General features: G+C 40.7%; 2 protein-coding genes across 2 annotated transcripts in view; both read left to right on the top strand.

Moving 5' to 3' along the window:
- Window positions 1-5,071, top strand: part of LOC307124779 (scavenger receptor cysteine-rich domain-containing group B protein) — a 44,133-nt gene extending 39,062 nt beyond the window's left edge. Inside the window, exon 12 of the mRNA XM_079814226.1 lies at window positions 4,000-5,071. Coding sequence (XP_079670352.1) covers window positions 4,000-4,313 — 314 coding nt within the window. The 3' untranslated portion in view covers window positions 4,314-5,071. The remainder of the gene's footprint in view (window positions 1-3,999) is intronic.
- A 27,497-nt stretch (window positions 5,072-32,568) lies between these two features.
- ywhag1 (3-monooxygenase/tryptophan 5-monooxygenase activation protein, gamma polypeptide 1) lies at window positions 32,569-60,418 on the top strand. Its single transcript, XM_079816039.1, has 2 exons — window positions 32,569-32,758; window positions 57,187-60,418. Exons 1-2 carry the CDS (start codon window positions 32,672-32,674, stop codon window positions 57,841-57,843), a joined length of 744 nt encoding a protein of 247 aa, XP_079672165.1. The 5' UTR covers window positions 32,569-32,671; the 3' UTR covers window positions 57,844-60,418.
- The last annotated feature ends 11,671 nt before the right edge of the window (window positions 60,419-72,089 follow it).

The following is a 72,089-nucleotide window of genomic DNA, read 5'->3' as shown; positions in this document are numbered from 1 at the left end:
CTGCGGTAGGCAAACTGGTGTGAGTCCAATGTGGATGGTAGAGAGTCTTTTAGGTGTTCCAGGACCAGCCGCTCAAAGCACTTCATGACGATGGGTGTGAGTGCTACAGGGCGGTAGTCGTTAGGGCACCTCGGGTTAGAGTGTTTCGGCACTGGCACAATGGAAGTGCGTTTGAAGCATGAAGGTACAGCTGCTTGGGCAAGAGACAGGTTGAAAATGTCTGTAAAAACCTCAGCGAGCTGCTCCGCACATGCCCTGAGAACACGACCAGGGATGTTGTCTGGTCCAGCAGCCTTGTGCGCGCTGATCCAGCTCAGTGACTTGCAGACATCTGTGGAGGAGAGTGTGATTGGTGGGTCAGCTGAGGGTTTGAGCTTGGTGGCAGTTTCTCTGTTGTCTCTTTCAAAGCGAGCATAAAAGTGATTTAGCTCGTTCAGGAAGTTGACATCAGTGGCTGCGGGGGTGGAGTGGGTGGGTTTGTAGTCACTGATGGCCTGGATGCCCTGCCACATGCGTCGAGGGTCAGAGTTGGAAAAGTGACCCTCTATCTTTAGCTTGTAGCAGTGCTTGGCCTTTTTGATGCCCCTCTTCAGGTTAGCTCTGGATGCGCTGTAGGCTTGTGCATCTCCTGATCTGAAGGCAGTATTGCGTGACTTCAGCAGGAGTCGCACTTCCCTGTTCATCCATGGCTTCTGATTTGGGTATGTGGTGATCTGTTTCTGGGTTGTAACACTGTCAATGGTGGTATTGATATGATCCAATACAGAGGAGGTGTAGGAGTCAATGTCCGTGTGAGCGCCACTGGTGGCTTGAGAAGCAAACACACTCCAGTCTGTGTGTAGAAACCTTTCCTGGAGTGTGGAATCAACCCCCGCAGGCCACACCTTGATGGTCTTTACTGATGGCTTCACACGGTTGATGAGGGGTGAATATTTGGGGATGAGGAACAAAGAGATGTGGTCTGACTGTCCCAGGTGGGGGAGGGGTGTCGCAACGTAAGCACCAGCCATGTTTGTGTAAACATGGTCTAAGGTTTTGTTTCCTCTGGTGTGGCAGGAAACATGCTGGTGAAACTTGGGTAGCACTGACTTTAAGTTTGAATGATTAAAGTCACCTGCAACAATAAAAGCAGCTTCCGGGTGATCAGTCTGTTGTTTACTGATGGCTGCATGAAGTTCTTTCATAGCAAGCTTGGCATCAGCATCCGGGGGAATATAGGCTGCAGTTATAATGGTGGAAGTGAACTCTCGCGGCAGATAAAACGGTCTACATTTAACCATGAGAAACTCGAGGTTAGCTGAACAATGACTCCCAACAATAGCAGAGTTTGTGCACCAGGCTTTGTTAATGTAAATGCACAATCCACCACCTCTGGTCTTACCGGAGCCATCTAATGTTCTATCCGCCCGGAGCGTGTGGCATCCCGCTAGCTCAATAGCGGTGTCCGGTATTCCGCCGTTTAGCCAGGTTTCCGTGAAGATTAGGACGTTACAGTTCAAAAGTTTCTTACTGTGTGTGATGCTGAGTCGAATCTCCTCCATTTTGTTCACTAGCGACCGTACATTGGCAAGGAAAATACTGGGTAAAGAGAGCCGATGTGGGGTAAGCTTTAGCTTTAGCCTTAGCTTAGCTCTCAGACCACCGCGTATTCCCCGCCTTTGTTTACGATCTCGGCGCCGCCTGCGAGCACTTCCGCCCGGCCGGGCAGAGTGCATAGCCTCGGGTGTTCTAGCGATCTCAGGAAGGAGTCGAAGATTGTCCATAAAACTGTCGGAAATTCGCAAACCAATATCCAAAATCTCACCACGGGTGTACGATGTTAAGGCACAACTATTCTGAACGAACAGACCCGAGATGAGCAGGAAAAATACCGCAAAATTGCAGAATCTGGAGAGACCCAGAGCCTCGCGAACTACTCGCGCCGCCATCTTGGATAAAAAAAATAGAAAGCAGAATAGACATTCTGCTGCGCGATTCTTGCGAATGAGGCGGTGCGAATTGAGCGTTTGACGTGTGATTCGCGCAAGTTGAAAACTTTGGCAGATACTCGCGCCACGTTAACCAATCAGGAGCTTGCTCTAGTAGTGACAACAATGAGGACAACATCATATGTGGATACCCGGAGCTGTACGATACATCTTCATACTTTATAGAAACAGGAATAAAAAGGATCTTACTTGGAAGAAAGTGAAGAAAAGTTTGAAGAAAAAAAACGCTCTTTACTCAATTTGAGCTCTACATATTGAGAACTACAAGCTAGCTAAAGCCGGCAAATTGAGCTTATTCAGCGTATTTTAAAACAATCATGTCAGCCATTTCTCAACGTCACGAGCCGCTGGCAGAAGCTCCTCCCATGGCGCAAATTCACGTCTGTTGTGAAGTGAATGTCACGCGTAGATGAAGCGAGAAAATGCATCCAACTACACGCGAATAGCGCGATTTATTCATGATTCATGATTTAACATGCTAGCATGATTTAACGTTGCTAACATGTTTTAACACACTTCTAACGTAAATTAACATGTTACTAGCATGAATTAATGTTTTAACACACTGCTTACATGTTTTTGCATTTTGCTCACATGAATTAGCATGTTTGCTTGCATGATTTAACATGTTGTTAGCATTATACTAACATGATTTAGCAATGTGGTAACATGACTTAACATTTTGTTAGCATGATTAGCATGTTTTAACATTCTGTTAACATTAATTAGCACTTTGCTGGCATGGATTAACATATTGTTAACATGGTTACCATGTCGCTAGTATGATTTCGCATTGTTGTTAACATGTTTGAGCATTTTGCTGGTGGCACGAATGACGCGGCGCGAATGACACGATTTGCGCGAATTATACCCGGAGCTGTACAATACATCTTCATACTTTATAGACACAGGAATAAAAAGGATCTTGCTTGGAAGAAAGTGAGTGAGGAGGTCGGACAGTCTGGTTGTAAAAAGCGCTCTTTACTCAATTTACACTCTACATATTGAGACTACAAGCTAGCTAAATTGAGCTAATTCGCCGTATTTTAAAACAATGTCAGCCATTTTGCAACGAGACGAGCCGCTGGCAGAAGCCCCTCCCATGACACAAATTCATGTCTGTTGTGAAGTGAATGTCACGCGTAGATGAAGCGTGAAAACTCAAAATGTTCACGCGTCCAACTAAACGCGAATAGCGCGATTTATTCATGATTCATGATTTAACATGCTAGCATGATTTAACGTTGCTAACATGTTTTAACACACTTCTAACGTAAATGAACATGTTACTAGCATGAATTAATGTTTTAACACACTGCTTACATGTTTTTGCATTTTGCTCACATGAATTAGCATGTTTGCTTGCATGATTTAACATGTTGTTAGCATTATACTAACATGATTTAGCAATTTGGTAACATGACTTAACATTTTGTTAGCATGATTAGCATGTTTTAACATTCTGTTAACATTAATTAGCACTTTGCTGGCATGGATTAACATATTGTTAACATGGTTACCATGTCGCTAGTATGATTTCGCATTGTTGTTAACATGTTTGACAATTTGCTGGTGGCACGAATGACGCGGCGCGAATGACACGATTTGCGCGAATTATACCCGGAGCTGTACAATACATCTTCATACTTTATAGACACAGGAATAAAAAGGATCTTGCTTGGAAGAAAGTGAGTGAGGAGGTCGGACAGTCTGGTTGTAAAAAGCGCTCTTTACTCAATTTACACTCTACATATTGAGACTACAAGCTAGCTAAATTGAGCTAATTCGCCGTATTTTAAAACAATGTCAGCCATTTTGCAACGTCACGAGCCGCTGGCAGAAGCCCCTCCCACGACACAAATTCATGTCTGTTGTGAAGTGAATGTCACGCGCGAATGAAGCGAGTAAACTCAAAATGTTCAAGCGTCCAACTACAATAGCGCGATTTATTCACGCAAGTCGAGAATAATCACACACAGCTAATCCAGTCCTCTCTCTTTCTCTCCTCAAGCTACCAGCCGGCTGGTGGGAGGCCAGCATCGCTGCGAGGGCCGTGTGGAGATGTACCTGAGAGGAGAATGGGGGACCGTGTGTGATGACGCTTGGGATATTACAGATGCTAAGGTGGTGTGCCGGCAGATGGGCTGCGGCCTGCCTAAAGCCGCCCAGGGACAGGCCCACTTCGGCCCCGGCAGTGGCACAATCCACCTGGACAACCTGAAATGCGCAGGCACAGAAGATACGCTCGTTCGGTGCTCTCACATAGCATGGAACGTCCACAACTGTGACCACTCAGAGGACGCCAGCGTCACATGTGCACTCTAATGACTCCGCCCACCTCAAGCCACACCCACTCTAATGACTCCGCCCACCTCAAGCCACACCCAGTAGACGCAGTGGGAGGGGACAGGAATAGCATTGACTCCAGGACTTGTATAAATGTTGTACATAACACCTCACGCCAACCCTGAAGAATTGATTTAAAAGTTGAAATAATTAATTTTGGGTGTGAAACAAGAAAAAATAAGTTATGCTAATACTGTTATATAAATAAATGTAATGAATATTATGAATGAAAATTTGAATTATGCACTTTATAAACTACATAGGTGACTAAATAAGCTGAGGCTATTGATATACAGTGGAAACCAAAGTTTTAGACGCTCCTCTCTTTTAGGCATTTTCATATAGACTGCAAGCACCAAATTTATTATGCTGAAATGTGTAAAATGTTGCATATCTTACAGTAAATTAGTTATCCACAAATATTTCTCTGAATTGGTCTGCTCAGAAAAACAAAAAATGTTCTCAGGTGCATTTTAATTGGCAGAAATAATGGTTTCAATGCTAAAAATGTTTTCATTTTCTTTCTGTCTTTTGTCGTCTCTGTTCCATCACTTGTGAGTAGATTAAAAAAATTAAAAACTAATGGGATAAAAGGAATATTGCATTTGTATTGAGGAAACTAAACCATTGGCCTATTTGCATAATAGTGTATTAAGGTAGGAAAGAAACTTAGGCCAAAAATGATGTTGAGATTTTTACATATAATATATAAATAAACATTTGGTATACTTAAAGTGAAAAGAAAACAATGTTTGTGATGTCCCTTTTTTACTGTACAGACTTATTAACTAAATATTCGGGTGATATATCAAAAAAAAATTCAATATACACTTCTGGGGGGGAAAAAAGGTTAAACACTAAACCTTTAATGGTTAGTTTTTGTGTTACTCAGATCCTGGGTCAGACGTAACAACCCAAAGTTTGAGTAGTTTTTGTGTTACACAGATCCTGGGTCAGACGTGACAACGCAGCGTTTGAGTAGTTTTTGTGTTACACAGATCCTGGGTCAGACGGAACAACCCAGTGTTTGGGTAGTTTTAGTCTTACTCAGATCCTGGGTCAGACATAACAACCCAAAGTTTGAGTAGTTTTTGTGTTACACAGATCCTGGGTCAGACGGAACAACCCAGTGTTTGGGTAGTTTTAGTCTTACTCAGATCCTGGGTCAGACATAACAACCCAAAGTTTGAGTAGTTTTTGTGTTACACAGATCCTGGGTCAGACGGAACAACCCAGTGTTTGGGTAGTTTTAGTGTTACACAGATCCTGGGTCAGACGTAAAAACCCAGTGTTTGGGTAGTTTTAGTGTTACACAGATCCTGGGTCAGACATAACAACCCAGTGTTTGAGTAGTTTTTGTGTTACACAGATCCTGGGTCAGACGTAACAACCCAGTGTTTGAGTAGTTTTTTTGTTACGCAGATCCTGGGTCAGACATAACAACCCAGTGTTTGAGTAGTTTTTGTGTTACACAGATCCTGGGTCAGACGTAACAACCCAGTGTTTGGGTAGTTTTTGTGTTACACAGATCCTGGGTCAGACGGAACAACCCAGTGTTTGGGTAGTTTTAGTGTTACACAGATCCTGGGTCAGACATAACAACCCAAAGTTTGAGTAGTTTTTGTGTTACACAGATCCTGGGTCAGACGTAACAACCCAGTGTTTGAGTAGTTTTTTTGTTACGCAGATCCTGGGTCAGACATAACAACCCAGTGTTTGAGTAGTTTTTGTGTTACACAGATCCTGGGTCAGACGTAACAACCCAGTGTTTGGGTAGTTTTTGTGTTACACAGATCCTGGGTCAGACGGAACAACCCAGTGTTTGGGTAGTTTTAGTGTTACACAGATCCTGGGTCAGACATAACAACCCAAAGTTTGAGTAGTTTTTGTGTTACACAGATCCTGGGTCAGACGTAACAACCCAGTGTTTGAGTAGTTTTTTTGTTACGCAGATCCTGGGTCAGACGTAACAACCCAGTGTTTGAGCAGTTTTTGTGTTACACAGATCCTGGGTCAGACGTAACAACCCAGTGTTTGGGTAGTTTTTTTGTTACACAGATCCTGGGTCAGACATAACAACCCAAAGTTTGAGTAGTTTTTGTGTTACACAGATCCTGGGTCAGACGTAACAACCCAGTGTTTGAGTAGTTTTTTTGTTACGCAGATCCTGGGTCAGACGTAACAACCCAGTGTTTGAGCAGTTTTTGTGTTACACAGATCCTGGGTCAGACGTAACAACCCAGTGTTTGGGTAGTTTTTTTGTTACACAGATCCTGGGTCAGACATAACAGCCCAGTGTTTGAGTAGTTTTTTTGTTACGCAGATCCTGGGTCAGACGTAACAACCCAGTGTTTGGGTAGTTTTTTTGTTACACAGATCCTGGGTCAGACATAACAGCCCAGTGTTTGAGTAGTTTTTGTGTTACGCAGATCCTGGGTCAGACGTAACAACCCAGTGTTTGAGCAGTTTTTGTGTTACACAGATCCTGGGTCAGACGTAACAACCCAGTGTTTGAGCAGTTTTTGTGTTACACAGATCCTGGGTCAGACGTAACAACCCAGTGTTTGAGTAGTTTTTTTGTTACGCAGATCCTGGGTCAGACGTAACAACCCAGTGTTTGGGTAGTTTTTGTGTTACTCAGATCCTGGGTCAGACGGAACAACCCAGTGTTTGGGTAGTTTTTGTGTTACTCAGATCCTGGGTCAGACGGAACAACCCAGTGTTTGGGTAGTTTTTGTGTTACCCAGATCCTGGGTCAGACATAACAACCCAGTGTTTGTGCAGTTTTTGTGTTACTCAGATCCTGGGTCAGACATAAAAGCCCAGTGTTTGTGCAGTTTTTGTGTTACTCAGATCCTGGGTCAGACGGAACAACCCAGTGTTTGAGTAGTTTTGTGTTCCACAGATCCTGGGTCAGACGTGACAACCCAGTGTTTGAGTAGTTTTTGTGTTACACGAATCCTGGGTCAGACGGAACAACCCAGTGTTTGAGTAGTTTTTGTGTTACACAGATCCTGGGTCAGACGGAACAACCCAGTGTTTGAGTAGTTTTTGTGTTACACAAATCCTGGGTCAGACGGAACAACCCAGTGTTTGAGTAGTTTTTGTGTTACTCAGATCCTGGGTCAGACGTAACAACCCAGTGTTTGGGTAGTTTTTGTGTTACTCAGATCCTGGGTCAGACGTGACAACCCAGTGTTTGAGTAGTTTTTGTGTTACTCAGATCCTGGGTCAGACGTGACAACCCAGTGTTTGAGTAGTTTTTGTGTTACTCAGATTCTGGGTCAGACGTGACAACCCAGTGTTTGGGTAGTTTTTGTTTTACTCAGATCCTGGGTCAGACGTGACAACCCAGTGTTTGAGTAGTTTTTTTGTTGCACAGATCCTGGGTCAGACGTGACAACGCAGCGTTTGAGTAGTTTTTGTGTTACGTCAGACATAACCCAGTGTTTGAGTAGTTTTTGTATTACTCAGATCCCGGGTCAGTCGTAACAACCCAGTGTTTGGGTAGTTTTTGTGTTACCCAGCTTCAGGGTCAGACGTAACAACCCAGTGTTTGGGTAGTTTTTGAGTTACACAAATCCTGGGTCAGATGTAACAACCCAGTGTTTGGGTAGTTTTTGTGTTACACAGATCCTGGGTCAGACGTAACAACCCAGTGTTGGGTAGTTTTTGTGTTACTCAGATCCTGGGTCAGACGTAACAACCCAGTGTTTGGGTAGTTTTTGTGTTACTCAGATCCTGGGTCAGACGTAACAACCCAGTGTTTGGGTAGTTTTTGTGTTACTCAGATCCTGGGTCAGACGTAACAACCCAGTGTTTGGGTAGGTTTAGTCTTACTCAGATCCTGGGTCAGACGTAACAACCCAGTGTTTGGGTAGTTTTTGTGTTACTCAGATCCTGGGTCAAACGTGACAACCCAGTGTTTGGGTAGTTTTAGTGTTACTCAGATCCTGGGTCAGACGTAACAACCCAGTGTTTGAGTAGTTTTTGTGTTACACAGATCCTGGGTCAGACGGAACAACCCAGTGTTTGGGTAGTTTTTGTGTTACACAGATCCTGGGTCAGACACAACAACCCAGTGTTTGAGTAGTTTTTTGTTATACAGATCCTGGGTCAGACGTAACAACCCAGTGTTTCAGTAGTTTTTGTGTTACACAGATCCTGGGTCAGACGTAACAACCCAGTGTTTGAGTAGTTTTTGTGTTACACAGATCCTGGGTCAGACATAACAACCCAGTGTTTGAGTATTTTTTGTGTTACACAGATCCCGGGTCAGACGTAACAACCCAGTGTTTGAGTAAATTTTGTGTTACACAGATCCTGGGTCAGACGTAACAACCCAGTGTTTGAGTAGTTTTTGTGTTACACAGATCCCGGGTCAGACGTAACAACCCAGTGTTTGAGTAGTTTTTGTGTTACACAGATCCTGGGTCAGACGTAACAACCCAGTGTTTGGGTAGTTTTTGTGTTACACAGATCTTGGGTCAGACGTAACAACCCAGTGTTTGTGCAGTTTTGTGTTACACAGATCCTGGGTCAGACGGAACAACCCAGTGTTTGGGTAGTTTTTGTGTTACCCAGATCCTGGGTCAGACGGAACAACCCAGTGTTTGAGTAGTTTTTGTGTTACACAGATCCTGGGTCAGATGTAACAACCCAGTGTTTGAGTAGTTTTTGTGTTACACAGATCCTGGGTCAGACGTAACAACCCAGTTTTGAGTAGTTTTTGTGTTACAGAGATCCTGGGTCAGACGTGACAACCCAGTGTTTGGGTAGTTTTAGTGTTACTCAGATCCTGGGTCAGACGTGACAACCCAGTGTTTGGGTAGTTTTAGTGTTACTCAGATCCTGGGTCAGACGTAACAACCCAGTGTTTGGGTAGTTTTTGTGTTACTCAGATCCTGGGTCAGACGTAACAACCCAGTGTTTGGGTAGTTTTAGTGTTACTCAGATCCTGGGTCAGACGTAACAACCCAGTGTTTGAGTAGTTTTTGTGTTACAGAGATCCTGGGTCAGACGTAACAACCCAGTGTTTGAGCAGTTTTTGTGTTACACAGATCCTGGGTCAGACGGAACAACCCAGTGTTTGGGTAGTTTTTGTGTTACACAGATCCTGGGTCAGACATAACAACCGAGTGTTTGAGTAGTTTTTGTGTTACACAGATCCTGGGTCAGACATAACAACCCAGTGTTTGGGTAGTTTTTGTGTTACACAGATCCTGGGTCAGACGTAACAACCCAGTGTTTGGGTAGTTTTTGTGTTACACAGATCCTGGGTCATACGTAACAACCCAGTGTTTGAGTAGTTTTTGTGTTACACAGATCCTTTCACACGTAACAACCCAGTGTTTGGGTAGTTTTTGTGTTACACAGATCCTGGGTCAGACGTAACAACCTAGTGTTTGTGCAGTTTTTGTGTTACACAGATCCTGGGTCAGACGGAACAACCCAGTGTTTGAGTAGTTTTTGTGTTACACAGATCCTGGGTCAGATGTAACAACCCAGTGTTTGGGTAGTTTTAGTGTTACTCAGATCCTGGGTCAGACGTAACAACCCAGTGTTTGAGTAGTTTTAGTGTTACTCAGATCCCGGGTCAGACGTAACAACCCAGTGTTTGAGTAGTTTTTTGTTACACAGATCCTGGATCAGACGGAACAACCCAGTGTTTGAGTAGTTTTTGTGTTACACAGATCCTGGGTCAGACGTAACAACCCAGTTTTTGTGTTACACAGATCCTGGGTCAGACGGAAAAACCCAGTTTTTGAGTAGTTTTTGTGTTACACAGATCCTGGGTCATACGGAACAACCCAGTGTTTGAGTAGTTTTTGTGTTACACAGATCCTGGGTCAGACGGAACAACCCAGTGTTTGGGTAGCTTTAGTGTTACACAGATCCTGGGTCAGACGTAACAACCCAGTGTTTGAGTAGTTTTTTGTTACACAGATCCTGGGTCAGACATAACAACCCAGTGTTTGAGTAGTTTTTGTGTTACACAGATCCTGGGTCAGACGTGACAACCCAGTGTTTGAGTAGTTTTTGTGTTACTCAGATCTTGGGTCAGACGGAACAACCCAGTGTTTGAGTAGTTTTTGTGTTACACAGATCCTGGGTCAGACGGAACAACCCAGTGTTTGGGTAGTTTTTGTGTTCCACAGATCCTGGGTCAGACGTAACAACCCAGTGTTTGAGTAGTTTTTGTGTTACACAGATCCCGGGTCAGACGGAACAACCCAGTGTTTGAGTAGTTTTTGTGTTACACAGATCCTGGATCACACGGAACAACCCAGTGTTTGAGTAGTTTTTGTGTTACACAGATCCTGGGTCAGACGTAACAACCCAGTTTTTGTGTTACACAGATCCTGGGTCAGACGGAAAAACCCAGTTTTTGAGTAGTTTTTGTGTTACACAGATCCTGGGTCATACGGAACAACCCAGTGTTTGAGTAGTTTTTGTGTTACACAGATCCTGGGTCAGAGGGAGCAACCCAGTGTTTGAGTAGTTTTTGTGTTACACAGATCCTGGGTCAGACGGAACAACCCAGTGTTTGGGTAGCTTTAGTGTTACACAGATCCTGGGTCAGACGTAACAACCCAGTGTTTGAGTAGTTTTTTGTTACACAGATCCTGGGTCAGACGTAACAACCCAGTGTTTGAGTAGTTTTTGTGTTACACAGATCCTGGGTCAGACGGAACAACCCAGTGTTTGGGTAGTTTTTGTGTTACACAGATCCTGGGTCAGACATAACAACCCAGTGTTTGAGTAGTTTTTGTGTTACACAGATCCTGGGTCAGACGGAACAACCCAGTGTTTGAGTAGTTTTTGTGTTACACAGATCCTGGATCAGACGGAACAACCCAGTGTTTGAGTAGTTTGTGTGTTACACAGATCCCGGGTCAGACGTAACAACCCAGTGTTTGAGTAGTTTTTGTGTTACACAGATCCTGGGTCAGACGTAACAACCCAGTGTTTGGGTAGTTTTTGTGTTACACAGATCTTGGGTCAGACGTAACAACCCAGTGTTTGTGCAGTTTTGTGTTACACAGATCCTGGGTCAGACGGAACAACCCAGTGTTTGAGTAGTTTTTTTGTTGCACAGATCCTGGGTCAGACGTGACAACGCAGCGTTTGAGTAGTTTTTGTGTTACGTCAGACATAACCCAGTGTTTGAGTAGTTTTTGTATTACTCAGATCCCGGGTCAGTCGTAACAACCCAGTGTTTGGGTAGTTTTTGTGTTACCCAGCTTCAGGGTCAGACGTAACAACCCAGTGTTTGGGTAGTTTTTGAGTTACACAAATCCTGGGTCAGATGTAACAACCCAGTGTTTGGGTAGTTTTTGTGTTACACAGATCCTGGGTCAGACGTAACAACCCAGTGTTGGGTAGTTTTTGTGTTACTCAGATCCTGGGTCAGACGTAACAACCCAGTGTTTGGGTAGTTTTTGTGTTACTCAGATCCTGGGTCAGACGTAACAACCCAGTGTTTGGGTAGTTTTTGTGTTACTCAGATCCTGGGTCAGACGTAACAACCCAGTGTTTGGGTAGGTTTAGTCTTACTCAGATCCTGGGTCAGACGTAACAACCCAGTGTTTGGGTAGTTTTTGTGTTACTCAGATCCTGGGTCAAACGTGACAACCCAGTGTTTGGGTAGTTTTAGTGTTACTCAGATCCTGGGTCAGACGTAACAACCCAGTGTTTGAGTAGTTTTTGTGTTACACAGATCCTGGGTCAGACGGAACAACCCAGTGTTTGGGTAGTTTTTGTGTTACACAGATCCTGGGTCAGACACAACAACCCAGTGTTTGAGTAGTTTTTTGTTATACAGATCCTGGGTCAGACGTAACAACCCAGTGTTTCAGTAGTTTTTGTGTTACACAGATCCTGGGTCAGACGTAACAACCCAGTGTTTGAGTAGTTTTTGTGTTACACAGATCCTGGGTCAGACATAACAACCCAGTGTTTGAGTATTTTTTGTGTTACACAGATCCCGGGTCAGACGTAACAACCCAGTGTTTGAGTAAATTTTGTGTTACACAGATCCTGGGTCAGACGTAACAACCCAGTGTTTGAGTAGTTTTTGTGTTACACAGATCCCGGGTCAGACGTAACAACCCAGTGTTTGAGTAGTTTTTGTGTTACACAGATCCTGGGTCAGACGTAACAACCCAGTGTTTGGGTAGTTTTTGTGTTACACAGATCTTGGGTCAGACGTAACAACCCAGTGTTTGTGCAGTTTTGTGTTACACAGATCCTGGGTCAGACGGAACAACCCAGTGTTTGGGTAGTTTTTGTGTTACCCAGATCCTGGGTCAGACGGAACAACCCAGTGTTTGAGTAGTTTTTGTGTTACACAGATCCTGGGTCAGATGTAACAACCCAGTGTTTGAGTAGTTTTTGTGTTACACAGATCCTGGGTCAGACGTAACAACCCAGTTTTGAGTAGTTTTTGTGTTACAGAGATCCTGGGTCAGACGTGACAACCCAGTGTTTGGGTAGTTTTAGTGTTACTCAGATCCTGGGTCAGACGTGACAACCCAGTGTTTGGGTAGTTTTAGTGTTACTCAGATCCTGGGTCAGACGTAACAACCCAGTGTTTGGGTAGTTTTTGTGTTACTCAGATCCTGGGTCAGACGTAACAACCCAGTGTTTGGGTAGTTTTAGTGTTACTCAGATCCTGGGTCAGACGTAACAACCCAGTGTTTGAGTAGTTTTTGTGTTACAGAGATCCTGGGTCAGACGTAACAACCCAGTGTTTGAGCAGTTTTTGTGTTACACAGATCCTGGGTCAGACGGAACAACCCAGTGTTTGGGTAGTTTTTGTGTTACACAGATCCTGGGTCAGACATAACAACCGAGTGTTTGAGTAGTTTTTGTGTTACACAGATCCTGGGTCAGACATAACAACCCAGTGTTTGGGTAGTTTTTGTGTTACACAGATCCTGGGTCAGACGTAACAACCCAGTGTTTGGGTAGTTTTTGTGTTACACAGATCCTGGGTCATACGTAACAACCCAGTGTTTGAGTAGTTTTTGTGTTACACAGATCCTTTCACACGTAACAACCCAGTGTTTGGGTAGTTTTTGTGTTACACAGATCCTGGGTCAGACGTAACAACCTAGTGTTTGTGCAGTTTTTGTGTTACACAGATCCTGGGTCAGACGGAACAACCCAGTGTTTGAGTAGTTTTTGTGTTACACAGATCCTGGGTCAGATGTAACAACCCAGTGTTTGGGTAGTTTTAGTGTTACTCAGATCCTGGGTCAGACGTAACAACCCAGTGTTTGAGTAGTTTTAGTGTTACTCAGATCCCGGGTCAGACGTAACAACCCAGTGTTTGAGTAGTTTTTTGTTACACAGATCCTGGATCAGACGGAACAACCCAGTGTTTGAGTAGTTTTTGTGTTACACAGATCCTGGGTCAGACGTAACAACCCAGTTTTTGTGTTACACAGATCCTGGGTCAGACGGAAAAACCCAGTTTTTGAGTAGTTTTTGTGTTACACAGATCCTGGGTCATACGGAACAACCCAGTGTTTGAGTAGTTTTTGTGTTACACAGATCCTGGGTCAGACGGAACAACCCAGTGTTTGGGTAGCTTTAGTGTTACACAGATCCTGGGTCAGACGTAACAACCCAGTGTTTGAGTAGTTTTTTGTTACACAGATCCTGGGTCAGACATAACAACCCAGTGTTTGAGTAGTTTTTGTGTTACACAGATCCTGGGTCAGACGTGACAACCCAGTGTTTGAGTAGTTTTTGTGTTACTCAGATCTTGGGTCAGACGGAACAACCCAGTGTTTGAGTAGTTTTTGTGTTACACAGATCCTGGGTCAGACGGAACAACCCAGTGTTTGGGTAGTTTTTGTGTTCCACAGATCCTGGGTCAGACGTAACAACCCAGTGTTTGAGTAGTTTTTGTGTTACACAGATCCCGGGTCAGACGGAACAACCCAGTGTTTGAGTAGTTTTTGTGTTACACAGATCCTGGATCACACGGAACAACCCAGTGTTTGAGTAGTTTTTGTGTTACACAGATCCTGGGTCAGACGTAACAACCCAGTTTTTGTGTTACACAGATCCTGGGTCAGACGGAAAAACCCAGTTTTTGAGTAGTTTTTGTGTTACACAGATCCTGGGTCATACGGAACAACCCAGTGTTTGAGTAGTTTTTGTGTTACACAGATCCTGGGTCAGAGGGAGCAACCCAGTGTTTGAGTAGTTTTTGTGTTACACAGATCCTGGGTCAGACGGAACAACCCAGTGTTTGGGTAGCTTAAGTGTTACACAGATCCTGGGTCAGACGTAACAACCCAGTGTTTGAGTAGTTTTTTGTTACACAGATCCTGGGTCAGACGTAACAACCCAGTGTTTGAGTAGTTTTTGTGTTACACAGATCCTGGGTCAGACGGAACAACCCAGTGTTTGGGTAGTTTTTGTGTTACACAGATCCTGGGTCAGACATAACAACCCAGTGTTTGAGTAGTTTTTGTGTTACACAGATCCTGGGTCAGACGGAACAACCCAGTGTTTGAGTAGTTTTTGTGTTACACAAATCCTGGATCAGACGGAACAACCCAGTGTTTGAGTAGTTTGTGTGTTACACAGATCCCGGGTCAGACGTAACAACCCAGTGTTTGAGTAGTTTTTGTGTTACACAGATCCTGGGTCAGACGTAACAACCCAGTGTTTGGGTAGTTTTTGTGTTACACAGATCTTGGGTCAGACGTAACAACCCAGTGTTTGTGCAGTTTTGTGTTACACAGATCCTGGGTCAGACGGAACAACCCAGTGTTTGGGTAGTTTTTGTGTTACCCAGATCCTGGGTCAGACGGAACAACCCAGTGTTTGAGTAGTTTTTGTGTTACACAGATCCTGGGTCAGATGTAACAACCCAGTGTTTGAGTAGTTTTTGTGTTACACAGATCCTGGGTCAGACGTAACAACCCAGTTTTGAGTAGTTTTTGTGTTACAGAGATCCTGGGTCAGACGTGACAACCCAGTGTTTGGGTAGTTTTAGTGTTACTCAGATCCTGGGTCAGACGTGACAACCCAGTGTTTGGGTAGTTTTAGTGTTACTCAGATCCTGGGTCAGACGTAACAACCCAGTGTTTGGGTAGTTTTTGTGTTACTCAGATCCTGGGTCAGACGTAACAACCCAGTGTTTGGGTAGTTTTAGTGTTACTCAGATCCTGGGTCAGACGTAACAACCCAGTGTTTGAGTAGTTTTTGTGTTACAGAGATCCTGGGTCAGACGTAACAACCCAGTGTTTGAGCAGTTTTTGTGTTACACAGATCCTGGGTCAGACGGAACAACCCAGTGTTTGGGTAGTTTTTGTGTTACACAGATCCTGGGTCAGACATAACAACCGAGTGTTTGAGTAGTTTTTGTGTTACACAGATCCTGGGTCAGACATAACAACCCAGTGTTTGGGTAGTTTTTGTGTTACACAGATCCTGGGTCAGACATAACAACCCAGTGTTTGGGTAGTTTTTGTGTTACACAGATCCTGGGTCATACGTAACAACCCAGTGTTTGAGTAGTTTTTGTGTTACACAGATCCTTTCACACGTAACAACCCAGTGTTTGGGTAGTTTTTGTGTTACACAGATCCTGGGTCAGACGTAACAACCTAGTGTTTGTGCAGTTTTTGTGTTACACAGATCCCTGGTCAGACGGAACAACCCAGTGTTTGAGTAGTTTTTGTGTTACACAGATCCTGGGTCAGATGTAACAACCCAGTGTTTGGGTAGTTTTAGTGTTACTCAGATCCTGGGTCAGACGTAACAACCCAGTGTTTGAGTAGTTTTAGTGTTACTCAGATCCCGGGTCAGACGTAACAACCCAGTGTTTGAGTAGTTTTTTGTTACACAGATCCTGGATCAGACGGAACAACCCAGTGTTTGAGTAGTTTTTGTGTTACACAGATCCTGGGTCAGACGTAACAACCCAGTTTTTGTGTTACACAGATCCTGGGTCAGACGGAAAAACCCAGTTTTTGAGTAGTTTTTGTGTTACACAGATCCTGGGTCATACGGAACAACCCAGTGTTTGAGTAGTTTTTGTGTTACACAGATCCTGGGTCAGACGGAACAACCCAGTGTTTGGGTAGCTTTAGTGTTACACATATCCTGGGTCAGACGTAACAACCCAGTGTTTGAGTAGTTTTTTGTTACACAGATCCTGGGTCAGACATAACAACCCAGTGTTTGAGTAGTTTTTTGTTACACAGATCCTGGGTCAGACGTAACAACCCAGTGTTTGAGTAGTTTTTTGTTACACAGATCCTGGGTCAGACATAACAACCCAGTGTTTGAGTAGTTTTTGTGTTACACAGATCCTGGGTCAGACGTGACAACCCAGTGTTTGAGTAGTTTTTGTGTTACTCAGATCTTGGGTCAGACGGAACAACCCAGTGTTTGAGTAGTTTTTGTGTTACACAGATCCTGGGTCAGACGGAACAACCCAGTGTTTGGGTAGTTTTTGTGTTCCACAGATCCTGGGTCAGACGTAACAACCCAGTGTTTGAGTAGTTTTTGTGTTACACAGATCCCGGGTCAGACGGAACAACCCAGTGTTTGAGTAGTTTTTGTGTTACACAGATCCTGGATCAGACGGAAAAACCCAGTGTTTGAGTAGTTTTTGTGTTACACAGATCCTGGGTCAGACGTAACAACCCAGTTTTTGTGTTACACAGATCCTGGGTCAGACGGAAAAACCCAGTTTTTGAGTAGTTTTTGTGTTACACAGATCCTGGGTCATACGGAACAACCCAGTGTTTGAGTAGTTTTTTGTGTTACACAGATCCTGGGTCAGAGGGAGCAACCCAGTGTTTGAGTAGTTTTTGTGTTACACAGATCCTGGGTCAGACGGAACAACCCAGTGTTTGGGTAGCTTTAGTGTTACACAGATCCTGGGTCAGACGTAACAACCCAGTGTTTGAGTAGTTTTTTGTTACACAGATCCTGGGTCAGACGTAACAACCCAGTGTTTGAGTAGTATTTGTGTTACACAGATCCTGGGTCAGACGGAACAACCCAGTGTTTGGGTAGTTTTTGTGTTACACAGATCCTGGGTCAGACATAACAACCCAGTGTTTGAGTAGTTTTTGTGTTACACAGATCCTGGGTCAGACGGAACAACCCAGTGTTTGAGTAGTTTTTGTGTTACACAGATCCTGGATCAGACGGAACAACCCAGTGTTTGAGTAGTTTTTGTGTTACACAGATCCCTGGTCAGACGGAACAACCCAGTGTTTGAGTAGTTTTTGTGTTACACAGATCCTGGGTCAGACGTAACAACCCAGTTTTGAGTAGTTTTTGTGTTACACAGATCCTGGGTCAGACGGAAAAACCCAGTTTTTGAGTAGTTTTTGTGTTACACAGATCCTGGGTCAGACGTAACAACCCAGTGTTTGAGTAGTTTTTGTGTTACACAGATCCTGGGTCAGACGGAACAACCCAGTGTTTGAGCAGTTTTTGTGTTACACAGATCCTGGGTCAGACGGAACAACCCAGTGTTTGAGTAAATTTTGTGTTACACAGATCCTGGGTCAGACGTAACAACCCAGTGTTTGAGTAGTTTTTGTGTTACACAGATCCCGGGTCAGACGTAACAACCCAGTGTTTGAGTAGTTTTTGTGTTACACAGATCCTGGGTCAGACGTAACAACCCAGTGTTTGGGTAGTTTTTGTGTTACACAGATCTTGGGTCAGACGTAACAACCCAGTGTTTGTGCAGTTTTGTGTTACACAGATCCTGGGTCAGACGGAACAACCCAGTTTTTGAGTAGTTTTTGTGTTACACAGATCCTGGGTCATACGGAACAACCCAGTGTTTGAGTAGTTTTTGTGTTACACAGATCCTGGGTCAGACGGAACAACCCAGTGTTTGGGTAGCTTTAGTGTTACACAGATCCTGGGTCAGACGTAACAACCCAGTGTTTGAGTAGTTTTTTGTTACACAGATCCTGGGTCAGACATAACAACCCAGTGTTTGAGTAGTTTTTGTGTTACACAGATCCTGGGTCAGACGTGACAACCCAGTGTTTGAGTAGTTTTTGTGTTACTCAGATCTTGGGTCAGACGGAACAACCCAGTGTTTGAGTAGTTTTTGTGTTACACAGATCCTGGGTCAGACGGAACAACCCAGTGTTTGGGTAGTTTTTGTGTTCCACAGATCCTGGGTCAGACGTAACAACCCAGTGTTTGAGTAGTTTTTGTGTTACACAGATCCCGGGTCAGACGGAACAACCCAGTGTTTGAGTAGTTTTTGTGTTACACAGATCCTGGGTCAGACGGAACAACCCAGTGTTTGGGTAGTTTTTGTGTTCCACAGATCCTGGGTCAGACGTAACAACCCAGTGTTTGAGTAGTTTTTGTGTTACACAGATCCCGGGTCAGACGGAACAACCCAGTGTTTGAGTAGTTTTTGTGTTACACAGATCCTGGATCAGACGGAAAAACCCAGTGTTTGAGTAGTTTTTGTGTTACACAGATCCTGGGTCAGACGTAACAACCCAGTTTTTGTGTTACACAGATCCTGGGTCAGACGGAAAAACCCAGTTTTTGAGTAGTTTTTGTGTTACACAGATCCTGGGTCATACGGAACAACCCAGTGTTTGAGTAGTTTTTTGTGTTACTCAGATCCTGGGTCAGACAGAACAACCCAGTGTTTGAGTAGTTTTTTGTTACACAGATCCTGGGTCAGACATAACAACCCAGTGTTTGAGTAGTTTTTGTGGTACACAGATCCTGGGTCAGACGGAACAACCCAGTGTTTGGGTAGTTTTTGTGTTACACAGATCCTGGGTCAGACATAACAACCTAGTGTTTGAGTAGTTTTTGTGTTACACAGATCCCGGTTCAGACGTAACAACCCAGTGTTTGAGTAGTTTTTGTGTTACACAGATCCTGGGTCAGACGTGACAACCCAGTGTTTGAGTAGTTTTTGTGTTAGACAGATCCTGGGTCAGACGTTACAACCCAGTGTTTGAGTAGTTTTTGTGTTACACAGATCCTGGGTCAGACGTGACAACCCAGTGTTTGAATAGTTTTTGTGTTAAACAGATCCTGGGTCAGACGTGACAACCCAGTGTTTGGGTAGTTTTTGTGTTACTCAGGTCCTGGGTCAGACGTGACAACCCAGTGTTTGGGTAGTTTTTGTGTTACACAGATCCCGGGTCAGACGTGACAACCCAGTGTTTGGGTAGTTTTTGTGTTACTCAGGTCCTGGGTCAGACGTGACAACCCAGTGTTTGAGTAGTTTTTGTGTTACACAGATCCTGGGTCAGACGTGACAACCCAGTGTTTGAGTAGTTTTTGTGTTACACAGATCCTGGGTCAGACGTTACAACCCAGTGTTTGAGTAGTTTTTGTGTTACACAGATCCTGGGTCAGACGTGACAACCCAGTGTTTGAATAGTTTTTGTGTTAAACAGATCCTGGGTCAGACGTGACAACCCAGTGTTTGGGTAGTTTTTGTGTTACTCAGGTCCTGGGTCAGACGTGACAACCCAGTGTTTGGGTAGTTTTTGTGTTACACAGATCCCGGGTCAGACGTGACAACCCAGTGTTTGGGTAGTTTTTGTGTTACACAGATCCTGGGTCAGACATGACAACCCAGTGTTTGGGTAGTTTTTGTGTTACTCAGATCCTGGGTCAGACGTAACAACCCAGTGTTTGGGTAGTTTTTGTGTTACACAGATCCTGGGTCAGACGTAACAACCCAGTGTTTGAGTAGTTTTTGTGGTACTCAGATCCTGGGTCAGATGTAATAACCCAGTGTTTGGGTAGTTTTTGTGTTGCACAGATCTTGGGTCAGACGTAACAACCCAGTGTTTGGGTAGTTTTTGTGTTACTCAGATCCTGGGTCAGACGTGACAACCCAGTGTTTGGGTAGTTTTTGTGTTACTCAGATCCTGGGTCAGACGTAATAACCCAGTGTTTGGGTAGTTATTGTGTTGCACAGATCTTGGGTCAGACGTAACAACCCAGTGTTTGAGTAGTTTTTGTGTTACTCAGATCCTGGGTCAGACGTGACAACCCAGTGTTTGGGTAGTTTTTGTGTTGCACAGATCTTGGGTCAGACGTAACAACCCAGTGTTTGAGTAGTTTTTGTGTTACTCAGATCCTGGGTCAGAGGAAACAACCCAGTGTTTGGGTAGTTTTTGTGTTACTCAGATCCTGGGTCAGACGTGACAACCCAGTGTTTGGGTAGTTTTTGTGTTACTCAGATCCTGGGTCAGACGTAACAACCCAGTGTTTGAGTAGTTTTTGTGGTACTCAGATCCTGGGTCAGATGTAATAACCCAGTGTTTGGGTAGTTTTTGTGTTGCACAGATCTTGGGTCAGACGTAACAACCCAGTGTTTGGGTAGTTTTTGTGTTGCACAGATCCTGGGTCAGACGTGACAACCCAGTGTTTGGGTAGTTTTTGTGTTACTCAGATCCTGGGTCAGACGTGACAACCCAGTGTTTGGGTAGTTTTTGTGTTGCACAGATCTTGGGTCAGACGTAACAACCCAGTGTTTGAGTAGTTTTTGTGTTACTCAGATCCTGGGTCAGACGTGACAACCCAGTGTTTGGGTAGTTTTTGTGTTGCACAGATCTTGGGTCAGACGTGACAACCCAGTGTTTGGGTAGTTTTTGTGTTACTCAGATCCTGGGTCAGACGTGACAACCCAGTGTTTGGGTAGTTTTTGTGTTGCACAGATCTTGGGTCAGACGTAACAACCCAGTGTTTGGGTAGTTTTTGTGTTACTCAGATCCTGGGTCAGACGTGACAACCCAGTGTTTGGGTAGTTTTTGTGTTGCACAGATCTTGGGTCAGACGTAACAACCCAGTGTTTGAGTAGTTTTTGTGTTACTCAGATCCTGGGTCAGAGGAAACAACCCAGTGTTTGGGTAGTTTTTGTGTTGCACAGAACTTGGGTCAGACGTAACAACCCAGTGTTTGAGTAGTTTTTGTGTTACTCAGATCCTGGGTCAGACGTGACAACCCAGTGTTTGAGTAGTTTTTGTGTTACTCAGATCCTGGGTCAGACGTGACAACCCAGTGTTTGAGTAGTTTTTGTGTTACTCAGATCCTGGGTCAGACGTGACAACCCAGTGTTTGAGTAGTTTTTGTGTTACTCAGATCCCGGGTCAGACGTAACAACCCAGTGTTTGAGTAGTTTTTGTGTTACTCAGATCCCGGGTCAGACGTGACAACCCAGTGTTTGAGTAGTTTTTGTGTTACTCAGATCCTGGGTCAGACGTAACAACCCAGTGTTTGAGTAGTTTTTGTGTTACTCAGATCCTGGGTCAGACGTGACAACCCAGTGTTTGAGTAGTTTTTGTGTTACTCAGATCCTGGGTCAGACGTAACAACCCAGTGTTTGAGTAGTTTTTGTGTTACAGAGATCCTGGGTCAGACGTAACAACCCAGTGTTTGAGCAGTTTTTGTGTTACACAGATCCTGGGTCAGACGGAACAACCCAGTGTTTGGGTAGTTTTTGTGTTACACAGATCCTGGGTCAGACATAACAACCGAGTGTTTGAGTAGTTTTTGTGTTACACAGATCCTGGGTCAGACATAACAACCCAGTGTTTGGGTAGTTTTTGTGTTACACAGATCCTGGGTCAGACATAACAACCCAGTGTTTGGGTAGTTTTTGTGTTACACAGATCCTGGGTCATACGTAACAACCCAGTGTTTGAGTAGTTTTTGTGTTACACAGATCCTTTCACACGTAACAACCCAGTGTTTGGGTAGTTTTTGTGTTACACAGATCCTGGGTCAGACGTAACAACCTAGTGTTTGTGCAGTTTTTGTGTTACACAGATCCTGGGTCAGACGGAACAACCCAGTGTTTGAGTAGTTTTTGTGTTACACAGATCCTGGGTCAGATGTAACAACCCAGTGTTTGGGTAGTTTTAGTGTTACTCAGATCCTGGGTCAGACGTAACAACCCAGTGTTTGAGTAGTTTTAGTGTTACTCAGATCCCGGGTCAGACGTAACAACCCAGTGTTTGAGTAGTTTTTTGTTACACAGATCCTGGATCAGACGGAACAACCCAGTGTTTGAGTAGTTTTTGTGTTACACAGATCCTGGGTCAGACGTAACAACCCAGTTTTTGTGTTACACAGATCCTGGGTCAGACGGAAAAACCCAGTTTTTGAGTAGTTTTTGTGTTACACAGATCCTGGGTCATACGGAACAACCCAGTGTTTGAGTAGTTTTTGTGTTACACAGATCCTGGGTCAGACGGAACAACCCAGTGTTTGGGTAGCTTTAGTGTTACACAGATCCTGGGTCAGACGTAACAACCCAGTGTTTGAGTAGTTTTTTGTTACACAGATCCTGGGTCAGACATAACAACCCAGTGTTTGAGTAGTTTTTTGTTACACAGATCCTGGGTCAGACGTAACAACCCAGTGTTTGAGTAGTTTTTTGTTACACAGATCCTGGGTCAGACATAACAACCCAGTGTTTGAGTAGTTTTTGTGTTACACAGATCCTGGGTCAGACGTGACAACCCAGTGTTTGAGTAGTTTTTGTGTTACTCAGATCTTGGGTCAGACGGAACAACCCAGTGTTTGAGTAGTTTTTGTGTTACACAGATCCTGGGTCAGACGGAACAACCCAGTGTTTGGGTAGTTTTTGTGTTCCACAGATCCTGGGTCAGACGTAACAACCCAGTGTTTGAGTAGTTTTTGTGTTACACAGATCCCGGGTCAGACGGAACAACCCAGTGTTTGAGTAGTTTTTGTGTTACACAGATCCTGGATCAGACGGAAAAACCCAGTGTTTGAGTAGTTTTTGTGTTACACAGATCCTGGGTCAGACGTAACAACCCAGTTTTTGTGTTACACAGATCCTGGGTCAGACGGAAAAACCCAGTTTTTGAGTAGTTTTTGTGTTACACAGATCCTGGGTCATACGGAACAACCCAGTGTTTGAGTAGTTTTTTGTGTTACACAGATCCTGGGTCAGAGGGAGCAACCCAGTGTTTGAGTAGTTTTTGTGTTACACAGATCCTGGGTCAGACGGAACAACCCAGTGTTTGGGTAGCTTTAGTGTTACACAGATCCTGGGTCAGACGTAACAACCCAGTGTTTGAGTAGTTTTTTGTTACACAGATCCTGGGTCAGACGTAACAACCCAGTGTTTGAGTAGTATTTGTGTTACACAGATCCTGGGTCAGACGGAACAACCCAGTGTTTGGGTAGTTTTTGTGTTACACAGATCCTGGGTCAGACATAACAACCCAGTGTTTGAGTAGTTTTTGTGTTACACAGATCCTGGGTCAGACGGAACAACCCAGTGTTTGAGTAGTTTTTGTGTTACACAGATCCTGGATCAGACGGAACAACCCAGTGTTTGAGTAGTTTTTGTGTTACACAGATCCCGGGTCAGACGGAACAACCCAGTGTTTGAGTAGTTTTTGTGTTACACAGATCCTGGGTCAGACGTAACAACCCAGTTTTGAGTAGTTTTTGTGTTACACAGATCCTGGGTCAGACGGAAAAACCCAGTTTTTGAGTAGTTTTTGTGTTACACAGATCCTGGGTCAGACGTAACAACCCAGTGTTTGAGTAGTTTTTGTGTTACACAGATCCTGGGTCAGACGGAACAACCCAGTGTTTGAGCAGTTTTTGTGTTACACAGATCCTGGGTCAGACGGAACAACCCAGTGTTTGAGTTGTTTTTGTGTTACACAGATCCTGGGTCAGACGGAACAACCCAGTGTTTGAGTAGTTTTTGTGTTACTCAGATCCTGGGTCAGATGTAACAACCCAGTGTTTGGGTAGTTTTTGTGTTACTCAGATCCTGGGTCAAACGTGACAACCCAGTGTTTGAGTAGTTTTTGTGTTACTCAGATCCTGGGTCAGACAGAACAACCCAGTGTTTGAGTAGTTTTTTGTTACACAGATCCTGGGTCAGACATAACAACCCAGTGTTTGAGTAGTTTTTGTGGTACACAGATCCTGGGTCAGACGGAACAACCCAGTGTTTGGGTAGTTTTTGTGTTACACAGATCCTGGGTCAGACATAACAACCTAGTGTTTGAGTAGTTTTTGTGTTACACAGATCCCGGTTCAGACGTAACAACCCAGTGTTTGAGTAGTTTTTGTGTTACACAGATCCTGGGTCAGACGTGACAACCCAGTGTTTGAGTAGTTTTTGTGTTAGACAGATCCTGGGTCAGACGTTACAACCCAGTGTTTGAGTAGTTTTTGTGTTACACAGATCCTGGGTCAGACGTGACAACCCAGTGTTTGAATAGTTTTTGTGTTAAACAGATCCTGGGTCAGACGTGACAACCCAGTGTTTGGGTAGTTTTTGTGTTACTCAGGTCCTGGGTCAGACGTGACAACCCAGTGTTTGGGTAGTTTTTGTTTTACACAGATCCCGGGTCAGACGTGACAACCCAGTGTTTGGGTAGTTTTTGTGTTACTCAGGTCCTGGGTCAGACGTGACAACCCAGTGTTTGAGTAGTTTTTGTGTTACACAGATCCTGGGTCAGACGTGACAACCCAGTGTTTGAGTAGTTTTTGTGTTACACAGATCCTGGGTCAGACGTTACAACCCAGTGTTTGAGTAGTTTTTGTGTTACACAGATCCTGGGTCAGACGTGACAACCCAGTGTTTGAATAGTTTTTGTGTTAAACAGATCCTGGGTCAGACGTGACAACCCAGTGTTTGGGTAGTTTTTGTGTTACTCAGGTCCTGGGTCAGACGTGACAACCCAGTGTTTGGGTAGTTTTTGTGTTACACAGATCCCGGGTCAGACGTGACAACCCAGTGTTTGGGTAGTTTTTGTGTTACACAGATCCTGGGTCAGACATGACAACCCAGTGTTTGGGTAGTTTTTGTGTTACTCAGATCCTGGGTCAGACGTAACAACCCAGTGTTTGGGTAGTTTTTGTGTTACACAGATCCTGGGTCAGACGTAACAACCCAGTGTTTGAGTAGTTTTTGTGGTACTCAGATCCTGGGTCAGATGTAATAACCCAGTGTTTGGGTAGTTTTTGTGTTGCACAGATCTTGGGTCAGACGTAACAACCCAGTGTTTGGGTAGTTTTTGTGTTACTCAGATCCTGGGTCAGACGTGACAACCCAGTGTTTGGGTAGTTTTTGTGTTACTCAGATCCTGGGTCAGACGTAATAACCCAGTGTTTGGGTAGTTATTGTGTTGCACAGATCTTGGGTCAGACGTAACAACCCAGTGTTTGAGTAGTTTTTGTGTTACTCAGATCCTGGGTCAGACGTGACAACCCAGTGTTTGGGTAGTTTTTGTGTTGCACAGATCTTGGGTCAGACGTAACAACCCAGTGTTTGAGTAGTTTTTGTGTTACTCAGATCCTGGGTCAGAGGAAACAACCCAGTGTTTGGGTAGTTTTTGTGTTACTCAGATCCTGGGTCAGACGTGACAACCCAGTGTTTGGGTAGTTTTTGTGTTACTCAGATCCTGGGTCAGACGTAACAACCCAGTGTTTGAGTAGTTTTTGTGGTACTCAGATCCTGGGTCAGATGTAATAACCCAGTGTTTGGGTAGTTTTTGTGTTGCACAGATCTTGGGTCAGACGTAACAACCCAGTGTTTGGGTAGTTTTTGTGTTGCACAGATCCTGGGTCAGACGTGACAACCCAGTGTTTGGGTAGTTTTTGTGTTACTCAGATCCTGGGTCAGACGTGACAACCCAGTGTTTGGGTAGTTTTTGTGTTGCACAGATCTTGGGTCAGACGTAACAACCCAGTGTTTGAGTAGTTTTTGTGTTACTCAGATCCTGGGTCAGACGTGACAACCCAGTGTTTGGGTAGTTTTTGTGTTGCACAGATCTTGGGTCAGACGTGACAACCCAGTGTTTGGGTAGTTTTTGTGTTACTCAGATCCTGGGTCAGACGTGACAACCCAGTGTTTGGGTAGTTTTTGTGTTGCACAGATCTTGGGTCAGACGTAACAACCCAGTGTTTGGGTAGTTTTTGTGTTACTCAGATCCTGGGTCAGACGTGACAACCCAGTGTTTGGGTAGTTTTTGTGTTGCACAGATCTTGGGTCAGACGTAACAACCCAGTGTTTGAGTAGTTTTTGTGTTACTCAGATCCTGGGTCAGAGGAAACAACCCAGTGTTTGGGTAGTTTTTGTGTTGCACAGAACTTGGGTCAGACGTAACAACCCAGTGTTTGAGTAGTTTTTGTGTTACTCAGATCCTGGGTCAGACGTGACAACCCAGTGTTTGAGTAGTTTTTGTGTTACTCAGATCCTGGGTCAGACGTGACAACCCAGTGTTTGAGTAGTTTTTGTGTTACTCAGATCCTGGGTCAGACGTGACAACCCAGTGTTTGAGTAGTTTTTGTGTTACTCAGATCCCGGGTCAGACGTAACAACCCAGTGTTTGAGTAGTTTTTGTGTTACTCAGATCCCGGGTCAGACGTGACAACCCAGTGTTTGAGTAGTTTTTGTGTTACTCAGATCCTGGGTCAGACGTAACAACCCAGTGTTTGAGTAGTTTTTGTGTTACTCAGATCCTGGGTCAGACGTGACAACCCAGTGTTTGAGTAGTTTTTGTGTTACTCAGATCCTGGGTCAGACGTAACAACCCAGTGTTTGAGTAGTTTTTGTGTTACTCAGATCCTGGGTCAGACGTGACAACCCAGTGTTTGAGTAGTTTTTGTGTTACTCAGATCCTGGGTCAGACGTAACAACCCAGTGTTTGAGTAGTTTTTGTGTTACTCAGATCCCGGGTCAGACGTAACAACCCAGTGTTTGAGTAGTTTTTGTGTTACTCAGATCCCGGGTCAGACGTAACAACCCAGTGTTTGAGTAGTTTTTGTGTTACTCAGATCCTGGGTCAGACGTGACAACCCAGTGTTTGAGTAGTTTTTGTGTTACTCAGATCCCGGGTCAGACGTAACAACCCAGTGTTTGAGTAGTTTTTGTGTTACTCAGATCCCGGGTCAGACGTAACAACCCAGTGTTTGAGTAGTTTTTGTGTTACTCAGATCTTTGGTCAGACGTAACAACCCAGTGTTTGAGTAGTTTTTGTGTTACTCAGATCTTGGGTCAGACGTAACAACCCAGTGTTTGAGTAGTTTTTGTGTTACTCAGATCTTGGGTCGAACGTAACAACCCAGTGTTTGAGTAGTTTTTGTGTTACTCAGATCTTGGGTCAGACGTAACAACCCAGTGTTTGAGTAGTTTTTGTGTTACTCAGATCCCGGGTCAGACGTAACAACCCAGTGTTTGAGTAGTTTTTGTGTTACTCAGATCCCGGGTCAGACGTAACAACCCAGTGTTTGAGTAGTTTTTGTGTTACTCAGATCCCGGGTCAGACGTAACAACCCAGTGTTTGAGTAGTTTTTGTGTTACTCAGATCCCGGGTCAGACGTAACAACCCAGTGTTTGAGTAGTTTTTGTGTTACTCAGATCCCGGGTCAGACGTAACAACCCAGTGTTTGAGTAGTTTTTGTGTTACTCAGATCCCGGGTCAGAAGTAACAACCCAGTGTTTGAGTAGTTTTTGTGTTACTCAGATCTTGGGTCAGACGTAACAACCCAGTGTTTGAGTAGTTTTTGTGTTACTCAGATCCTGGGTCAGACGTGACAACCCAGTGTTTGAGTAGTTTTTGTGTTACTCAGATCCTGGGTCAGAGGAAACAACCCAGTGTTTGGGTAGTTTTTGTGTTGCACAGATCTTGGGTCAGACGTAACAACCCAGTGTTTGAGTAGTTTTTGTGTTACTTAGATCCCGGGTCAGACGTAACAACCCAGTGTTTGAGTAGTTTTTGTGTTACTCAGATCCCGGGTCAGACGTAACAACCCAGTGTTTGAGTAGTTTTTCTGTTACACAGATCCTGGGTCAGACGTGACAACCCAGTGTTTGAATAGTTTTTGTTTTAAACAGATCCTGGGTCAGACGTGACAACCCAGTGTTTGGGTAGTTTTTGTGTTACTCAGGTCCTGGGTCAGACGTGACAACCCAGTGTTTGGGTAGTTTTTGTGTTACACAGATCCCGGGTCAGACGTGACAACCCAGTGTTTGGGTAGTTTTTGTGTTACACAGATCCTGGGTCAGACATGACAACCCAGTGTTTGGGTAGTTTTTGTGTTACTCAGATCCTGGGTCAGACGTGACAACCCAGTGTTTGGGTAGTTTTTGTGTTACTCAGATCCTGGGTCAGACGTAACAACCCAGTGTTTGAGTAGTTTTTGTGGTACTCAGATCCTGGGTCAGATGTAATAACCCAGTGTTTGGGTAGTTTTTGTGTTGCACAGATCTTGGGTCAGACGTAACAACCCAGTGTTTGGGTAGTTTTTGTGTTACTCAGATCCTGGGTCAGACGTGACAACCCAGTGTTTGGGTAGTTTTTGTGTTACTCAGATCCTGGGTCAGACGTGACAACCCAGTGTTTGAGTAGTTTTTGTGTTACTCAGATTCTGGGTCAGACGTAATAACCCAGTGTTTGGGTAGTTATTGTGTTGCACAGATCTTGGGTCAGACGTAACAACCCAGTGTTTGAGTAGTTTTTGTGTTACTCAGATCCTGGGTCAGACGTGACAACCCAGTGTTTGGGTAGTTTTTGTGTTGCACAGATCTTGGGTCAGACGTAACAACCCAGTGTTTGAGTAGTTTTTGTGTTACTCAGATCCTGGGTCAGAGGAAACAACCCAGTGTTTGGGTAGTTTTTGTGTTACTCAGATCCTGGGTCAGACGTAACAACCCAGTGTTTGAGTAGTTTTTGTGGTACTCAGATCCTGGGTCAGATGTAATAACCCAGTGTTTGGGTAGTTTTTGTGTTGCACAGATCTTGGGTCAGACGTAACAACCCAGTGTTTGGGTAGTTTTTGTGTTACTCAGATCCTGGGTCAGACGTGACAACCCAGTGTTTGGGTAGTTTTTGTGTTACTCAGATCCTGGGTCAGACGTGACAACCCAGTGTTTGGGTAGTTTTTGTGTTGCACAGATCTTGGGTCAGACGTAACAACCCAGTGTTTGAGTAGTTTTTGTGTTACTCAGATCCTGGGTCAGAGGAAACAACCCAGTGTTTGGGTAGTTTTTGTGTTGCACAGATCTTGGGTCAGACGTGACAACCCAGTGTTTGGGTAGTTTTTGTGTTACTCAGATCCTGGGTCAGACGTGACAACCCAGTGTTTGGGTAGTTTTTGTGTTGCACAGATCTTGGGTCAGACGTAACAACCCAGTGTTTGAGTAGTTTTTGTGTTACTCAGATCCTGGGTCAGAGGAAACAACCCAGTGTTTGGGTAGTTTTTGTGTTACTCAGATCCTGGGTCAGACGTAACAACCCAGTGTTTGAGTAGTTTTTGTGGTACTCAGATCCTGGGTCAGATGTAATAACCCAGTGTTTGGGTAGTTTTTGTGTTGCACAGATCTTGGGTCAGACGTAACAACCCAGTGTTTGGGTAGTTTTTGTGTTACTCAGATCCTGGGTCAGACGTAACAACCCAGTGTTTGAGTAGTTTTTGTGTTACTCAGATCCTGGGTCAGACGTAACAACCCAGTGTTTGGGTAGTTTTTGTGTTACTCAGATCCTGGGTCAGACGTAACAACCCAGTGTTTGAGTAGTTTTTGTGTTACTCAGATCCTGGGTCAGACGTAACAACCCAGTGTTTGGGTAGTTTTTGTGTTACTCAGATCCTGGGTCAGACGTAACAACCCAGTGTTTGAGTAGTTTTTGTGTTACTCAGATCCTGGGTCAGACGTAACAACCCAGTGTTTGGGTAGTTTTTGTGTTACTCAGATCCTGGGTCAGACGTAACAACCCAGTGTTTGAGTAGTTTTTGTGTTACACAGATCCTGGGTCAGATGTAATAACCCAGTGTTTGGGTAGTTTTTGTGTTGCACAGATCCTGGGTCAGACGTAACAACCCAGTGTTTGGGTAGTTTTTGTGTTACTCAGATCCTGGGTCAGACGTGACAACCCAGTGTTTGGGTAGTTTTTGTGTTACTCAGATCCTGGGTCAGACGTGACAACCCAGTGTTTGGGTATTTTTTGTTTTGCACAGATCTTGGGTCAGACGTAACAACCCAGTGTTTGAGTAGTTTTTGTGTTACTCAGATCCTGGGTCAGACGTGACAACCCAGTGTTTGGGTAGTTTTTGTGTTACTCAGATCCTGGGTCAGACGTGACAACCCAGTGTTTGGGTAGTTTTTGTGTTGCACAGATCTTGGGTCAGACGTAACAACCCAGTGTTTGAGTAGTTTTTGTGTTACTCAGATCCTGGGTCAGACGTGACAACCCAGTGTTTGAGTAGTTTTTGTGTTACTCCGATCCTGGGTCAGAGGAAGCAACCCAGTGTTTGAGTAGTTTTTGTGTTGCACAGATCTTGGGTCAGACGTAACAACCCAGTGTTTGAGTAGTTTTTGTGTTACTCCGATCCTGGGTCAGAGGAAGCAACCCAGTGTTTGGGTAGTTTTTGTGTTGCACAGATCTTGGGTCAGACGTAACAACCCAGTGTTTGAGTAGTTTTTGTGTTACTCAGATCCCGGGTCAGACGTAACAACCCAGTGTTTGAGTAGTTTTTGTGTTACTCAGATCCCGGGTCAGACGTAACAACCCAGTGTTTGAGTAGTTTTTGTGTTACTCAGATCCTGGGTCAGAGGAAACAACCCAGTGTTTGAGTAGTTTTTGTGTTACTCAGATCTTGGGTCAGACGTGACAACCCAGTGTTTGAGTAGTTTTTGTGTTACTCAGATCTTGGGTCAGACGTGACAACCCAGTGTTTGAGTAGTTTTTGTGTTACTCAGATCTTGGGTCAGACGTGACAACCCAGTGTTTGAGTAGTTTTTGTGTTACTCAGATCCCGGGTCAGACGTAACAACCCAGTGTTTGAGTAGTTTTTGTGTTACTCAGATCCCGGGTCAGAGGAAACAACCCAGTGTTTGAGTAGTTTTTGTGTTACTCAGATCTTGGGTCAGACGTGACAACCCAGTGTTGAGTAGTTTTTGTGTTACTCAGATCCCGGGTCAGAGGAAACAACCCAGTGTTTGGGTAGTTTTTGTGTTACTCAGATGTAACAACCCAGGGGTTGAGTTATTTATCGTAGGCATTTGCTTCCTGTTTAGCAGTGCAGCTCCGTCAAATTGGTACATGTTTTCGGTAAAATACAGGTTTGTTTACATTTTATTGTATCTATAAATTCGTTATTGTGCTGAATATCGTTTATTTTTATGCAAAGCAACATCCATGAACGAGATGTGAGACGAGTGTCAAGTCTGTATTTTTACGAGATGGAAACGCCTGATGCCTTGCATAAAATTGTATGATTTTATTCAAAAAGATACAGAACATATATACTTTTGACGATAAAAATATGTACTGAGAACTGTACACTGATTGATTATGGACGGTGGAAACGGGACAACAGAGACCGGTCGATTACACTTGAATTTCTTGTAAATTTAAAGTAATTGCAGTGTGTAATATTCATGAGGATCTATTGACAGAAATGCAATATAATATACATAACTATGTTTTCAGTGGTGTATAAAGACTGTTATGTTTTTATTACCTTAGAATGAGCCGTTTCTATCTACACACACGCGGGTCCCCTTACTTTGAAGCCGCCATTTTGTGCCGCCATGTTTCTACGGTGGCCCTAAACGGACAAACTGCTCTACAGAGCACTAGCTACTCTCTGCTGTCTCAGATGACGTCATTTTTGTCCTGTGTCGGCCACCGTAGCTTCTCTATGCGCTCCGAAAGGGAGGGGTGAGCGATTGCAATTCACAACCTCACCACTAGATGCCGCTATAATTCACACACTGCACCTTTAAGGGGCGTGGCAACTTGAGTGACAGGTGGGTTGCCACTATGGTCGAGCGAGGTGGGCGTGGTCTCAGTAATCAGGCACCTCAGCTCCACCCACGTCCCGCCTCTTTGCCCATTTTTAGTTATCCGGGAGTGACGCTGCCAAGATGGCGACGGCCGGCTTTAGGCTTCAAAAATGCTCTTCGGAAACCTACGGATTTCCATTTTTTTTTTGTAGTCTATGGTTGAAACATCAAATTAAAAAACTGGGACTAATAATATATTTATAAGTATTGCTAAAATTATTCAAATATGTACACAATAGTTATAAACATTAGTTATTTTCAAGTTAGACCCCCCGTCCTGACGTCACCGCAGCCCCTCACAACCGATGACGCAATCCAGTGAAAGCGTACATGAGGGGGAGGGGCTTACAGGAGGAGGAGGGGCGTCTTGCATCGGCACGCGCAGCAGCCAGACAGACAGCAGAGAGCAGCTGCAGCGGCAAGAGGAGCTCGCGCGCGTCCCACAGCACATAATTCACAAACATACACTTATATCACCCGCATAACCCGCAATTTAAACATGGCCGACCGCGAGCAGCTGGTCCAGAAAGCCAGACTGGCCGAGCAGGCTGAGAGATATGACGATATGGCTGCTGCCATGAAATCGGTAAGTGCAACTTTTACATCATTCATGTATGAGTATTTTATAATTGGCTATAATAATCACGCGAAGTCTCGCAATAATGTGATATGAAACAATGCCATCGCCTTGTCGCATTGCCATTGGATATTAAACTGATTTTCGCGATTGAATCTTTTCAACGGTCAGTCGGTTCTTTTATTGATGACTGAATCGATTCAAATGAACGCGCGTTCTTTTTTTACCCGAGTCTTTTCAACGGTCAGCTAGTTCTTATATTGATGACTGAATCGATTCAAATGAACGCGCCCCCCGAATCTTTTCAATGGTCAGCCGGTTCTTATATTGATAACTGAATCGATTCAAACGAGCGCACGTACTTTGGTCTAAAGACCCGTATAAGTGTACAGACTGACAGGTCACAGCCCTGCTGAAATGATGAATAAGCTAATTTGAGAATAGTGTGTGTCACTGTCCGTCATTCATTAAACTGGAGTATAATGCAGCAGCGAGTGTGTATCCAGATTTCTGGGCGGTGCCTTTTAAAGATCCGAACGAACTGGACAACACAGACACTTTATTATTGCACATGCATGGCCATAATTATAACAGTTTTGCTTGCAAATCCACTGACATTAATGATATAGCCTATGCATCCAGTGCCACATTCATAGTTTGTGATGCATAAGCATTATTATATTACGCTGGGTTAGGATGCAAATGATCTCTTTTGTCTCAGAACCCGTTCTCTCCATCCATTCACATTGGGTTTTCGTGCATTCACATTCTCCAGGCTTTGCAGGTTCGCTCTCACTAGGCGTGTCGCAACGTGTGCCAAGGTGCAGTGCCCGTAATGCACCATTTCATCCGATCCATCAGCCTCCATCCAATAGGGTGCAATGCAATCTCCAACCTCTCTCTCTCTCTCTCCATCAAGGGCGTAGTTTGCATGGAAAGTTGATAGGACCACATTAATGCAAGGATGCTTTTAAAAATCACAATCTCAACGACCCGTCATGGAAGTTTTGGTTGTGTTAAGAGTCTCTACAGTATCAGTGCAACGTTTGGACACCATGATAATGTTACAGAAACATCTTTACTTATTAAAATGCAAGGTTACACTTTATTTTACAGTGTCATTATACATTTAAGTACTGAGTAATAGGGTTAGTTGCATGTAATTATGCATAATTTACTGTTATTACTATGGAAAGTACATGTAACGTGTGCAACAAGGACCCTGTAAAATAAAGTAATAATTTAAATGGACATTTTTTCATGTTTTAAAAAGTAGATAAATGTCATACATGATGTATTTTATGTCACTCCTAGTCCTCCAAACTCACTTTTACTACAAAAATAATAATCTGTACTTTATTATGAGATTAAAACGTTACACACGGACTAAAACATGTGCACAAGTCGTCTGAATGATGTTTAATAACATCTAAAAAGTAATGAAATAACCAGGTAACACTTTATTTTACAGTGTCGTTACATCTAGTTACTAGTAAATTATGCATAATTACATGCAACTAACCCTCAACCAAACCTGTAGTAAGTACATGTAGTTAATTAATATTACTCAGTACTTAAATGTGTAATTACACTGTAACAATGACACCTAAAATAAAGTGCAACTGAAATCTACATGTACTTACTATAGTAATAACAGTAAATTATGCATTATTACATGCAGCCAAACCCTAACCGTAACCCTATAGTAAGTACATGTAGTTAATATTACTTTGTACTTATTTGAGTATTACAATGAATCAATGTCACCTTAAAATAAAAGGTAACACTTTATTTTATAGCATCCTTGTTACACGTTACATGTACTTACTATAGTAATAACAGTAAATTATGCATAATTACATGCAGCCAAACCCTAACCGTAACTCTATAGTACGCACATAGTTAATATTACTCCGTACTTATTTGAGTATTACAATGAATCAGTCACCTTAAAATATAGGGTAACACTTTATTTTACAGCGTCCTTGTTACACATTACATGTACTTACCATAGTAATAACAGTAAATTATGCATAATTACATGCAACTAACCCTCAACTAAACCTATAGTAAGTACATGTAGTTACTTAATATTACTCAGTACTTAAATGTGTAATTACACTGTAACAATGACACCTAAAATAAAGTGCAACTGAAATCTACATGTACTTACTATAGTAATAACAGTAAATTATGCATAATTACATGCAGCCAAACACTAACCGTAACTCTATAGTAAGTACATGTAGTTAGGTAATATTACTCCGTACTTGTTTGAGTATTACAATGAATCAGTCACCTTAAAATATAGGGTAACACTTTATTTTACAGTGTCCTTGTTACACATTCATGTACTTACCATAGTAATAACATTAAATTATGCATAATTACATGCAACGAACCCTCAACTAAACCTATAGTAAGTACATGTAGTTAATTAATATTACTCAGCACTTAAATACATAATTACACTGTAACAATGACAAAGTGTAACTCAGTCTTGATTACTTATGAATGGGAGAAAGTGCAACGCCCAATATGGCGAATAAGCCCCGCCTTCTAAATGAAACAGCCAATCGTTGATTAGTAAAGTCATCGCGTCACTGCAGATGCCGTTAGAAGCTCCGGTTGCGCTGTGTTTAGGATTGTGCATTCGAGCATTGCAAATTTATGAGACAGTTGTTGTCAGATTTCATTGGGGATCTCAAATATGAAATTTAATCGTTTGAGAGAATTTGATGTTTCCCCATTCAAAGAGATACACTTGCATGCCCGAGAGGGGTTTCAAAGATGGCCGCCGAGTGAAATGACTCGTCCTAAAGGGACTTTGGTAATATTAAGTAACTACTTAACGTGGTCAGTAACTACTTAAAGGGTTAGTTCACCCAAAAATGAAAATTCTGTCATTAATTACTCACCCTCATGTCGTTCGACACCCGTCAGACCTCCGTTCATCTTCAGACACAAATGAAGATATTTTAGTGTAAATCTGATGGCTCTGAAAGGCCTCCATTGGCTCAATGCACGGTTCACTCTCAAGACCCTTAAAAGACACTAAAGACGTCGTTACAAAGTCCATCTCACTACAGTGGTTCTACAATAACTTTATGAATCGGCGAGAATAGTTTTTGTGCGCAAAAAAAAACTAAATAACGACTTATATAGTGATGACCGATTTCAAAACAATGAATCATGAAGCTTCGAAGCGTTATGAATTCCCACAATTACCTTTGTAATGCTGAATTGCAATTTATTATTTACAAGTTCACTGAATAACTTACTATTAAAAATTACTATTAAATTAATATACAACTAATTCATAAATATAACTAATAAATATAATTTATAACTTGGTTTTATTCAGAGACAGAGAGATAAAATGTAATAAGACAATTTCAGAGGTGTTCATTTGAAACAATGTTTCAAGAATGGCTTAATTAATACTGTAATATATGTACAGTAAAGGACTTTTTTGACATTGCCAACCTGTAAATTAATTTTAGAGCAAGTAATAAACACAAAATGGATTGAGTTGCGTATTGTGCCTTTTTCCTTTACCACTATTTGTTTAATAATTTTAATGGAACCGGAATCGGAACCGGAATCGTTAGGCGGAACCGGAACCAGAACCAGAACCGGAAAATTTCTCACGATTCCCAACCCTAGTCGGTTATGTCTTACGCGAATGTAATAGTGCAATAGTATGTGTGCAAATGTTATGAGATCTAAATGTCACTGGTTGAAACGCTGGAGATTTTGTTATATTTAAACGATACGATCTTGTGTATGTGCGTTGATCAGTGTTAAAGCTGCACTATGTAACATATTTTCAGTCAAATATCCAAAAGCCACAAGGCCAGTGTTATATATTTTGTTCAGTTGAGCACTTACAATATCCCAAATGTTTCCAATTATTAGTAAATCGTGAGATGCTGTGTTACCCGAGGAACCGGGACGTGTGAGGGCGTGGCCTGTCGATGACATCATATGAGGTGTGAGGTGAAGACCACATGTCCCAGGATTCTGCGCTCAAACGTGACGTCATCAAACTACGCCTTTGTTTTGAACAGGCGACCTCTAGTGGACGGAAAAGTTACATAGTGCAGCTTTAAGACATAACCGATTATGTTTAAGATGATACTCGATAAGACATAATGTTGTGTGAATATTTGCGCGCTGTGATGCTGTCCATTATTGAAAAATGCCTCATCATAGTCTAATCGCACATCTCTTGACGTCTGTAGTTTCTGAGGGGAAATGATCAGGTATATTGCACAGGGCTTCTGATACACACATTAGTGCGGTTCACGTAATGGCTCTACTAAACCATTTTCATTCGGAGAGTCGGATTAATTTCACATATTACACAATGATTCGTGTCTAAGCGGTTTGCTTTTATGTGGTCTAATCTTATAAATAATTCTGACTGGCCATTAATGGCATGTAGCCATTGCCGTCTGGATCCATGTCTCCCAAATCTTAAATATTAATAAAGTTAAGCTCCATACTTATTGTGTGTCATCCAGTGTGTAAGGGATTCATGCAGCTTGGTGTCTTTCTGAGACACACTGGAGGATGGATTGATATGTCCATGTATTGATTTAGCCGTCAGCTGACCGGAAAGCTCCGGTCCCTGTGTGTGTTTATCCGTGTCGTCTTCTCTCTATGGGAGGCAGAAACTCTTATTACTGCAGTGATGCAGGCGCCCATGAACACCTAATAAACACAACTCTCTGATGATGAGCCTCAGAGGCGCGGTTAATCATTTAATGCAAAATACATGAAATGATCCACTGTTACTTCTCATGATGATGATACTAACGTTTACCACATCCTCCCAGACTACACTCTAAAAAATGCTGGGTGAAAACCCAAAGCAATTGGGTTGTTTTAACCCAGCGGTTGAGTTAAATGTTTGCTTAAAACAACCCCATGTAAAACAACCCAATGTCTGGGTTAAAACAACCCAATCGCTGGGTTAAAACAACCCAATCTCTGGGTTAAAAACAACCCAAGTTGGGTTGAAAATGGATAAACCCAGCAATTGGCTGGGTCATTCGCTGGGTCAAAACAACCCATTCGCTGGGTCAAAACAACCCAATCGCTGGGTTAAAAGAAACCAATCGCTGGGTTTAAACAACCCAACCGCTGGGTTAAAACAACCCAACCGCTGGGTTTAAACAACCCAACCGTTAGGTTAAAACAATCCAATCGCTGGGTTTAAACAACCCAACCGCTGGGTTAAAACAACCCAACCGCTGGGTTTAAACAACCCAACCGCTGGGTTTAAACAACCCAACCGCTGGGTTTAAACAACCCAACCGTTAGGTTAAAACAATCCAATCGCTGGGTTTAAACAACCCAACCGCTAGGTTAAAATAATCCAATCGCTGGGTTTTAACAACCCATTCACTGGGTTAAAACAACCCATCAAATAAGAAATGTTGTAAAGTTACTAATACTTTTAAACATGACTCTGAACCGCCAGTAGGTGGGGGCAATGAGTGAGTCATTGAGTCGTTCATTCAAACGATTCGTTCAAACATTGATTCATTCAAGAATGAGGCCGAATGAACACAAAGTCATTGCGCCATTGTGTACGTGTGTACAGTTTCTCCCATTGAAATATTTACGAGTGGACCATTTCTGTTATGCTGCATTCACACCAATATATATATATATCTTTGCCCTCAGTCAAAACGATTTGGCAGACAACAAATTATAGATTCATGAGACCAAAGATCAGCCGTTAGATCTACACAAGACGAATTATATCCAATTAACGAATTGACGCCAAAGTTCAGATTTTTTTCCACTCGGGCGTCAGACACGAATTCGCTTCAAACGCACGCGCGAATGCACAAAAAGCACCAAATAAAATCACTTGCGTGTATCGTGCAATTCGCGCAAACTGGACGAGCGAATGAGGCGGAATCGCGAGTCCATCGCGCCACAGGACCTCCAGACACACGTCTTTACATTGACTCAACATTGAAATCACTCTATTCGCGTCTGGTGTGAACACAGCACGATACAGTGTCTGCCCTTACCAGGCCGGTTGAAAACGAGGGATTTGCGAAAGGAAAGTAATTTCCGAGGTGGAGTAAAGGATTGTGAAAGTCCTGTGTGCGTGTGCCGTGATCCGCCTCCACCCGCTGTCTTTCATCGGGCATCACCATAGACGTGGCTTTAGGACTGGAACTCATGTATCTTTCATAAAGCTTTTATGCGGTTTATTTTTAGAAGCCTGCTGCAGCTGCAAAAACATAAAAAAAACATCTGCAATCACTCTATGGTTATATAACAACAATGAGCTACTTTAAGCAAGAACCCCCCTCTTCTGCCCTTACAACATCCGCATCAAAAAAGGGGTAAAAAAAAAAGTGGAGAGGTGGTGGTCCAGTGGGTTAAACCACTTAACTGATATGCAGAAGGTTGCTGGTTCTATCCCAGCGGTCACCACCAGTGTGTCCTTGAGCAAGGCACTTTACTCCACATTGCTCCAGGGGGATTGTCCCTGTAATAAGTGCACTGTAAGTCGCTTTGGATAAAAGCGTCTGCCAAATGCATAAATGTAATGTAATTGTCCTTACTCCTATTAACCCACCAACAAGGGTTCTCCAGGCATGGGTCAGTCTCTCCAGCTGTCCCTACTCTTGACATCGGCTGTTTCAAGGTCGGTGTTGTGAACTTTTATCTTCTAAAGTGTAGGAAACTCAGAAGATGAAGACCAGGAGACTTCGGGATCAAACAGAAGTTATTCTTTTAATGAGAACTCTCTGTGCTGCAGGTCGTCCGAAAACAGTCTGATTTAACAGTACAAAATAATGCAATTTATCTACATTTCAGGGGGAGGGATTATACAGCAGGGGAGGAGACATAGGAAAATAGGGACACACCCCAAACATTCCTGTCTCATCAGCCGTAATTCAATCAGCATAACAGTGTCATTCAAATGCATAGATGCTAATCCAATCACTCAGGCAGTATTGCTCTAAACTTGTCATGGTAAATAGTCAGGAAGTGCATAAAGACAAAATACGTAATGTCTCAAACACTTACACGGTCTGACGTAATCTCCTTAGAATTTCCTCAAGTTAACTTCAAAATGTAAAACACAAATATAGATAATGTTTTCAGTTATATTCTATTACATTGGAACCTAGATATAACAATGTATAAAATTTTAATCCCACATCGGCCTCTCTTTCTTTTCCCTTGGGAGTTTCATTTAAAGGCTTGCCTTGTGATGGTGAAAGCCGGTTCCAATCCTAGCTGTGGGCGTTTACTTCCAAGTCTTCAGTGCGGCACGCCCATTAAAACAGAGCGTTTTTCAGAGAGCCTCAAAACCAGGGCTGAAAATAGCCTATTACTGATTCATTATGATGTTTCTGAATGTAATAACCACACAAACGTCATAAGTTGACCTCAGACAACAGTATAAAACAATTAAAAAAGCCAGTTCATGACCCCTTTAAAGGGTAACTAAACCCTAAACCAACTTTTTTTAGTTAATGATCTGTAATACTGGGGCTTTATTAATGCTGTTCATTGATTCGAGTAAATGTTTTGACATTTGGGTATAAAGTGTTTTAATTCTATAATATATGGTGTAAAACCGTCTGAGTGCTGCCCTCTTAAGGTTGAACGGTGGCTACTGCAGTTTAATTTTCCTATTGGACGTTGTAGGGTTGGGTACCGAACTCAGTACTTTTAAGGGCACCGACCGAATTACGTCGATACTACCGAGTACCGATTCACATTAAATCAATCGGTACCACATTTCGGTACCTGAGAACACATATTGTGATATAGACGAGTGTATGTGAATATTAAACAGCAAAAAGACCATTTAAATACAAATTAATGTATAGACGCGCGGTTTACTGTCTATGGGTTTACCTCACACACACACACACACTCAGAATCGTGTGTGACTGTTGCATGTTTCCATCTCTGTCTCTCATATGAGGACATGAACATCATCTCCAGAGCCACTGAGAGTCACTTTATGAGCATTTTACCGTTTCATTTGAGAAAAACGGCCGTCATATCATAAACACAGAAACTCAAATTCACGGCAACCCGTCAAAATAAAAGTTTGGCTAACTTGACAAATAAATTACTGTTGTACAGTAGAATTTAGATACGCCTCAATGTAATAATAATACTAACAGTAATGTAATATTAATAAATTATCAAAACTTTATTTTTTGTAAGTTTAAAAACAATTTTTTTTTTAACCATATAAAAGCTCAGTTGTGCAGCACTTTGTTTGTTTGAAAACGACTTTTCTCCCGGTCATGTGCTATGGCGCGAGGGCGGGGTTATGGCATGAGGGCGGAGTTATGGCATGAGGGCGGGGTTATGGCGTGAGGGCAGGGTTATGGCATGAGGGCGGAGTTATGGCATGAGGGCGGAGTTATGGCATGAGGGCGGAGTTATGGCATGAGGGCGGGGTTATGGCGTGAGGGCAGGGTTATGGCATGAGGGCGGAGTTATGGCATGAGGGCGGAGTTATGGCGTGAGGGCGGGGTTATGGCATGAGGGCGGAGTTATGGCATGAGGGCGGGGTTATGGCGCGAGGGCGGGGTTATCGCCCACCGTCTCGTTTCTGCACCTCCTCTCAGAAACCTATCGCTGATCGTAGCAATATGGTGGTTAGGTGCATTTTTCTCGGTGTACACAATACCTTCTTCAAGAAGGACTTGAGGCAAAAAAAGAGAAATATATGAGAAATAAAATATTTTTTTATGTAAAAATTACTCAATATAGTCGGACGGACAGCTTGTCGTGACGGCTCGCACTTAGGAATGCAGTGTGTGTGAACCGCCCCCTTATAAGGGAGAGCTGAGAAAAAGTTTTACAGAAATAAAGCCATAAATAAGTGAAATCTGTAGCATAAACCAGCGAAATATGCTCAGTAACATATGTAGAAAAGATTTAGAGAGAAAATACATTTATTTAAAGGGTAACTTCAGTGATTTAGCATTAAGTTTTGTATTTAAACTGCGTCATTTATGCAGTAGAAATGTGAAATTATTTTTGAATTTGGTGCCTTCTAGACTGAGAAAAGACAGAAAATGTATTTGTCTCATGTGGATGAAAGACAACAACTCCCAGAATGCACTTGCCTCGCTGCCCTACGAGGCCACTCCGTACACTGTCGTTTTGATCTTGATAGTAATACAATCATTTCGTTCCGTTAGAGAATAAATACTACAATTAAAAACTGAACGTGTCTTTTCAATAAAGTGTGAGTGAGCGAACGAAAGTCACGGCACAGTTGCAGCAGTGTCAGATTTCATTCCTCACGAAGAGCTGAGCAGAGCTGAGGTAACGTTAAGCGCCAGTCTGGCACATTTTCAGATCGCATGTGGAAGCTAAACTATCACAGGAATTCATTGAAAAGTTGAAACACTCACTTTACTCTGCACCGCTCCGTTATTATTAGGGATGCACCAATTGACCGGCCAAAAACCGGAACCGGGCGGGTTTTTGCTTCTAGCGCGCGATCGGCAACCGGATGGTTTTCTTTGTATTTTTCTGCCGATTTTCCCGGAAGTGCGCCCGCGTGCACATACGCCTATATTGCAATCATTCGCGAACATGTCACTTGTGTGTTAAAAACGGAAACTGGAGAACTGAGGGAAGAGACGAGATACGCTGAAGGGAATGAAGAGCCGCTTTCCTGCACGAGCTGAAGTTGAGCGAGCTGAAGTTGAGCGAGCTGAAGTTGCGCGAGCTGAAGTTGCGCGAGCTGAAGTTGCGCGAGCTGAAGTTGCGTGAGCCGAAGTTGCGCGAGCCGAAGTTGCGCGAGCCGAAGTTGCGCGAGCTGAAGTTGCGCGAGCCGAAGTTGCGCGAGCTGACCTCTCCGCGCCTGCACAAGCACAGATAGTGAGCGTTTGTTCTGCTCTTCTTCTCACGTGTTGGATCGGATGAGAACGAAACAGACTAACTTGTGACAAAGCCGAAATACTTATTTTTGTAGCCTAAAGAAGAACATGCATGCACTTTTGAAATTAAATACTATCAGTTCTGTAGCCTATAGGATGATCATTTTTATTTGGTAACACTTTAGAATAATGGTCATTAGTTAACATTAGTTAACGACATTAGTTAACATTAACTAATAATGAACTGCACTTATAAAGCGTTTATTAATCTTTGTTAATGTTAGTTTCAACATTTACTAATGCATTATTAAAATCTTGTTAACATTAGTTAATGCACTGTGAACTAACATGAACAAACCATGAACAGCTGGATTTATATTAACTAACGTTAACAAAGATGAACAAATACTAATCAATTTCGGAAAAGTGAGAGGCTGGTTCTTTTTGATGAAAAGAAGCTTCTCTGCATTATAAGCTATGAGCCTGTTTCTGTTTTCATCTACAATGTGTGACACTGAGCTAACTTAGGGATACGCGAGACTAGTCGATTAAACGTTATTAAACGAAAATACTAGTCGTTTATATTTTTCTGGCACATTTAAGGTTTTGCTTTAAATATATATATATATATATATTTTTACAAAGGCTATGTTTAAAGCTACACTGTGTGGTATTTTCCCCCATCTAGCGGTGAAAATGTATATGACCATCCAGTGAATATTAGTTTCTGTTCCTCTCAATTCCGATTTCGTTTTAACTCCTACAGTGGCCGATTTAGTCTAAGATTAATATGGCTTCCAGTTCGACCTCGTCCACATTTGACACGGTGCCATCGAGTGTTAAAACGCCAAAGGCGAAGCTTGAATTTACGGGTATGTCCCTTTTTGGCTAATGTATTTCAAGATGGAGAGGCAACATGGCGACCCGCATTCGAACCCTCACCCGTATGTATTTTCAATGGCATTTTATAAACTTATGAGAATACTTTATTACTTGAACGAAGTAAATATACATTAATGAGCACATATATTTTTGAAAGAGCTAAGTGTTTTTAGCTAAGAATAAACTAAAAAAGTTACACACAGGGTTTTTCCTGGGTCAAAAATGGTCTTTGGTGGTGGCTGACAGACATGGTCATCCACACACACACACACGCACGGTAAAAAAAAAAATACCCTACCCACTTGATCTGCAAGCGCAATACTGACAATAAATTTGAAATAAATTCAAAGAAAGTTTGTAACTTTTGCTTATCTTATTTTGATTCCTTGATGTTTGTTTTTGTTCCTCATTTTTACACTATTTACTGATAATTGTTTTGGTAATCATATCAATATTAAAAAAAATAGTATTAAAAAAATGAACAAATAGCCTAATTTTCTGCCATATACAATTTTCTGCCATATACAATCAGCTAGCTAACAACACATTTGTTCTGGGTTCACCTCACTCCAGTCTAAACTAAATCATTTTAGGCTATTTATTTTACTACACATTGTCCACATAAATAAGATGAAAGACTGTTGATAATTAAAAATAATTCTTACAATCCACTCTTGCTAAATTGGGTAAGCACACTTGTGTTCTCATTTCAGGTGTTGTTCTGAGTAAATTATTAAACTGATTCGTGAGTTCAGTGTTGGACAGATCAGTTGTTCTAACCAGTCGTTAAAATGATTCGGTTCAAAGGAGTCATTAGGTGGCGAATCGGACATTAGCAGACGCGTTGTGTGTGAATCCCGTCTTTAGAACATCGCAAAAGATTTGTCAACACACAGAAAACACTTCATAACTGGATAGGATTTGTTTCCCGTTTATTGAAAGTATGCTTTATGTCAGCTGGTCAGAGAATCAGTCATGTTTTTTGAGCGCATTTCACACCCAGCGGTAATTAAAGGAAGACGTCTGATAGCGCCACGTCTGATAGCGCCACATGCAACATGGATTCGGTTCTACATCACTCATAAATCACAATAACTCATCAAATAAGGCTTTGGCGGGACAAACATTTGTTTTGGCGGCCGCCAAAAAAAATTCAATGTAGGAAAAACCCTGACACAGTGTAGCTTTAAATTACTGTCGTGTTAATATTATATCCTGAAATTAATATATTATTTTGAAAAGTGTATAGGCCTATCTGAGGGGGGAAAGTACTATAATTTGAATATACTACCGGGTTTCTACTGATACAAAGCCTAATGCTAAATCACTGAAGTTTCCCTTTAAGAGATAGATCGAGTTTTTCTCCACAACTGAGTGCAAACTTCAAATCTGCCTCCATTTTGTTTGCAACGCCCAACTTCCAACGATCCAAACAATTCCCAAAGGACGAAATCAAGCCTCGCCCTACATTTTTTCTAATTTCAGAAGCCGTTTCACTCGGATATACGTCACAATAAGGAGAAAAAGACAATCTCAACTTCCGTTTCACTCCGACTTTAACATCAATAGAATCTTATCATTCTTTATAGTGGAAAAGGGTCCATTTTTTCCATGCTTTTTTTAAGAATGTTTTCTGAAAGTTTAATTTGGGAAACAAAAAGATGTTTTTTTTTGCGAAAATCCCCTTTTGGAACCTTTACTTTTAAGGGTGTAGCTGTTAGTGAGCCAACCTGTCTTTCCCCTAGCCTGGCGTGGCCATACTCAATTCTAGTCAGAATATGAGTCTGGTACCGCTCCATTGAGCTTTGATTATGGGGCGTGTTTCAACCGAGCCAGGAAAGACCTCAATTGGATAGACCCACAACCAATCAGAGCAACGGAGCGACGCGTAACGTTAGTTGTCAAATGTCAACAGAACTCAACTGCACTGTTACCAAGTCCGTGTTTTTCTCCATGTCCGCGGGTTGAAGCGACCCCAATTATGTGATTATATAAACCCAGGAATGCGAATTTTAACAGGCAACCTTGCCAAAATAACATATTTTGCCAACCAAACGCCATTTTTTTCCGGAGAACCCCCCGGAAAGTTATAGTTTTGGGCTATAGTTTTGAGTAGCAATTGTGCGCGACATTGCAAAAACACTTGGAAACCCTGTCTGCACGCACGCTGGATTAAGTAACGTTACAAGAAAAAGATGAGTGTGAACGATCTTTGGCAGTAATAAAATAATTTAAGGATACACAGAGTACTTACCAACACGATCATCGTTTCTGAGAGAAATAGTGAAGGTGAACGCATATACGAACAAGTTCTCCGTTTAGGATAAGAGCAAATTCAACCCAAGAGCCTTCGATGACGTGGATGATTACGCTACTGTTGATCATCTGTCCATCATCGTCTAAAGCCCGCCCTGACAATTTCATTGGTCCGAGCAGTTTCTGTTCGGGCATAATTCCTCCTCTATGGAGCGAGTCCAGACCGAATTGCCCGAGCAAAACATTTTGTGGGCGGGGCTAAATTCGGCTGGCATCCAGGCTAGTCTTTCTTACTTCTTCTTGCCATCTCAAGTCTTTCTCTCTTTCCTCATCCGTTTCTGTTGGGTTGAAAGTCGCCGTACATTTGCCTCTGCAATAGCTGGAGTCTTATGATGCAACCCAAACTGAGGATTACAGTGACTAGGCTCACAGACAGAATGAGCACACTATACAATACTTGTGCAATCGTGCTGAATGCATCGCTATCTAATCAGGCCAGATAATCGAGTGCTTTACCATGCTTGCTTGCGCGAGATTGTGTTTGATTTATATAGACACGACCTCATGGAAGCAAAACAAGGCATTGCAATAAAGAAAGTAGTTTGATGTTTGCCTTCCTTTTAAAACCATTCACCTATCATGAATCATACAGCAAGTCTTTTTGTCCTCTACGATACTGACTCATGTTTGAAACCTGTGTGATTTTTTTGTTTTTCCGCAGAGCACAAAGTGTAAATGTAGCACAATGTCCAAATTGCTTTGGGTTGTCCGTCTTCAAAAAGGACATAAAAAGTGCCACGTTTTCCAGCTGTAGGCAAACAAAAACATTCTTGAAGGTGAAGGTGCCAGATTTGACTGATAATGGAAATCATAAAGGCGAGTAGATCATGACATGATTGACATTTAACCCTTTACACAACCTATTTTGCTTCCATAATGTGACGTCTACTTAAGGTTAAAGCTTAGGGTATGTTTACACGACAATGATGTACTAAAAACGGAAACGTTTTTCCATTGAGTTTTTCGCATACAGACGACAACGTTGTCAAAACGATCCCAAATGGTGTATTATTCATGCCAGGCCAGTAGATGGCGATGCCACTGTAAAGAAACACTACACACCTGTAGACTGAGCATGTAACGCGTGCACATGACGTCCCCATTTTCACAAATTCACGTTTTTGTCATTTACACGGAGATAATAATGCTATTGTTTTCAAAAACTTGTGCTTTGAAACCCGTTTTTAAAAAATTACATTTTCAGGCCTCCAAAATGTTATCGATTCAATGATTCACTCATAAAGACTTCACTTGTTTCATTACTGGATGAATCAGCGTTTTTGAATGAATGATTCAATGACTCACTCATAAAGACTTCACTTGTTTCATTACCGGATGAATCAGTGTTTTGGAACAAATCTCTTGAATTAATGATTCACTCATAAAGACTTCACTTGTTTCATTACTGGATGAATCAGTGTTTTTGAACAAATCTCTTGAATGAATGAATCAATGACTCACTCACAAAGACTTCACTTGTTTCATTACTGGATGAATCAGTGTTTATGAATGAATGATTCAATGACTCACTCATAAAGACTTCACATGTTTCATTACTGGATGAATCAGCGTTTTCGAATGAATGATTCAATAAGTCACTCATTAAGACTTCACTTGTTTCATTACTGGATGAATCAGTGTTTTTAAACGAATCTCTTGAATGAATTATTCAACGACTCACTCATAAAGACTTCATTTGTTTCATTACTGGATGAATCAGTGTTTTGGAACAAATCTCTTGAATTAATGATTCACTCATAAAGACTTCACTTGTTTCATCACTGGATGAATCAGTGTTTTTGAACAAATCTCTTGAGTGAATGATTCAATGACTCACTCATAAAGACTTAACTTGTTTCATTACTGGATGAATCAGTCTTTTTGAACAAATCTCTTGAGTGAATGATTCAATGACTCACTCATAAAGACTTAACTTGTTTCACTACTGGATGAATCAGTGTTTTGGAACAAATCTCTTGAATGAATGATTCAGTGACTCTCTCATAAAGACTTCACTTGTTTCATTACTGGATGATTCAGTGTTTTTGAACAAATCTCTTGAATGAATGATTCAATGACTCACTCATTAAGACTTCACTTGTTTCATTACTGGATGAATCAGTGTTTTTAAACAAATCTCTTGAATGAATGATTCAATGACTCACTCATAAAGACTTCACTTGTTTCATTACTGGATGAATCAGTGTTTTTAAACAAATCTCTTGAATGAATGATTCAATGACTCACTCATAAAGTTTTAATAGACACAGGTGAATCGTTGTGGTTTGCGTAGAAAAGTTTGAGGACTGCTTGAAATCCCAGTATACTCTACAGACACTGCTTGATTAACACATCTGCAGGTTTTCCTGACAGGTTATGATTATGTATCCATGTGTGATAACCTGGACACATACAACAGCATGTCGCATCCACCCACACACTCCATCACACACACACATAAAAGCTCACACACGTGTGCAGAAGCGCGGACATCATTGCTGTTGCCACGGCAGCAGCAAAGATAGTCGATTGCCTCCAAACAAAGACGATTACCCTGTTTCTATGGAGACGGCTCTTTTCTTACCCCCCGCTGTCTGGATGGGAGGTTGTGTGAGGAAGAGGTTAAAGGCAGTTTGTGATACTGATCAATTCTGATGCAGGAAATTTTGAAATATTTTAACTCATCATCTTGTAATGAATGTCATTTCAGTTCTACTTTCTGAGTATGAATTATCATATGCAGTAAAAGACAACAAGCGCTGTAAAGGTTTTCCCACAAACTCAACTGACTGAGCTTCTGTCCTGTATGATCGTCTCTTCAGACCTCAGATCTGCACATGAGCTTCGTTTGACCTCCGAACTGAACTCCTTCCCACAGACTGATCATAGATATTAAACAATGCAAACAATAGACCCTTTTCACATTTCCGGGTTTCTCAGAGTGGAAGTCGTCATAGTTGGGTTAAATATTATAGCTGTGAATGAGAGAATACATTAAATATTTTTTTTTTTGTGCCCATTTGCTCACATAGCAAAATAAAAACGCCACAGTAGGGATTTCACAACTTTCAAAAAGAGGGAAAAAATAGAGTGAGATTGATAACGGCAGTGAAAAGAGAGAAATATGTTAATTTTTACCATCACTCCCATAGACGCTATTACTAAACACCTTCACAGCAGCGGTAACTTTTTTCTTGTAATTTGATGCAAAAGTAATAAAATACAAAGTATTAGTGTTATAAATGTACTTTTTTTTTTTTTTTAAATGAAAATACAAAAAAAGTTGCAGGATTTACGATATTGATGACCGTTAAAACGCGTCATCACAGTCTGTGAAAAGGATCTATAACCATAACACCATAATCAAAGTACTCAATATTCAAAGTGCAAATAGAGGCCACATTATTCTTCAAGCATGACACAGAGCTAAGAAACGGTTACAACTAGAAAGCTTTTATATCGGGAGATATGCCCGTGCCTCAAGGCTTTCAAACAGCGGTTACGTATTGAAATAGCATTTGAATGCGGCTCCTGTTTACTTTCACTTTCAATTTCGCGATCGTGCGTACTCTGTGAATAGGGAGCGGTGGTGCTGAACGCGCATTTTAAAATCACACCAGACGCGAATGAAGCGTTAAGCTCGAATGATTTACATGTTAAGTCAATGCAAAGATGCGAATAGACATTCTGTGGCGCGATTCTCGCGAATGATAAGTCGCGAATTGAGCGTTTGATGTGTGAAACTTTGGCGGATATTCACGCCACGTTAACCAATCAGGAGCTTGCTCTAGTAGTGACAACAATGAGGACAACATCATATGTGGATATCCGGAGCTGTACGTACTTTATAGAAACAGGAATAAAAAGGATCTTGCTTGGAAGAAAGTGAGTGAGGAGGTCGGACAGTCTGGTAAGTTGTAAAAAACGCTCTTTACTCAATTTGAGCTATATATGGAGTAATTTCAGGGTGATTGGGACACTGTTTGCCAATGAGATGACTTGGAAAAAGTGTCCCAATCACCCTGAATTCACCTTATTGAGACTACAAGCTAGCTAAAGCCGGCAAATTGAGCTTATTCGCCGTATTTTAAAACAATCATGTCAGCCATTTCGCAACGAGACGAGCCGCTGGCAGAAGCTCCTCCCATTACGCAAATTCACGTCTGTTGTAAAGTGAATGTCAAGCGTGGATGAAGCGAGTAAACTCAAAATGTTCAACCGCGATTTATTCACTTCATTCGCGTCTGGTGTGAACTAACATGTTTTGTTTCTTGGAAACATGACAGATTTGACAAGAGCTTGAGCTTACATTAGAGTATAGGACATGAGATAGGACACAGATGTACATTTTATACAATAATATCTGTAAAACTTTCAACAACCAAAAAGTTTTAATGGGTGAAATTTAAATATTATTACTGAGTTACAACTCTATTCTTATTTAAATTTAGATCACCACAGGTAAAACCACACTGCAAACCACACTGTTACTTAGTATTTGTGTCTGTTTCCAGTCCAAATATCTAAATATTTTCTCAAATCAAGATCCTTTTACTAAGGAAAATTACATGCAATATGTTTTCTTGATTTCTGGGGGCAAAAAATCTTAAAACAAGATGCATTTTCTAGATAAGTTAAATGACAAGATATTTTTTGTCTTTTGACATATTTTTAGCAAAATTATCTGCCAATGGGGTAAGAAAAATTTAAAAATAAGATATTTTTTTGTCTTTTGACATATTTTTAGCAAAATTATCTGCCAATGGGGTAAGAAAAATAATCTTGTTTCTGTTTGGGATAGAAAGCAAACAGAAACAAAATTATTTTTCTTACCCCATTGGCAGATCATTTTGCTAAAAATATGTCAAAAGACAAAAAATATCTTGTGTCATTTAACTTATCTAGAAAATGCAAACATATTAAATAAAAAAAAAGGCTCTTATTTAGAATTTTTGTCTTGTTTAAAACAAGGATGTGTGCACTGCAAAAAAATGCTCTTATTTAGAATTTTTGTCTTGTTTCTAGTCTAAATATATATATAAAAAATCTTAAAACCAGATGCATTTTCTAGATAAGTTAAATGACACAATATATTTTTTGTCTTTTGACATATTTTAGCAAAATTATCTGCCAATGGGGTAAGAAAAATAATTTTGTTTCTGTTAGCTTTCTATCCCAAACAGAAACAAGATTTTTTATTTTTTTATTTTTCTTACCCCATTGACAGATAATTTTGCTAAAAATATGTATATGTAATATGTATATGTTTTAGATATATTTAGACTAGAAACAAGACAAAAATACTAAATAAGGGCATTTTTTGCAGTGCACACATGGCAAAAAGTAAAACATTATTTCTATATCTAGAATGGCGTTATGGTCTAGTCTATAAACATAAATACAAATTCACAAAACTGCAAGTTTATAACAAAAATAGTCTGTAATTTGGCTTTTATTACTCATTTAGTACATGTCTACATTAAAAAATGTATAAAATTAGATATTAACTTACATTTCTGATAAATTACCACGGTTAAAGTTAGTGTTACCCAGGGCTCTACGCTAACATTTCTCTTGAGGATAAAAAAAAAAATTAGCACAGTCAAAAATGTAGGAGCACTTTCTGATCAATAACACACATTCCAATTATAACTTTCCCATTACAGGACGATATTTGTCCCTTTAAATTAATGTCCAGGGGCACTTTAACCATTATAAGAGCAATGTTTTCTTATCATATTAAATGTATGCATCACCTTTTGTCAATTTATTCAATTCAAATAGAAAAGTAGTTTTAAAAATGTTAATTTCATATCAACTAACACAACCTTATCGTAAAATGTTACCGAAATATCAAACCTGCTTTGTTGCCGAGCGCTCAGGTTATCAACAGCCGCTCTCTGTGTCAGATGTGCTTGTGTGTTTTGGGATGAGGATGCGGATGATGCAGCAAAACAGTGCAGTAAATCAGAGCCTCTCCAAAGGACGCAGGAAATTGCATCTGAAAGGAAGTGGAGAAGAGAGAGATCTTTAGCTCATCCGCCCACTATCAGGCTGTTCAATCAAAGCATCCCTGCCATGCTTTCATTCGGCCAATGTTAAAGAATGTATAGGCTCACTTTTCACTATGTCGCTCTGCAAACGACAAACAGAAATGCGATGTGTTCGTCTGAAACGCTGCCAGTCTTTCTCTGAATAGATTTACTACACCGCTTCCAGTCTACACATGCTGAAAACGAACAATGAAGATGCCATGTCCATAAATAGACATCTGGCAAATCAGCACATCGGAGCTAAACTGTTCACTCAAAAGGACATCGTGAACATGCATTTACAACACACTCTCTGCCATACTTGCATGACATTTCCTTCAAAACTAATGGGCATGGCTGAACTTGACCCAGAGTAGTGTATAAAGACAACCGTCCCCCTTTTGGCTTTCATTAGTGACCCATGCAAATGAAGGAGGGTTATTATGAGTGACCCCAATAATGTCACTAAACGTGTGGTTTTAGTTTCGCCAGCATTGTTTAAAGGAAGCATCAAAATGCATTCTGCAGCACCGCAGGTTTTCCTTCCTTCCTGGAGTACAAGACGATAAGGGTATTATAAATAACAGTATTTTTAAGAAATAGTCTGCAGGTGCATTTTTTAAACGCTTTAACTAATAAGTCTTGTGATGAATGTCATCACAGTATGAATTATCAAATGCATTGATGGACCGACGGACAAGTATTGCTGGTTAAAACGTCAAAACAAAAACTAACTAGGGAATCACCGAAATGCAATAATGATTGTGCATTCAGTGTAAGTGGAGATCGACAATAGGGATCGACCGATATGGATTTTTTAGTGCCGATACCGATTTTTTTCCATCAGCCTTAAGGCCTGTACACACCGGGACTAATATCGCGCGCGCGCGCTTATCGCCAGCGTTTTTCGTGCCGTTTTTCGGCGCGTCTTGAGTGTTCACACCCAAGCGATTTTCACTGGCGCTGCGCCGAGTGAACGTGCACATTCAGTCGATGCGCTCCCGTACACAAGATGGTGCTGCGGCACTTTAAGCCTCTGACACTCGCTTGTCACACAGAAGGAGAAGAGAGACAGTATTTACGTGCTTGCCAAAACCATAGACATATTATGTATATGGACAAAACCATTCACACACTTTTTGCTAACTGGCAAGCAGCATTAGCAGTTCATCTTCTTTGTCTACTTACTACTTCTTCGTCGTATCAATGCGTGCTCGGCAAGAGCGTTTTTGTGCTCGAGCGCCACCAAGTCGTGTTTTACTGTCACTTCAGCAGCTCCAGGCACGTGAACAAAAGCGCCGATCTCATTGGTCGGACAGTTTTTTACGCGCCGCGTCAAAATAAAAAAACTAACCCGAGGCGTTTTTTTAAAAATGACGCTTTTACGCCTGGCGTTTTACGCGTCGGTGTGAACACTCACATTGGCGCCCATTGTTTAGTCCCGAGGCGTTAAACGTCGGCGATAAACGCGTGCGAAAATCGTCCCGGTGTGAACAGGCCTTTACTGTGCGTTCACACCGCCGTCGGCGAGAGCGTCAAACTTCGCTCTGGCCGCCCTGCCATCGACGCTGTAGAAGATTCGTGGACGCGCTGCCGCTCTGACGTAGATCGAATGCTTGGTCTTTTTTAAAACTGCATTTAAAGGGGCTGCAAAGCAAACAATCATGTTGATCGGCGTTTGTGCAAACTGACCACAGGTAGGGTATAAATGTATAGGATAACCTCATGAAATCATTTAAATGTGAAAGTAAAAAAAAGCAGATCGATGGAAAGAACTTAACAATTATAGTTACATGTTTGCTAACGAAATAAACCAATTAAAAGCCATTTGTGTGGTGTATAAATAATGTTGCGTGCCTTCTTATCAAACCCGCTGCACCAGCAGTGATCAATCTCTCCTCTATTTTGCTTGGGAACTAATGTGGTCGGAACCAAAGTTTACAGCACTGCGTTCTCTTGAATCATCTCAAGCGGAGCACTTCTACATTCCCATTGGTTGCCGCCGGCTGCCGCCGAAGCGCGTCGTAGCTCATTACCATAAAGTTGACCTGATTTCAACTCTCCTCGACGCCCAAATCGTCCAAGACGCGCCGCTCTCGCCGGAGCTCGCCGCCAGGCTCCCATTGAGAATGAATGACTTTCGGCCACTTTGACGCTCTCGCCGGCGGCGGTGTGAACGCACAGTTAGCCGATGAGCGATACGGGCTGCCGATTTTCTTGAGCCGATATTTGGAGCCGATGCTGCTTTTGCTCCCTCAATTTACAACATAAAAATGATACAATGATCATGATGATGACAATTTAAAATGTACAATTTAAAAAAGGAACATTTATTGAACTAAAAAAAACAATATTTAACAAATAGTAAAAACAGGTGAGGTAGAACAAGAAGAAAAAAAGATTTCAGTGGTGAAAATAAATTCTGAAAATAAATATTTAAGCATAAATAAAATAATGACACTATTGCACACAGTATCAACAAGCGAGCAGCATAATAAAGTGCACACTGACTGTACTATACTTCATTTTAAAACTATTTACAACCTAGTCATTTAATGGTTACACTCTAAAAAATGCTGGGTTAAAAATAACCCAAGTTGGGTTGAATATGGACTAACCCAGCAATTGGGTTGTTTTGACCCAGCGGTTGGGTTAAATGTTTGCTTAAAACAACCCAATCGCTGGGTTAAAACAACCCAATTGCTGGATTGGTCCATTTTCAACCCAACTTGGGTTATTTTTAACCCAGCATTTTTTAGAGTGTACGTGCACTTCACTTAATCTCTTGTAGAGCAACACCAGCGGTAATTCAGGAAAAAATCTCCCAATGCTCCACGTGAAGCTTCAGTCTTTCCACCTTTTACCATCTTGTCAATTCTCAATTGATTTTGATTAATATGCGCGAGGGAGGGAGAGCAAGACAGTCTGAAGACGGTGAGAGCTGCCCTGTGGACGCCTGTCTGTAAATAATGCAGGGAAAAAAATATCGGCGAACGCAGCAGCCTTGAATCAGCCGATGCCGATACACTTAAAAATTGCAAATATCGGCACGTTATATCGGTCTAACACTAATCGACAGTGGATAATAATATAAACTGACTTAACAAGGTTGTGCTTTTGAGGCTCGCACCGCCTCAAGGAGAAAATCGGAAACAAAAGAGCGCTGCTCATACAAAGAAACTCAGTTAACATACACGGTTAAAATTGTGTAGTTTTATTATTTATAACATGATACAGTTAAGCAACATTACACTAACAAGAGTGTCTTTTCCTGAATACCATCACGACTGAACATGAGGCTGATTTCATACGCCAGCTCCATAAACAATTAATTAACATTAAGTCACTTACATTTTAGATGCAATATGGACTGTTTTTGTTCTATTTCAGCAGCGAAAATAGTTCCAAACAAAGATCACAGCAGAACCATAACGCATCTCACAGCATCAGTGTGTGTGTTACTGAACGATTCAGAGTTTTAATGAATCGGTTGAATCAAAGATTCAATGACCTGTTGGTAAACGACCACCTCATTCTTGAATGAATCAACCGTTCGAATGAATCGTTTCACTGAATCGACTCAATGACTCACTCATTCAGACGGTCACAGCGCCACCTACTGGTGGGTTAGTTTCATCTTTCCAACATTTCTTATTTGTATATTCAAAAATATTTAAAATAATCCCATAACATTATTTAATGCAGCTGTAATTTTTCAGTGTAAATAATTTAATTTGATTGGTAACAGCCTATAGTGTCTTATTCTAATTTAATTTATAGATCAAATTTAAGAATATAAAATGAAAGCTGAAGCATAGCCTATATTTAATAAGATTATGGAAAAATGGCCTTTATAAAAAGGTAAAAATATCACAAATATGCAGATTTAAATATGTCAAAGCTGATTGAACACTGGTGAGTATATTGCTTCAGAATAGATTATATTTACAACAACAACAACAAAAACATTTTTTTCTTGGACAAGTGAGTGACAGATTTACTTGTCCGAACTGGAGGCGTATCGTGTGGGCGGAGCTAAATTATTATTATTGCTGGTACCCGCCATAAACCCTGACTCCACTGCAAACAGAACCAAACCGTGGCTCCAAAACCGTGACATGAACCGGACCTCGGCATAGGTGTATCATTACACCTCTATAATGTATTCTGGCTTTTGCTTGAATATGCTCATGTGTCATGTTTGCTTGCTTGTCAATTTGCAATCGTATCATCGCTCACTTCAGTGATGATAAAGACCCATTAATTTCCACATCCTATAACGTTAAGCAACTAGGTCAGTTTCAAGCATCAGCTCGCAGTGTGTCCGAAAAGTAAGACAATAAACTCCTAATATATGTTTGTTTCCTTTGGTTCCTCTTTACGTCATCGATATGACCCTCTAATCTTGTCATAACTGTAATATGTTCGTACTTTGACCATCGAACTCGTGCTTTTGAGTTGTTCAACTGATTTTAAAAAGTTATGAACAGTCTTAAAGAAAAAAATGTATGTCTAACTTGTAAGACTAGTCTTAATGGTTTATGCAACCGGCCCCTGGTGTGTTTATTTGGGGTTGGAGCTAAACTCTGCAGGACAGCGGCCCTCCAGGACCGAGTTTGGAGACCCCTGGTCTAAGTGGTCGTAAAAAAAATTGTCACACTCAGGACATTTCATAGGAAATGAATGGGAAATTAGTTTTTTTGTGCATACAATCTACAAATCAGCCAAGATGCAGAAAAAAAGGACTCAACAGTGAAGAGGTGAATCTCTAAAACATCAAGAGAGCAAAACAGACAAAAAAACTCTCACACATACACACACACTTATACACACAAAAACAAACGCACACACAAATTAACGCGTGCCATTCCAAAAGCTAATTGTGTTTTTGTGTGTGTGTGTGTGTGTGTGTGAATTTTTTTGTCTGTTTTGCTCTCTTGATGTTTTAGAGATTCACCCCTTCACTGTTGAGTCCTTTTTTTCTGCATCTTGGCTGATTTGTAGATTGTATGCACAAAAAAACGGCAATTTCCCATTCATTTCCTATGGGGGTCATTTTTGACCCGAAGGTCCTGAGTGTGACAATTTTTTTTACAACCACTTAGACTTTTCAAATCCAGTCCCCAATTTTTTGGGGGTGTTCATATACCAAGTACCAATAAAGACCATTCCGATGAAGCTATGATTTAAAAAAAAGTGTATTTAAAAAAATTCAGGTCAGAAATGACCGAAGAGCCCCAGAGGGTTAAGAGAACGTAACCTGTTTTAAAGAATGATTAAGTAACTTCTCCATCTCCTCCCCTTCTTCAAGGTAACGGAGCTGAACGAGGCCCTGTCCAACGAGGAGAGGAACCTGCTTTCGGTGGCCTACAAGAACGTGGTGGGCGCGCGCCGTTCGTCCTGGCGCGTCATCTCCAGCATCGAGCAGAAGACCTCCGCGGACGGCAATGAGAAAAAAATCGAGATGGTTCGCGCCTACCGCGAGAAGATCGAGAAGGAGCTGGAGGCCGTGTGCCAAGACGTGCTCAACCTCCTCGACAACTTCCTGATCAAGAACTGTGGCGACACCCAGCACGAAAGCAAAGTCTTCTACCTGAAGATGAAGGGCGACTACTATCGCTACCTGGCGGAGGTGGCCACAGGTGAGAAGAGAGCCGGGGTGGTGGAGTCGTCCGAAAAGTCGTACAGCGAGGCCCACGAGATCAGCAAAGAGCACATGCAGCCCACACACCCCATCCGCTTGGGTCTGGCGCTCAATTACTCCGTCTTCTACTACGAGATCCAGAATGCACCTGAGCAGGCCTGCCATCTGGCCAAGACGGCTTTCGACGACGCCATCGCCGAACTGGACACCCTCAATGAAGACTCCTACAAAGACTCGACCCTCATCATGCAGCTCCTGCGAGATAATCTGACGCTCTGGACGAGCGATCAACAGGACGACGAGGCGGGCGAAGCCAACAATTAAGCATCGAAGAAAAGAGAAGATCTTTTGAGACCCTTTTCCTCTCGGCCGTAACATAAAAACACGCAAGCTCACACAACAAAGATAAAACATAAAAAAGAAAAATTCACAAAAGGGGGCATGATGCAACTGCGTCAGCCACGTTTGCTGATAGTAAAGCAGCGCAAGTTCTTTATTTCCCACTGAATTACGATTTAGAAAAAAAACCGTTAAAAAAATTCAACACACTGAGGAAAACGCTTGTCGGTACGTCGGTCCGAAGGGTTTCGGAGAAACCCAAACTCTGGCATAGTGGCTGTTCTTATAGTGAAATACGAAGCGGAGCTGCTTATATTCATTTACATTGTGAGTAAGAAGTACTTAAGGAACTTAAGATAAAACTTGAATGTTATCGCCTTTGCAAAAGTATGAATTTGCAAACAGGCTGCACTGGGGCGTCGTTTATTGGGATTCTGAACTGCATCCACTAATGTTTGAAAGTCGTTTACGTTCGATCTGTGCCATTTATGATACACGTCGTTAGTATGCATCTCACCTCTGAGCTACTGTATTACATTAACCTTACATGCATTGCCTTCTCAATCCCAAAGCTAAAAAACGGTTTCTTTCCTCTCAACAAAATAATTGCAATCGTTATTATTATCATTATCATTTTATGGACGCTGTACGAGAATCATTTTAATGCGTTATCAATTAAAATGATCAACATTTACGAATAGAAATCGATCCCAATGCTTTGCAGAAAAACGACCATTTGAATGTAGAGATGCACCGATGCTAAATTTGTCTTCTTTGCGCTCAAATGGGGTTTAAAATCACATTTTCTGAGCGCACGCTTTGTGTGTGATGTGTGCAGAGCACAGAAAACAACATCTTTTGAGCTTGAATGGTTTAAAAATCACATTAAATTGCACACACAGGAACCGATAAGCGGGATCGAAATGCGCGTTTCTTATCGAATCACCGGTTCTGGGAAAATTGGAAGCGGTTCTCGATAACAATCCCTAGCGATCTGTCACATTTAGGAGCGTCAAAACGGCATTTAGGGCCCTTTCACACCTAATCAAGTCAAGTCACCTTTATTTATACGTCGCTTTTTACAGTGCTGATTGTTTCACAGTGTTAAAAAGGAAAATAATGCAACAGAATTTGATTCGGCTGTACAGCCTCTCTGGAGAAAACAGAGATTATCATATAGCAGGGCTTGACATTAACGCTTGTCCGCTTTTGAAGGGGCAAGTAAAAGAGAATTTTACTTGTCCGACTGGAGCGCAGTCTCTTGAGGAGAAATGGAAACAAATGAGCGCAGTGAACACACTCTGGTAAAAATTACAAATGTGAAGCTTTTATATTTATTACATATGATACAGTTAAGCAACATCACACGACCAAGAGTGCTGAATACCATCACGACTCTGAAAATATGACTCTGATTTCATATGACAGCTCAATAAACAAGTAATTAATATTAAGTCAGCGACATTTTAGATGCAATATTGACTGTTTTTGTTCTGTTTCAGGAGCGAAAAATAAGAACCATAACGCATCTCACTGCAACCCTCAGCCGTGTTTCATTACTCAATGATTCAGCGCTTTGAACGAATCGGTTGACTGAAAGATTCAATGACTCATTCATAAACAAATCAACTGTTTGAACGAATCTGGCGGTTTAGTTTTGTGTTATTATTCTTTCCAACATTTTTTATTTTATTTAAAACATTTTTAAAACAATCTTATAAGATCATTTAATGCAGTTATAAATTTGATAAAGATTTATAACTTTATAATGATTAAAATATTATTAATATGTCAAAGCTGAATGAACACTAATGAGAATATTACTTCAGAATAAATTATATTTACAACACACACAAAAAAATATTTTTTTTTCTGGACATGCACATTTTTTACTCGGACAAGTGAATGACCGATTTACTTGTCCGAAGGCTTAATGTCGAGCCCTGATATAGTGACAATGCGGGTAGATCAGTAATATAGTTGAACATTTATTTGAATAATTAGTTGAAAATTTAGTGTCCCCCAACTGAGCAAGCCAAGTGGTAGAACACCTACCTTGTTTGGTCCGGATTTTCGGACTTTTTAAGTTTGATCCGAATCAAAATGACAGGTGTGAAACCTCCCCCAGACCAAACAGACGAAATTTGGTCAGACAAAAAGAGGAAGTCTCGGACCGGATCAAACTGAACAAAGGTTCGGTTCGTTTCTAGTGTGAAAGCATTTTCTGTATGCGTCAGACTTTCAGAGCATTTACAGGAAGTTCCTGTTTATGTTTAAATATTATAATGTTATTTTAAAATTTCATCTCGGCTATATTGATTATGAAAAGTGAAAAGATGAGATCAGACAAGATTTTGACCACTTCATGAAGTTTTGTTTTGTAGAAAGCCTTTCTTTAAAGTGAATTTCGTTTTGTAATCTTAATTTTGATCAATGTTTCATCAGCCAATTGGCTGGATTTAAAAAATAAGAAGCAAATAGGCATCAGCAGACAACAATCGTGACATGGAGGCGCCGGCTCCTGAACATGTCTCATAAATAAACCCAAACAATATTTACAATAGGGCTGTCAAAAGATTAATCGCGATTAATCGCATCCAAAATAAAAGTTTGTGTTTACATAATATATGTGTGTGTACTCTGTTAATTATTATTATATATAAATACACACACATTCATGTATATATTTAAGAAATATTTGCATGTATATACATTTATATACTATAATATATATATAAATATAAATGTTTTATAAATAAAAATAATATTTTTTTCTTAAATATATGCTTGTGTGTGTATTTATATATAAATAATAATTAACAGAGTACACACACATATATTATGTATGTATATATATTAAGTATGTTTTATTTTGGATGCGATTAATCGCAATTAATCTTTTGACAGCCCTAAAATAAACCCAAACTCGGCCTCACAGACGTGAGAAATGTGTATAGAAAGCTTGAAATGTCCACTTTTAAACGAAACCATTCGAAACGAAAATAAATAGTCCAGCAATGCGCACTGTTCACTAGTGGCAACGATATGCGACCGTTCATCCATTCTTGTCAAAGATGCTGACGTCCGACAAACGTCCGTTTACAAACCAATCAATGTCAAGATGACATTTAGTGCGCTCGCATAATTTCAATGTGAAACCAAAACTAACCGAATGTATAAAATGTATCAAAACATGACCTACGGTTCGGACCTTGGTGCGGACTTTCAGGTGTGAAAACGCCCTTATTCTTTGATTTTCGAGCTAAAATTGACTGAATGTGAAAGATGACACTGTTTCTGTTTGCGATTATTGGATGAGAGGCGCGCTACAAATAATGTGTAGTGTCCCTGGCTTGATCTACGGGTGATCCAATGCTTTTATTTAGCTATTTTAGAACTGTTAATGCCCTAAATTCAACATTTTTATTCGCACACACACACACAGTATGAGTTGGACATGTTTTTCCGCACCGTTTGATTGACAGGATACCATCGGCCCTGATCATCGGCTGATTTTAAACAATCGTACCTTCTGCTTTTATCGGCCGATACCGATTATTCACTATGAAAAGCCATTCTGTGCGCACGTTTGTGTGTGTGTGTAGCACAGAAAACAGCGTGCAAGTCTTCTTTGGGCTCAAAATGGTTTAAAATCACATTAAAATGCGCACACGGGAACTGATAAGCGGGATCAAAATGCACGTTTCTTATCGAATCACCGGTTCTGGGAAAATTGGAAGCGGTTCTCGATACCCATCCCTAGCGATCTGTCACATTTAGGAGCGTCAAAACGGCATTTCATCTTCGGAATTTCGAGCTAAAATTGACTGAATGTGAAAGATGACACGGTTTCTGTTTGCGATTATTGGATGAGAGGCGCGCTACAAATAATGTGTAGTGTCCCTGGCTTGATCTACGGGTGATCCATATGGTCAAATTTTTTTATTTAGCCATTTTAGAACTGTTAATGCCCTAAATTAAACATTTTCTTCACACACACACACACACAGTATGAGATGGACATGTTTTTCCGCACCGTTTGATTGACAGGATACCATCGGCCCTGATCATCGGCTGATTTTAAACAATCGTACCTTCGGCTTTTATCGGCCGATACCGATTATTGGCCGATACATCGGTGCATCTCTACTCGAAAGCAATGCCTAATCTCTTGGTTTGATGCGCTCAGATTATATCACTGGTACCATAGACTGTTGGTCATTCTGTTCATTAATTTTGGCTAGAGTTTTTAATTCTCATGAAATGCACTTGCCTATTACACCGTTCAGCTCCAATATTCTCCATAATACAATATTGTGCATGCTGGTGATGTATTTATAAACCATAGCTCGGCTTTATTAACTTTAAAAACTGTAGATGTTATGTATTCATATGAACAAGAATCTGATTATTTTCTATTTATTACTTTACATTGTTTCGATTTCTTTTCATTGCTGAAGTGCGCTATACCAAAACAGTGCGTGTTTATCATAAATTGATCTGTTATGGATGTTGCTAGTGACATGCAATTCTTGTATTTGGTTTTTAATAAAGGAACAAAAAAGGAAGCGAAAAGACCAAAAAAAAAAAAATAATGTAACCACCATATCTGGGATTTTGTCACGGTGAACCGATTAATGTTGTTCTTACGAAACGAGTTTTCCTTTCTGTGCTGCTGTGAGATATTTAAGGTTTGCTGTAAAATCAGTGTTTGTTTTCTTTCTCTTCGCTCATGGAACATGATTTCCGTTTTCTTTCTTTTTTTCCTCGTCTACTGGTATCTTAAATGTGAGTTGTGTAGCGGTTGCACAAAAGAAACATAATGATAATAATAATGATAATAAAAACATGACTGTGCTCTTCTAGCCACCATTTCAGCGCTACTGTTGTATGCGAGTCATTTCCTGTTCACATCACGATGTTGTATTATTATTAAAGGAACACGCCACTACTTTTTAAAAATAGGCTCATTTTCCGACGTTAAAAAGTTGAGTTTAACGTTTTCGAATCCATTCAGCCGATCTCCGGGTCTAGCACTTTTAGCATAGCTTAGCATAGATCATTGAATCTGATTAGACCGTTAGCATCTCGCTCAAAAAATGACCAAAGAGTTTCCATATTTTTCCTATTTCGAAAACGGTAAACTCTAGGGGAGACGGAAAATGAGCCTATTTTCAAATTCCCCAGATCTCAATCCAATCGAGCATCTGTGGGATGTGCCGAACAAACAAGTGGCCTCGCCTCGCAACTTACAGGACTTAAAGGATCTGCTGCTAACATCTTGGTGCCAGATACCACAGCACACCTTCAGGAGTCCATGCCTCGACAGGTCAGGGCAACACAATATTAGGATAATCAATTATATAATCATATACTCGCATGTTTATCACTTTTAGCAGTGGTTTATGTAACTTCAGGGTTTCCTTTAAAATGACACCAAAATTGTGTATTTAGAGACACTATGTGTGTGTGGGAAGCTTTTCAATTTGGGTCGGCCAAATCCAGGCGGAAATCCCCAAAAATGCTCCCAGAGCAAGAGGTTAAGTTGAATTGAATTTAATTGAATTAAATTTAAAAATCACAGCTTCATCGGAATGATATGAAACTTGGTGACTTTTCTAGCATTAGGTATGTAAACACACAAATTGGGGTCATGATTCGAGCATGCTAATTGGTCGTAAAAAAAAAATACTCGTGCTCTTCGGTCAAAAATGACCACCATAGGAAATGAATGGGAAATCTGCAAAAACATAAAGATTCACTGGATTTTTGTGTACACAATCTACAAATCGGCCACAATGCTGAAAAAAAGTCATCAAGAGTGTGACATTGACACATCCACTCACACACTGTATACATTATTATTATTATTATTATCATAATGCATAAACTAACACTTTAAATCACTATTTCAAACAAAACAAAATATCTAAAACTTTGTAAAAAATAGTCTGAGATTTTTTAAATATATATTCAAATCCATCTAAAAAAAAAAATCATTAAATGTGTTCAAAACAGAACTAGTGAATTCTCAAGCCTCTCCATTGAGACCTCTAGTGGTTACACATATGGTTGCATGATTTCTTAAATAATTCCAAAAGAGGCGCTAATCTGGCTTCAAAAAAATATATATTTGGAAGGCCTAGACTTTATTTTAACCTGAAATACTGTTTAAAAAAAATATATATATTATATATATATATATATTTAAAAAAAAATTAAAATTATTTTCAATGGCAAAAATAGACCATAATTATTGCATAAATATTAAAAAAATACCATCAAATTATCTCAAAATACAAAAGAAAATAGAAAAAAATATTATTGAAGAAAAATAAATTGCATTGGTTTTACTGGGGGTGGAGGAAGTGTCATTTTTAGGAAGACGACCAATGCAAGAGCACCAGAGGGTTAAGTAAACGCTTAAGCAGGGATGAATCCGACCGCACAAGCAAATATTGATTTGGTCGGGGGGAAGATGAGCTTGTGTGAACATTATACCATCAGTCAGACAGAGAATGGGAAATCAATGATCAGTAAACCTTACCAGTCGCATGAGCACTTTCTTCAAAACCCCATTACTGGTGTAATACGCTCTGGAAAACCACTTGAGGAAAAGGACTGATGAATAAAATAATGAGCAGATTTTCGTTACGTACTAATGATCAACTAATACGGTCCCTGCTTAACTCCTTTTCTTTATGCAATTATATATCCTTAGATATTTCCTTTGATTTTTGTCCCATTCATTTCTGACAGGAGGGTATAATGGACAAATATTACCGCTATTTTCATAATAATTTGGGCTTATAGACCCTTTTTCAGTTAGTAAACATTGTGACGTTTTTTGTGGAGCCAGAACGATTCCCCTGATCGCTTAACTAGCCAGTAAGTTTATAAACAATGACTGGAGTAATTGTATCTTAAAGGGTTAGTTCACCCAAAAATGAAAATTCTGTCATTAATGACTGACCCTCATGTCGTTGGACACCCGTCAGACCTCCGTTCATCTTCAGACACAAATGAAGATATTTTAGTGTAAATCTGATGCTCTGAAAGGCCTCCATTGGCACAATGGCACGGTTCACTCTCAAAACCCTTAAAAGACACTAAAGACGTCGTTACAAAGTCCATCTCACTACAGTGGTTCTACAATAACTTTATGAAGCGATGAGAATAGTTTTTGTGCGCAAAAAAACCCTAAATAACGACTTATATAGTGATGACGATTTCAAAACACGGCCTCATGAAGCTTCGAAGCGTTATGAATCAGTGAGTCGATTGATGATTCGGATCGCGTGTCAAACTGCTGAAATTTGGCGATTCAAACCGCTGAATCGACTCACTGATTCATAACGCTTCGAAGCTTCATGAGGCCGTGTTTTGAAATCGTCATCACTATATAAGTCGTTATTTAGGGTTTTTTTGCGCACAAAAACTATTCTCGCCGATTCATAAAGTTATTGTAGAACCACTGTAGTGAGATGGACTTTGTAACGACGTCTTTAGTGTCTTTTAAGGGTCTTGAGAGTGAACCGTGCATTGAGCCAATGGAGGCCTTTCAGAGCCATCAGATTTACACTAAAATATCTTCATCTGTGTCTGAAGATGAACGGAGGTCTGACGGGTGTCCAACGACATGAGGGTCAGGAATTAATGACAGAATTTACATTTTTGAGTGAACTAACCCTTTAATATGTAAGGTCACTCTCTGTCTGGGACTCTTATTTTAAAAAGTTAACCTTAATGGACAGAACCAGATTGACCGACCCGAACACGCTCACTCAATGGATGGACGATCTGACAGGATTACCTCCAGTTGAGCCATAGGCAAATGCTTATTTTTACCTTAAACTTTATGCAGCTGTTCTGGGTACTCCGTGTGATTTTATAAAAAACTACAGTTGTGCAGTTTTAAGGGGATATATGTCATTTTTAAAATGTATTTGCCGAAGTTAGTAATGATATTTATATACAGGTTTATTTACAATAGCAACATTTTTTTGTAAAATTCACATTAAATATCTAAATTTCTCAGTTTACTTCATGGTGAAAACATGAATGCGCATAGATTGTTAGATGCCTATAATTATGTGCTAAATGGACTCGTACAAGACTTAAAATACACAGATTTAATAGATGAGTTTTGTGTCGTTCGATCCGAAGTTCTGCCTGGCACACACACACACACACACTCCAGATCAACAATGTCACTAAATAAGTGTGTGTGTGTGTGTGTGTGTGTGAGGGAAAGATCACCTTGTTCAGCTTCACAAATAACCCAGCGTTAAGGGAACAGTGGATGCAGTTTGTGTTTCTGGAGTTCTGAAGTGTGTGTGTGTGTGTGTGTGTGTGTGTGTGTGTGTGTGTGTGTGTGTGTGTGTGTGTGTGTGTGTGTGTGTTCCCGGTCATGAGTGGAAACCGCAGGCGGTGAGTGAAACTGATCAAGTGTGTGTTTTGTTGGCAATCGGCGTGTAAGTGCATATAATGTGAACAACACCAACGTATAGAGAATCGAGTGTGTGTGTGTGTGTGTGGTCGTGACTCTTTAGCTCCGCCCACTGCACGCCTCCACGGACTCGGCTGTTTTCAGAAAGAGTCGCTTCAGTGTATCTGTCGTTTATAAATATGATAAACTAAAGACTCTCTGGAGATATGAAGGATCAACACGACTCTATAGATACTCAAGAGTAACATTAGACTGGCAGAAATTGTGTTTTATGTACTTTTTAAGAGTGAGTCAGTTATTGAATCGACTGATTCGTTCAAAAACAAAGATTCATGCTGGAACGACTCTTTCAACTGATTCGTTTTGTGTTGTATTTAAAAAACAAAATACGTTTTAATCGTCATTTCCCCTAATTTGTCTTCAAGTGGATTTGGCAAACTACCTTAAACTGGTGAATATAAATATTAAATTTTGGGTTTACATATTTTGATTCACTTTATTGCATTAAATTAAATTAAAGCAAAGAACATTTTGTCAGAAAGTCGTCTTGTTTTTTTGTTTAATGTCTAGGTTTTGTGAATCACTGAAATAAACATTTTAATACAGCCTATCTTAAGAATTGTAAGATAATTACCTTATTTTAAACAAAAATACAGCTCAGCTTATCCACTGGTGTCACTGCAAGAGAGTTTCTTTATGTTTATGTGTTGTTTGATTTTTTTAAGTCTTTTCTCATCTGAATTTTAAGGAGAAAGTCGCGTTAAAAGCCTCGCCTCGAACGATTTCGGGAAACGCTCGTTAAACCCCAATAAATAAATCCCACCTGACGAACTCTGACGTCATTTATAACTATCGTTTTCAGAGTGATATATCTCCAATGAACAAATGTTAAACCTCATGGAGAGGGAATTAATTAATGATGCGACCTACTGCAAGAATATGAAATTTAATATTTCCGAGAAATCGTTGTACTTACTGCTCTGAGTCCGCTGAAGCTCTTATGAGGCACAACTTGAAGGACCAATGAAAATGGCGCAGGGGGAACGCGCCATCCAATAGGAGCATAGTTGCTATGCGGTTGCCATGGCTTTCTCTGATATAACGAATTAACGCCTCGGTATGGAGAGGATCTACGCGATTTATGTTGTGGAAATGTTTTGGGTATAGAGTATAATTGTATACTCTATAATGTGGTTTGTTGTAGGTAAAATAAAAATATTTTATTTTGTGTACTTTGGTGTTTCCATGGTTACTACAAAATACAATATGACGTCATTGACAGGCGACGCACGGATATGGTCCGTGAAAAAAATATTTCTCTGGATTTAAACAGTCTTGGAAGCATTTGGGATAATGTAAGTACACAAGTCAACTAAATATATAACAGTTCTAGTGGTCTTTGGACATTTTAATCCAAAAATCTTTAATTTTCGTAAAGGCACTGTCAGCAATCCATAAGGGTTAGAGTTGAATCACTCAGTTCTTTTTAGTGTTGTTCATTTGGCAAATTCACAGGGCGCGCTCTTTCTTTTCAAGATGTTAGCAGCAGATCCTTTAAGTCCTGTAAGTTGCGAGGTGAGGCCACTTGTTTGTTCGGCACATCCCACAGATGCTTGGATTGAGATCTGGGGAATTTGGAGGTCAAGTCAACGGCTCAAACTCGTTGTTGTGCTCCTCAAACCATTCCTGAAGCACTTCACCGGTCATAATGTTATGCCTGTTTACGTCGCCACAGTGAGATCACTAGTTATATCTGCATATTATGCATGAATCTAGACTAGAACTCATATAGATACGCAAACATTATGCCGGATAAGATTCTCTTCACTATAAGGCAATCCATTTTCACGGCTGTATTAATATTAAAAAGACAATTTTGAAAGATTTTTCTACCACTGATATAAACTGTGATCATGAAACATGCATACAGACGCTATTTCAGTAGATGAGGCTTACATGCATGAAACAAATTCTATTACTTATTAAAGTGTTTTTTTTTTAATCTCTTCTCTGCTATTTTAAGGCACCTCTTACAGTTACAGTCAATAACCGTATTGATCTTATGTTTAGATTCATGGAAGATTTGCCAAAATTGTTTCCTGTTGTGTGAGCGAGATGCCCGTTTTCAGCTGGGAGGATTGTCAAATTACTCAAAATATATCGGGTATGGTCTTGATCATAATAACAAAACAGATTATCCTTTGCCTTGCCTTGATTATGTGTATTCCCAGTTCTACCATTAGGAGAGCTCATGATGGGAAAGCCTTTATTACAGTAATGTGGGGAATTACGTAATGCCTCAGAAACACACAGAGACACTCCCTGCTGGAGGACTGATGTGAGGAAACTCTCCCTCAGTCAGACATGTATGATAAAGCCAAATTTAATGATTTTTTTCTCATTTGCAGATAAAACGGGATATTCAGGACTTGAATTATTGATGAAAGGTTTCATACGGAGTCAGATTGGTTTTAAAAAGGCTAACTCACTACAGTATTTGACCACTGGTTAACAGTAACTAATAACTAATATGGACCAGATGACAGAAGCAGAAACAACGTTTGATGAAAACAAAGAATTATGAGATATTAAGACATTATTTAGCCATAATTATGATACAATAAATCGAAATTATGAGATACTATCATAAGTCAATTTTGACAAAAAGTTGAACTTGAGATGTTAAGTCATAATTACGAGATTAAAAACGAATTCTAAATGTGCTTAATTATAACACAATAAATCAAAATTATGAGATACTATTATGACAGTCATAATTGTGGAAAAAGTTGAAATTATGAGATTTTAATTCATAATTTCAAGATACTGTACTAGATACTATAAGTCAATTATGAGATAAAAAGCCATAATTATGACACAATAAAGCAAAATTATGATAGTCATAATTATGAGATAAGTAAATTATGGATACAAATGCATAATTATGGCATAAAAAGTCTAACTGAGATATTAAGTCATAATTATGAGATAAAAAGCCATAATTATGACATAAATTGAAATTATGAGATAAGTAGTCTATGAGATAAAAAAATCAATTATGGATACAAATGCATAATTATGCCATAAAAAGTCAAAATGAGATGCCAAGTCATAATTATGAGATAAAACGCCATAATTGTATGACACAAAAAGTCGAACTTATGAGATACTTAGTCATAATTATGAGATAAAAAATCTAATATGGATACAAGTAATTATGACATAAAAAGTCAAAATGAGATGCTAAGTCATAAACATGGGATAAAAAGCCATAACTATGACACAATAAGTCGAACTTATGAGATACTTATGAGTCAGATTGGTTTTAAAAAGGCTAACTCACTACAGTATTTGACCACTGGTTAACAGTAACTAATAACTAATATGGACCAGATGACAGAAGCAGAAACAACGTTTGATGAAAACAAGGAATTATGAGATATTAAGACATTATTTAGCCATAATTATGATACAATAAATCGAAATTATGAGATACTTTAAGTCAATTGTGACAAAAAGTTGAACTTGAGATGTTAAGTCATAATTACGAGATTAAAAACTAATTCTAAATGTGCCTAATTATAACACAATAAGTCAAAATTATGAGATACTAATATGACAGTCATAATTGTGAAAAAAATTGAAATTATGAGATTAATTCATAATTACAAGATACTGTCCTAGATACTATAAGTCAATTATGAGATAAAATGCCATAATAATGACACAATAAATACAATTTATGATAGTCATAATTATGAGATAAGTAAATTATGGATACAAATGCATAATTATGGCATAAAAAGTCAAACTGAGATATTAAGTCATAATTGTGAGATAAAAACGCCATAATTGTATGACACAATAAGTCGAACTAATGAAATACTTAGTCATAATTATGAGATAAAAAATCTAATATGGATACAAATGCATAATTATGACATAAAAGTCCAAATGAGATGCTAAGTCATAATTATGAGATAAAAAGCCATAACTATGACACAATAAGTCGAACTTATGAGATACTAAGTCATAATATGGAGTCAGATTGGTTTTAAAAAGGCTAACTCACTACAGTATTTGACCACTGGTTAACAGTAATTAATAACTAATATGGACCAGATGACAGAAGCAGAAACAACTTTTGATGAGAATTATGAGATATTAAGACATTATTTAGCCATAATTATAACACAATAAGTCAAAATTATGAGATACTAATATGACAGTCATAATTGTGAAAAAATTGAAATTATGAGATTAATTCATAATTACAAGATACTGTCCTAGATACTATAAGTCAATTATGAGATAAAATGCCATAATTATGACACAATAAATACAATTTATGATAGTCATAATTATGAGATAAGTAAATTATGGATACAAATGCATAATTATGGCATAAAAAGTCAAACTGAGATATTAAGTCATAATTGTGAGATAAAAACGCCATAATTGTTTGACACAATAAGTCGAACTAATGAAATACTTAGTCATAATTATGAGATAAAAAATCTAATATGGATACAAATGCATAATTATGACATAAAAGTCCAAATGAGATGCTAAGTCATAATTATGAGATAAAAAGCCATAACTATGACACAATAAGTCGAACTTATGAGATACTAAGTCATAATATGGAGTCAGATTGGTTTTAAACAGGCTAACTCACTACAGTATTTGACCAGAGCCGGCTCTCCCTATAAGCGAACTAAGCGGCTGCTTAGGGCCCCGCCGCCACTAGGGGGCCCCCTAACTACAGATTGCACTCGCCAGCGTCGCCGCAGTTTATCACGCAAGACGCTCAATTCGCGTCATTCGCACCGCGCGAAAAGCGCCTTCCGCGCCGCGGGACCTCTAGACGCGCGTCAACGCGCCTTTCCATTGACTTAACATTGAAATCAAATCACTCGCGCCAGACACTCTATTTGCGTTTGGTGTGAACGCAGCATAACGTTAGCTGTCCGTCGATTATGCTGAATCAACATTGCTTGCGCTATGGTCCAGCCGTCGGCCCCGGCTCCGGGCTACAGACCACCTCCTTTGAATGTATTTTCTTTTTAACAGTTAACGTTACATGACCTACACTAGTTCTGGGAAAGAAAAAAACGAAAAATCTTTGTCTCAATAGACGCTTATTACAATAAAAAAATAGTTTAAGAACATTCGAGAGAAAGAAAGTAATAGGAAGAGAAAGAGCAATCATTTGACAGTCAAAATCAAAATGAAGTTTAAAATAAAGCGGTTAAATACAAGCTTTTTCTTATGGTCTTAATTGAATAGGCAATTAAAGATTATTAATAAATATTAATCTATATACTATTATGAAATATTTTATATATTGTTAAGCTAAATCGCCCAGACCATTTAAACCTAAAGAAAACACAGTGTCCTCTCTGAAACATTTTTGAATGATGATCGATACAAGACACCTAAAAGCAAAATGGATTTGTGGTAAATTTTAGTAAAGAACACTGTAAAAAAAATCAGGTCCCCAATTGAAAATTTTCTAGTGAGCGATCACATCTAAATTTTTCAGTTGGCCAAATTGAATTAATGTGAATTGATGCATTTTAATTCAATTAAAATTCAAGAAATTAAATTTGGCCAACTGAAAATTTTAGATGTGATCGCTCACTAGAAAATTTTCAATTGGGCACCTGATTTTTTTTTTACAGTGAATGTATTACTGTATGTAATCATAAAAGGTAAAAAATATCTCACTCCATGCTGTGAAGGTTTAAAATATGAACAGTATGTAACAGTTAATCAACCA

Source organism: Gobio gobio (assembly GCF_949357685.1).
Source record: "Gobio gobio genome assembly, chromosome: 4".
In the NCBI taxonomy this organism is placed as follows: domain Eukaryota; kingdom Metazoa; phylum Chordata; class Actinopteri; order Cypriniformes; family Gobionidae; genus Gobio; species Gobio gobio.
Note: the sequence above shows the minus strand (reverse complement) of the source record. Positions and strands in the feature narration are given on the sequence as shown.

What these genes read in the sequence shown, in the direction of transcription:
- ywhag1 (XM_079816039.1), top strand. Translation starts at nt 32,672, where the DNA reads ATGGCCGACCGCGAGCAGCTGGTCCAGAAAGCCAGACTGGCCGAGCAG. An exon ending in TGGCTGCTGCCATGAAATCG is followed by an intron (nt 32,759 to 57,186) that starts GTAAGTGCAACT and finishes CCCTTCTTCAAG; the next exon opens with GTAACGGAGCTGAACGAGGC.